Below are 72,089 nucleotides of genomic sequence, written 5' to 3' on the forward strand. Positions count from 1 at the left end.
TTATTAGCTCTCCTTTTTTTTTGGAAAAGAAGATAAACATAACTCATTCAGATCTGCTGCAAAGTATATACTTAATACAATAAAATGTGTGGCTGAGAATTCTTTGACGACAACCTTTCTGTGGTGACAAGGAGAACAGGAGGGAGTAATATTGATTTATGTGGCGACAGGGGGAGGTTTCTCTGTGGCGACAGCACGTTACTAAAACAACAAGTACATGTTTGTACTTAACTTTTATAAACTAAACTACTAACTCCTGTGGCGACCAATGTCACCCAGGTTACTCTTTCTTTTCCTTTTTTTTGATTTTCCTTTTTTCTTTTTATTTTTGTTTCTTTTTCTTTTTGTTTTCTTTTTTTTTTTATTTCTTTTCTTTTTCTCTTTTCTTTTTCTTGTTTCTTTTGTTTTAAGTTTAAATTATAATTAAATTAATTTATAAAATAAACTTAAATATAACTTATATAAATAAACTAATTTAGATTTATAAAATAAACTTATTTAAAGTTTATAAGATAAATCATTTTAAGTTTATTAAATAAATTATATTAAAGTCCATTAAATAATTTATTTAATTTAACAATTAAACTTTGAGCTTCGCCAATCCCCTGAGTTGTTGAGCTGTATACCCCGCGCACCTCTTCTCGTACTTTAACAGATAAACGTTCAATCCAAGTACGTTCCTCAACTTAACAATCCTTCTATAAATAATACCCAGATTTCTTTCACGAGTTGTTGATGCCTAGTGCAACTGGTCTGGTTCACAGATGACTAACCCCGATATAGGTCTTCGTATTATAGCCTTTATTACATTGTTAAGCTTGCCTCAACTTTATCGCTCTAGACACTAACTGTTGATAAACAATTGTACTTTCACTGGAATCCTTTATGGTACTTTAGACAACGTCTTCATTAACCTATGTCTATACCATGTCATCAATTCTCCAGATTCCTATGCTTCGAACATTGTCTATCTTCAATCAATGCCAATACACTAAAATCTTCCGGTAGCACTTGTATACTGAATCTTCAACATTTCTGAAACCCTGAAAGTCTTTAACATTTGTTCTTCACTGAGGCATGATCATATTAATGAAATTCTTTCAGTGACCTATAGACAGACTTCAGGCCTTCTTCTAATCTTCTGATTCTTTGTATTTTCCTTGTCTTCATTCTTCCTGATTTCTTGTGTAGACGTAGTATTATTAACCTGTCATGTTTTAGTGTTGTTATCGTGTTGAGTTATCATGTAACTGTTCATACAACTACGTAGTCTCACCAACAAGTAGCTGATCGGGGTTTATGCTTATTTAATTTATAGATTAAAAGGTGTGTGGGTCCTCATTTCCTAACCCCGAGATTGAGAGCATCACAAAAATGGTACCTTACATCAATATGCTTTGTTCTAGAATATTTAACTGGATTAGCCACAATAGATATAGGACCAGTATTGTCACACATAATTGGAATTTTGTGCAACACTAGGCCATAGTCCATTGGCTGATTTCTAATCCAAAGCACTTGAGCACAGCAACTTCCAACAGCTATATATTCAGCCTCAGCTGTGGAAGTTGTCATATATTGTTGTTTCTTGCTATACCAGGATATAAGTCTTTGTCCAAGAAACTGACAGCTTCCACTAGTGCTCTTTCTGTCAACCTTGCATCCATCAAAATCTGCATATGTGCATCCAACAGCTTCAAAACCAATTCCCTTAGGATACCATATTCCCAAGTTTGGAGTCCCCTTCAAGTATCTGAAAATTCTCTTCACATCCATCAAATGTGATTCCTTTGGATTGGCTTGAAATCTTGCATACAGACATGTAGCAAACATGATATCTGGCCTACTTGCAGTTAAGTACAGTAAGGATCCAATCATTCCTCTATAGCTTGAGATATCTACACTTTTGCCCTTTTTGTCTTCATCCAACTTTGTAATTGTAGACATAGGTGTAGATGCAAGTGAACAATCAACCATGCCAAACTTTTTCAATAGATCTTTGACATACTTAGTTTGGCTGATGAAAATTCCATCACTTCTTTGACTGACTTGAAGTCCAAGAAAGTAACTCAGTTCCCCCATCATACTCATTTCATGCTCACTCTGCATAAGATTAGAGAATTTTTGACAAAACTTTTCATTTGTAGAACCAAAGATAATATCATTTACATAAATCTGAAATAGGATCATATCATCACCATGCTTCTTGTAGAAGAGAGTCTTTTCTATTATTCCTCTAGTGAATACATGCTTAATCAAGAATTCTGATAGTGTGTCATACCAAGCTCTAGGTTCTTGTTTTAGTCCATAGAGAGCCATGAGTAACTTGTATACAAAATTTGGAAATTCTGGATCTTCAAAGCCAGGTGGTTGTTGCACATAAACTTCTTTTTCCAACTCACCTTTAAGGAAAACACTCTTGACATCCATTTAATATACCATAAAATTTGAATGTGCAGCAAATGCAAGAAAAATCCTTATTTCTTTAAGTCTTGCAACTGGAGCAAAGGTTTCATCATAGTCAATTTCTTCCACCTGTGAGTAGAGTCGGCCAAACGAACGGTCCGTGCGGGCCGGGCCGAATTTTTAACGGGCTGATTTACTTACAACAGAACACGTGAACGGCCCGTGTAATTAAACGGTCCGTGTCGTGCCGAGCCGGTTATTGAAAGTACTAACTCGTGTACGGCCCGCGAATCAGGCGAGTAAAACGGTTTTTCTGAACCGCGGTTCAATGGTGAATAAAAGGCGAATAAGCCTTTTGTTTAATTGTTTTGCAGCCAAGTTTGTACTTTGTATTAATATTACTTTTACTTTTACTTTGTAACTTGCAGGTGACAGACAGGTAAGCAGCAGAGCAGGTGGCTGTTACAGCACAGGTGGAGGAAGAGCACGCGCGTGGGGCGCAGACGCGGGCGGTTTGAACCGCGAATAACCGCGAGTTACAGCGGTTAGGCGGGCTTTTCATGTAATTAATTATTAATAAATGGTTGTACCTTGTACGCCCATTTCATGTAATATGCATTTAAAATTTGTACAACATGTTCAACAGTGCTGATTTCTTTTATGTAATCCCTTTGCTTTTGTACTTTTTTTAATATTAAATTAGATTAGTTCCTCCTGAGGTGCTTGATTATATAATATTTATTTTTATTAAAATAAATTTTAAAATTTAATAATATATCTATATAAATTAATGGTGGTACATCTTATATTTTTATAGTACAACTACATAATTATATAGTGAATAATCTCATTTATAATTTCACAAAACTATTTTAAATATCTTATTAGAAGTACTGCATATTTTATTGAAATAGGTTAAGTAAAAATTATAGAATCATATTGAAGAGAAATGGGAGATTGAGAAATCAAACGGAGATGGCTACTAATGGAATATAAAATAGGATGAAAGAGAGAAAGAAAAATTAAAAGAGATGTAATTATTAATTAATGGAATATAAAGTCGAAAGGAGCAGAGAGAATTAGGCGGGCCGAATAACCGCGGTTAGGCGGGCCGATTACTCATTTTATAAATAATTATTCAGATGCGGTTTTGGCGAGCGGTTCCGGGCCGGTTCCGATTTCAGATTTTACAATTCGTGTTCGGCTCGTGTGGATACACGGTTAGTGCCGAATATTGAACCGGCACGTGGCGAGGCGAGTCTAGCAAATTTTTTGTGAGCCAAGTTACGTTCGGGCTGAGCCAAACCGCTCGTTTGGCTGGCTCTACCTGTGAGTAGCCTTTTGCAACCAACCTTGCTTTGTTTCTGGTAATAATTCCATTTTCATCCATTTTGTTCCTGAACACCCACTTTGTTCCAATTATACTCATGTTTTTTGGTGCAGGAACCAATTTATAAACTTTGTTCCTTTCAAACTGATTTAGCTCTTCTTGCATAGCAGATTTCCAATCAGGATCAAGTATAGCTTCTTCAGTTTTCTTTGGCTCAACTTGTGAAAGAAAATATGCATGAAGACATTCATTTGCAGTTGCACTCGTAATCCTCACTCCAGCATTGGGATCACCAATAATTGCATCTGCATTGCGACACCTATCCCATTTCCTTGTGGGAGTTTGTTGACTTGTGTTTTCTGCTTCTTCTTCATCATTGGCATGACTTTCAAAATTTTCTCCTCTTTCCACCCCCTGAGTTTGTGCTATCAAATTCAGGTGTTTGAGATGAGTTTCTATTCTCATGATTCACTTGTTCAGTAGCCTCTTCATCAACTCTATGATTTGTGTTGACTTCGGCTTCATCATCAAAATCACTATCAATGTTGAGATTTTCAAACTTTAGGGCTTCAGCTTTATTTTCATCAAGGCATTCCAAGCCTGGGCACTTGTCATCATCAAAAGTAACATATGTGCTTTCCATAATTTTCTTGTGTTCAATCACACAGACTTTATATGCAGTTCTCTCCAATGAGTATCCCAGAAAAATTGCCTCAAAAACTTTAGAGTAAAATTTTCCCACATATTCAGGGTTGTCCTTCAAAACATAGCACTTGCTTCCAAATACATGAAGATGCTTCACAGTAGACTTTCTTTTAGACAGGATTGAGTATGGTGACTTGTCAAGATTCTTGTTAATGAGATATTTGTTTTGAGTATAGCATGCAGTGTTCACAGCTTCTTCCCAAAATCTTGTTGGCAGTTTTGTATCTTGCAATATTGTTCTAGTAGCCGCTACTAGTGTTATGTTCTTTCTCTCAACTACCCCATTTTGCTGAGGTGTTCTAGCAACTGAGAACTCTTGAACAATGCCCCTGTCTCTGCCGAATTCAGTTAAGGTTGCATTCCTGATTTCTGTTCCATTGTCACTCATTAATCTTTTCACACAATTCTGATCTTCAGCCTGCTTCTCAATCTTCTTGATGTGCTCAATTATGATGTATGGAGTCTCATCTTTGGAGTGCATAAATTATACCCATCTATATCTTGAGTAGTCATCTACCATCACAAGTGCATATCTTTTTCTTAAAATTAACTGGACATTAACTGGTCCAAATAAATCCATGTGAATAAATTACAAAGGTGCACTTATAGAATTCACAGTTTTACTCTTATGACTTGATCTCCTCATTTTTCCTTTTTGACAAGCATCACAGACTTCATCTTGAGCAAACTCCAGATTAGGCATGTCTCTCACCAACTCCTTTTTGACCAAAGTGTTGATTGCCTTGAAATTCAAGTGAAATAGCTTCTTATGCCATAGATTGCTTTGCTCTACAAATGCCTTGGTGTAGAAGCAATAAATTCCATCCTCATTTACTGAGTCCAAGTCTGCAACAAATAAGCTTCATTTCCTTGCTTCTTTCAGAGCAACTTCACCAGTCTTTTTGCTGATAAAAATGCTTTCTCCTTTGTCAAATGAGACCTTGAATCATTTGTCTTCAAATTGACTGACACTAAGGAGATTCACTTCAAGGCCGGCTACTAGTGCTATATCTTTAATGACAATATTTCCAGAAATCAATTTGCCATATCCCATTGTGAAACCTTTGTTGTTGTCTCCAAAAGTTACTAATGGGTCAGCCTTCTCTTCAAACTGACATAGCAGGGTCATATCACCTGTCATATGTCTTGAGCATCCACTATTAATGATCAATATGACTTTCTTTCCTTTGTCCTGCACACAATGAGTTTAGGTATGTTTAGCAACCCAATCAGTGTTTGGTGTTATTCTCTTGTTAACAGATTTGATAGAGGTAGAGTTTGATGATTCGGAAAGAATAGAATTCATTGAATGATGTGTATTATCCTTTTTATCTGAAGACTCAATATTGATTTCCTTAATATCAACTCTCAGCTTGTGGAAACTTGTCATTACTTTCATGTTGCAAGGTATGTAATCAAACTTTTCACAAAATGAGTAGGGATCTTCAGTTTTTGCTTCATTGTACTTGCATGCTCCCTCTCATGGCTTACTAACAACCTTTTTTCAAAGGTGAGTTAGATGATTTATAGAGCCACATTTTTGACATTGTTTTCTTGGAGCATCTACAACATGAGCAAAATTGTTGCTTTTGTTTATCCCAATCTTCCCATTTTTATTCTTCTTCTTCTTTTTTGCATCTTTAGTTTTTAGTACCTTGACATGTGTCTTAAAATCTTGGTTGACCATGGGCTTCTTTTTAGCTTTGAGAGTTGAAGTTGTTTCTGCATTTTCTTCTCATTGTCTTCATCAGCAATTTCTTGCTTTATGATCAACTCTTCTTCACTGAAATCTACTTCACATGCTTTGAACATAGGTGAACCGGCCTTTCTCATCACAGTTGGTACATCTTCATTTTCAGTTATTTTTCCTTTACCACCTATAGCTTTATTATTACTATTCAAAGCATCATAATCAAGATTAATAGCTATGTCAGCACATGGCTCATATGGCTTGTTCTTCTCATGGTACTAACCAACCAACTCAGATGCATTCCTAAATGATTTCAGTTTCACCTCATTCTTTTCAATCTTCTCTCTTAACACAACTTCAATCTCATTGGCACACTTCGTCTTGTTTTTCAAATATTCATTTTCTTGCTTGATTGACTCAAGCTCTACAAGAAGTAGGTTGATCTTTTGCTTCTCACTCTCAAGCTTCTCATTAGCTTTTGTTAGCCTACTAACTTCCTCATAGCTGCTACTAGCTAGTGTGTATATGGAACATCTCCACACTCATCTTTTCCACAGTCTTCTTATATTGACTAGCATTTAAATCAATAGTGGTTAGAGTTGGTACCTTTGATTTTGAAGTGGATGATTCTCCATGCTCAAAAGCCATTAATGCATAGTTTCCAACTTCTTCATCCTCATCATCAACATCAGTATCATCCCAACTCTTTCCTTCTGCAATATAGGCTTTTTCAGACTATTTTTTCAAGAGAGCTTCATACTTTGCTTCCAGTTCCAAGTAAGTTTTATCCTTCTTCACCTTTTTAGGCTTTCTGCATTCAGTAGCAAAGTGACCCAACTCATCACAATTGAAGCACCTTATCTTTGATCTGTCTACAGATCCAGTTTTGTAGCCACCTTTGCTAACTGAATTGTACTGAGCTTTTGGTTTCCAATTGTTGTTGTTGGAAGATTGTCCCTTGCTTTTGAAAATCCTTGGCTTATTGACTCTTATGTTGGAAAATTTCCTAGCCATGGATTGGTCTATTTCATCTATCTCATCCAAGGTGTAATATTCATCTTCCTCCAACTCCAATACAACTTGCTTCTGAGGTCCTTTGTTTTTTTGTTCCATAGCTTGAACAACTGGAACTTGATCATATTGCTCGTCTTCACTTTCTTCTCTATCATTCACAATCAAAGCACTTGAACCATCAACAACATGATCATGGTGTGCTTTGAATGACTTTCTTTGCAGCATTTCAAGTTCATAAGTTTTCAAGATTCCATATAGAACTTTCAAAGTCATTCTGCTTAAATCTCTTCCTTCTCTAATAGCTGATATTTTTTGTTCAAGATGGTCAGGAAGAGCTAGCAGAAACTTTAAGTTAACCTCCTCAGATTCATAATATTTATCATGTAGCTGCAAGTCATTTATCAATTTATTGAACCTTTGAAAAACTTCAGTAATTCCTTGTTTTGATTTAGCCATAAACCCCTCATACTGAGAGACCAGAATCCTCCTTTGGTTTAACCTAACTTCCTCTATTCCTTCACATAGGATCTCTATTTTCTCCCAGATCTGTTTGGCTGTGTCACAGTTGACAATGTTATTGTACATTACATTGTCAAGTGACTATATTAAGATTAGCTGCAAGCCACTATCCAGAGAGACATTTTATTTTTCAGGTTCAGTATATTCTGAAGGATCTTTAGGAACATAATGTGCTGGAATGACCAGGTCTCCATATGTAAATTCCTCAACTCTTACCATGGGAGTGAAAGGACCATTCTTGAGGATCTGAATGTATAATGGATTGGACATCCTGATGAATAACATCATTTTCTTTTTCCATAGTGTGTAGTTAGATCTGTCAAAGGTAGGAATTTTGATAATGCTAAGCTTCTGTGTATTCATTCTTCCAAGATCTTTAATCTGTTTTATTTCAGATTTTGCTCTGATACCATTTGTTAGGTAATGAATACAACACATAGGGTGGGGTGAATGTGCTTTAGATTATTTTATAGCTTTTTGAACTATTGTGTAAGTGGTGAACAAAGCACTGTAACTGTAGAGAGAATGTGTTTTAACAAAAATAACAAAACATGCACATGAACACACTATCTTTCAAAACTCACTTAATTTTATATCAAAATCAAGTATGTCTTGCTACAGATTTCTGGGTTTTTTGTTGATAAAGAACTCAGCTTCCCTCTTAAGAGTTATAAGAATTTATAGATGTATTTTATTACAACTAAAATAAAGCATCCAGCATTTACTTTATAAAACAGTAAACACAGGTTTTACACAGCATGCAATAACATGTATTAAACCCTACTTTAAGTTGACTAAAACTTTCTATTTATGGCTTAGTGTATTTTTGCAAATCGTTCATGTCTATGACTTTACTTTGTCAGTTAATCTTGACCTTTGATCTTGTACTCTTTAATCTGTTTTGTAGACTTTTTCAAATCAGTGATTGTGTTAGATATATTTGATAAAGTCATGTCTAATATGATTTGTGTTTAGTTTTCAGATCTTACTTAAACAGGACAAATCAGTACTTAACTGGAAATCAGCACTTATACTGAAGTCAGAACTTAAGTTGTCAGAACTTAAGTTATCAGGAGATATTTATCAGGAGATAATATCATGACTTAAGGAGACTTTCAGATAAGGAAGGCGGCTGATTGAAAGGAAAGAAGATCAAGACAAATGCAAGAAGAGATATGCATGAAGAATGAATTCTATGAAGAATAGAATACTTGGAAGAAAAGATAACTAGTTGATGTATTTTAGGAAGCAGAATTATATTCCATATCAATTAGCAATTATCATGTAACTGTGTAGTATATAAACACATATATAGGGTTTACACTATATGTGTTATCATTATCAAGAATAATATTCATTGTAACCCTAGCAGCTCTCGTGATAATTTGTTCATCACTGAGAGAGGACAGTTCCATATTGTAAAAGAGTTTATTGTGTTGAATAAAATCTGTTTTCTATTACTTAAGTTTTTATATTCGATTTGATTGTGCTAAACACTGTATTCAACCCCCTTCTACAATGTGTATGACCTAACAAGTGGTATCAGAGCAGATCTGTTAACACACAAACAGTTTAAGATCCAAAATCAATCACGTCTGAAGAAGAACAAACTCCAACTAAGCCCACCAAAACTGAAGAACCTCCAAAGACTCAAATCCATAGTCGATATGAGACTATTAGAGTTCCCATACTGAAACCATCTGAATATTCCATATGGAATGTAAGGATGTCTATGTTTATGGAAGCTACTGATCCAGAATACCTTGACAGAATTAATGAAGGACCACACAAGCCAACCAAACTTTTTGTTGTAGTTGCAGGTCAACCAGCAAAGTTGGTACCAAAGGAGAAGAGTGATTATACTGCTGAAGATATCTCATCAATTGCTAAGGATGCTAAGGTACGACACTTGCTGCATAGTGCTATTGATAATGTAATGTCAAACAGGGTAATCAACTGCAAGACTGTAAAGGAGATATGGGATGCTTTCGAGACAAGATGCCAGGGAACCGAATCAATTAAGAAGAACAGGAAGACTATACTCACTCAAAAGTATGAACACTTTGACTCAAATCCTGATGAGTCATTAACTGGTTTATATGACAGATTTGTCAAACTCTTGAATGATTTGTCACTAGTTGACAAGGAATATGATCTTGAGGATTCAAATCTTAAATTCCTGTTAGCACTTCCTGAAAGTTGGGATTTAAAGGCCACCACTATAAGAGACAACTATAATCTTGAAGAAACAACTCTTGATGAAATTTATGGGATGCTCTAGACTCATAAACTTAAGATTGAACAAAGAAATAAGAGCAAAGGAAGAAAGTCAAGGACAGTTGCTCTTAAGGCTGAGGAGGAATCCCCCAAAGCACCTTCCTCAAGGAAAGGCAAGGGAAAAGCTCTCATCACAAAGTCTGATACTGAATCATCAAGTTCTGATACTGATGATGACTCTGAAACTGAAAGCTTACCTGAGATGGATCATGATGAAGAGATGATGAAGCTGTATGCTCTTATGGTGAAAGAAATCACAAGGATTACATGCAGAAAATTCAGGAAGGGAAAGAAGTTTTCCAAGAAAGGTGCAAGTTCTGATAAGAAGAGTTTCAGAAAATCTGAAGGCAAAGGAGGAAAGTCTGACAAAGGAGATTACTCAAATGTCAAATGCTACAACTGTGGTGAGAAAGGACACATATCTCCTGATTGTAAGAAAGTGAAGAGTGACAAAGGCAAGGCTCTTGTCACGAAGAAGAAAAGCTGGACAGACACTTCAGATTCTGAAAGTGAGGAGAACTATGCCTTGATGGCAAATGCTGATAGCAGTTCTGATGCTGCTGAGTTAAAGGTACCTCAAATTACTTATGCCTTTCATACTGATGATATTAATGAGTTGAGAAGATATCTTAAAACCATGTTCATTAGTTATAGAGATCAAACTTTAACATGTGAAAGATTAACTTCTGAAAATCTTGCTTTTAAAAAGAGCAATAATTATTTAGAAAAGGAGTTAGTCATGTTCCATCAAACTCAGAAAGATAGAGATGATGCTTTCTATGTTAGGGATGAAGTACTTAAAATGAATGAATCTCTAAAAACTGAGTTAAAAAGGAAAAAGAGATCAGGACTTGGACTAACTTTGGCAGAACAACTCAGAATTTGTTAAGTAGTGGAAACTGGAAAGAAGGCTTAGGTTATGGAGATGATAAGAATGATAAGGGAACTGTAGAGATTAAGCCTATAGTTGTTAAACAAAAGCCAAAGGTAAAACCTGTTAAGTTTGTAGCTGTAAAGTCTGATACTGAGAAATCAGAAGTTAAAGAGAAATTAACTTCTGACAAACTAAAACAGGAAAATCCCACTGAAGTTAACATAGGCTTAATGACTAAGAAGCAGCTTAAGCATAAGCTGAAAGATGTTAAGAATGTAAACAGGGTAAAGCCACCTAGGAAAAATAGAAATGGAAAGGAAGGTGTGAATAAAAGCAATGATTATAAGCCTGTTCCTAATGCTCCTAGAAAAACATGTCATAACTGTGGAAATTCTAACCATCTGGCTTCTTTTAGCAGGAAGAATAAAAACATAAACTCCTTACCTTGAAAGTCAGGAGTTAAGAGTTAGTCTGTTAGATATAGGCCATAAAATCCTTGTTTTTATTGTGGTAGTTTATGGCATTCCATTTATACTTGTAAGGAATATCATAGTTTGTACTATGATTATTATCAAATAAAACCTTCTTTAAAGAAAGTTAGCATTGTTCCTTCTAGTGTAAGTTCTGATGCAAAGTCTGATACTGTAAATGCTGATAAAAAATTGTTAACATAAATTTGGATGCTAAATTCGCTGCAAATGTTAACAAACTTAATAAGGCCAAAGGATCCAAGCAAGTCTGGGTCCTTAAAACTAATCATTAATGGTCTTTGTGATTGCAGGGCAACAGGAAAAACATCCTAGTTCTGGACAGTGGATGTTCAGGACATATGACTGGAAATAAAGCCCTGTTATCAGACTTTGTGGAGAAAGCTGGCCCAAGTATTTCTTATGGAGATGGCAACATTGGAAGAACACTGGGATATGGCAATATCAATCTTGGGAATGTCATCATTGAGAAAGTAGCTCTGGTCTCAGAACTTAAACACAATCTGCTCAGTGTTAGTCAAATCTGTGACAGAGGTTATCATGTGGATTTCTTTGAAGAACACTGTGAAGTTGTAAGCAAATCTACAGGCAAAGTTGTTCTGAAAGGATACATGCATGGTAACATTTATGAAGCTAAGCTTTCAACAAGTACTGATGGTTCTGCAATCTGTCCGTTGAGTAGAGCATCAATTGAAGAAAGCTGGAATTGGCACAAGAAACTCTCTCATTTAAATTTCAACAATATAAATGAACTAGTCAAGAAAGATCTTGTGAGAGGATTGTCAAAATCAGTATTTACTCCTGATGGCCTTTGTGATTCATGTCATAAAGCAAAACAAAGAAAATCTTCATTCAAGAGCAAGACTGAATCATCAATTCTTGAGCCTTATCACCTACTACATGTTGATCTATTTGGTCCAGTGAATGTCATGTTTATTGCAAAGAAGAAATATGCTATGGTCATAGTGGATGAGTTCACCAGATACACATGGGTGTGTTTCTTGCACACAAAAAGTGAAACTGCATCTATTTTGATTGATCATGTCAAGTAACTGGATAAATTGGTCAAAGATTATGTGAAGATCATAAAAAGTGATAATGGCACTGAGTTCAAGAATTTGATCATGAAAGAGTTCTGCAAAGACCATAGAATAAAGCAGGAATTTTATGCTCCTGGAACTCCACAACAAAATGGAGTTGTTGAAAGAAAGAATAGAACTCTTATTGAAGCTGCACGAACTATGCTTGATGAAGTAAAGCTACCAACCTATTTTTGGGCTGAAGCTGTGCAGACTGCTTGTTTTACTCAGAATGCAACACTCATTAACAAGCATGGAAAGACACCATATGAGATGGTGAAGAAAAAGAAGCCAAATCTGAAGTATTTTCTTGTATTTGGATGCAAGTGTTTTGTTCTTAAGACTCATCCTGAACAGCTATCCAAATTTGATCTAAAAGTTGATGAAGGAATTTTTGTTGGATATCCACTTTCCACAAAAGCCTTCAGAGTCTACAATCTAAGAACAAAGGTAGTCATGGAATCTATCAATGTCTCTTTTGATGATAAGAAGATTACTGGACTTGAAGATTTCAATGATCATGATCAGCTGAGATTTGAAAATGAAGTTTTAAATTCTGATATTGTAAATCCTGACAGTCTAAATCCTGACAGCCTAAATCCTGACAGTCTAAATTCTGATACTGCAAACTCTAATGGATTAAACTCTGATGTTATTGAAACTGTGGTGACTACGTCAAAGGGAGATGCACCTGTGCAGGGGAGCATACTGAAGATACAACCATATTTCAAGAAGCATCAGAACCTACAACAGGCTCTTCAAGTTATGATTCATCAAGTTCTGATGGGCCAAGTTCTGATAATTCTGGAAACTCAAGTACTGATATTTCTGGAAACTCAAATTCTGAAGGATCCAACTCATAGAGCATAATTTCAGGGGGAGCATCAGAAAATGTTGATGAAGACAGCATGGATCATGGGGGAGCATCCAGTTCTAGAGAAAATCTTCCATCTGTAAGGAAGTGGACTAAAGCACATACACCTGACTTAATTATTGGAAATATTGATGCAGGTGTCAAAACTAGAACAGCTACATCAAATGAATGTCTTTATCACTCTTTTCTCTCTCAGACTGAACCTAAGAAAGAGGAAGAAGCTCTTCAAGATGTTGATTGGGTGCAAGCAATGCAGGAAGAGTTAAATGAATTTGAAAGAAATAAAGTCTGGACCCTAGTGCCAAGACCAAAGAACAGATCTGTTGTTGGTACAAAGTGGGTGTTCAGAAACAAAACTGATAGTGATGGCATAATTACAAGGAATAAAGCAAGGCTGGTTGCCAAAAGATATTCTCAACATGAGGGAATTGATTATGATGAAACATTTGTACCAGTTGCTAGATTGGAAGCCATAAGGATATTTTTGGCTTATGTTGCTCACAAAAAGTTTACAGTCTTTCAAATGGATGTGAAAAGTGCTTTTCTCAATGGAGAATTGGAAGAGGAAGTATATGTTGAACAACCTCCAGGCTTTGTAGATACCAAACTTCCAAATCATGTCTATAGGCTTGATAAAGAACTTTATGGCCTTAAGCAAGCTCCAAGAGCATGGTATGAGACTTTAGCTCAGTTTCTTATGGAAAGTGGATTTAACAGAGGAACTATTGACAAACCATTGTTTTATCTCAACTATGGAAAGGACTTACTTTTGGTGCAGATATATGTTGATGATATCATTTTTGGTTCTACAAATGACAGACTTTGCAAGAAGTTTGCCAAACTTATGTAGTCGAGATATCAAATGAGTATGATGGGGGAAATTAGCTATTTTCTAGGCCTTCAAGTCAAGCAGAAAGAAGAAGGCACTTTTATTTGTCAATCCAAGTACACCGGAAATTTGCTGAAGAAATTTGGAATGCAAGATTGTTCAAGTGCATCCACTCCCATGGCCACTTCAACAAAATTGGATAAGGATACTGGTACATCAGTAGATATTACTGATTACAGAGGTATGATTGGCTCACTACTCTATCTTACAGCAAGTAGACCTGATATCATGTATGCTACCTGTCTTTGTGCAAGATTTCAAGCAGATCCAAGAGAACCTCACTTAACAGCTGTGAAAATAATTTTCAAGTACCTTAAGGGTATAGCTGATCTGGGATTATGGTATCCTAGAGAATCAAACTTTAAGCTAATAGGTTACTCAGATGCAGATTTTGCAGGATGCAAAATTGAAAGGAAAAGCACAAGTGGAAGCTGCCAATTTCTTGGAGGCAGATTGGTTTCTTGGTTTAGCAAGAAACAAAAGTCAATTTCCACATCAACTGCAGAAGCAGAATACATTGTTGCAGGAAGCTGTTGTGCACAGATTCTTTGGATGAAGAATCAGTTACTGGATTATGGGTTAGAATTTTCTAAAATTCCTATTTACTGTGATAATCAAAGTGTTATTGCTGTGACAGGTAATCCAGTTCAACACTCAATGACAAAGCACATTAGCATTAGGTACCACTTCATAAGGGAACATGTGGATGAAGGTACATTGGAATTGCATTTTGTTCCAACAGATCAACAACTAGCAGATATCTTCACAAAACCACTGTGTGAAGCTACTTTTACAAGATTGATAAATGAACTTGGAATGGTTTCAGGTTTCTTCTCTAAATCTGCTTAGTTTATGTTCTGATACATCAGATTTTATGATCAGTATTTACAGATATTACTATATTTGTGTATTTTGTGCTTAAATTGAAATTTGCTTAAGTGCTGATTGTTATCTGATGTGAATTTCTAAACTCTTATAGTGATATGCATGTCTCTGTGACTATTCAATCCAATGAGGATAATTGTGTTAGATGCTGAACTAGTAGTCTTTAATATACTAAAGATCCCATGTTTGAAGTAATTGTTTATGTGGAAATCTTTTAACACAAGCAAATTCTGATTTGAGCTTAGTTAAAGTTTACTTTGTGTATCTTGTTACTAAGTCAAAAACTATAATAGTGTTTCTTATCTGTTAAGCTCTGATGTTAGTAAATCTGGTGAATGTACTAAGTGCTGATAAACCTCACTTGTCAAAAGAAATAGAAAAAGAAAAAGAAATAAAAATCAGGTACTCCTTTAAGATCTAGAGAAAAAAATATGGAAGGGAAGACCCAAGTGCATTGTTGGTATTAAGTTATATGCATTAGAAAATAAAGATAAATACTTTCTTGATGACTTTTCACACTCTATGATTACTGGAGAAATACTCTGATAATAGCATAAATTCTGATAAGCAGTCGTGACTCACTTACACTGAGAAGCCACTGTAAAATGGAATTTTAAAAGATGCATAAAATGAGAACAAAACAGTTGAGGTAGACTCATGCATGAACTCATTCTATAGTAGACTTCAGAATAATGACATATTTTGAGCAAAGTTCTTAGTTATGCCTTATTCCTAAGATGTACTGAAGTGAATCAGACTTTAATCTTTATCTGATATTTAGCTTACTGCACACACATACACTCCATATGAATGATGAAAATTACTGTGGTGATAAATGTTATTTTAGATGAACAGTTTAAGTGTCAGTTGCATATATTCTGAGGATAAGTTATGATGGAAATTCTGATGATTAAGTTCTGAAGAAACGAAATCAGTATTTGTGTGAAGAATTACAGAAATAGGCATTCACTTTTCGAGTTAAGAAGTCATGTTCTGATGATTGTTAAGTTCTGATATAAGTCTAAGTTCTGATATTAAATCATGATTCTTTACTTAACTTATTTGTGGTTCAATCTGAAACAATCATATTTAAAATCAGAATATGTTTGGGTGAGATATAAACAGTCAACATAATTTGGGTTAATGGTACTCGTATATGCACAGTAATTTTTACTTGTTTCGTGTGCTCATTAACTCCTGTTTTAAGCTTCCAATGGCTGTCATTATTACTCATCGATCTAGGGAGACGAGGCTTTACTTCTATTCGTTTCACATTCCCTGCATCCCTTGGTCTTTCCTTGTCTATATAACTGACCAATAATCCTTCAGTAAAAGTTAATTCTTTCTTCTCTCAAAGAATGGCTCAGTTTGGTTGGTTTTACAACTATGGCACCGAAACTGTGCATATTTTTCAAAATGGAATTCCGACTGCATATCCCATCAACAACATTCCGTCTAATCTCTGGATTCAATTTCCAGAGATCATTAAAAATGACTTGTTGACTGTCCAACGAAATCTTCATCTTTGTTCTCTCCGTCAGCAAGAACGGATCATCCGTCTTGCAGTGCTCTTCGTCAGCAGCAGAAGGAGTTAGTCGTTAGTCTTCTTAGACTAGGACTAAAGCCATTGATGTTAGGAATCATAGATTAGGACTATCTTGCAACTTTTACATGTAATTGCTAAATTTCATCGAATGTATTTGTTTGATATTTTAATGAAATTTTACTTTATTGCAAGATTTTGTCTATGAGTCGTTTCATATTCTGATGACCTGTTAAATTCTGATAATAATCAAGTTCTGATGACCTTTTAAATTCTGATAATTAATAAGTTATGATGCTGACGTGGCAATATTTATTTACTTGGTTTATTTTTGGTTATTACCTCAACGGTCATATTTGTTTGAATATTGGTTTATGAGAGATAAAGCAGTAATAATCATTAATTTAATGGGATTACTTGGTTAGTGGGACGGTTTTTCTCCTTGAAAAACTGCATGTGATAAGTAATAATTGCTTATTTATCGTGCCCATTAATTTTTGCCTTAACTGCTGCATGCTTGACAGGTGTAAAGGTCTGTTTCACTACTTTTTAACTGCTGTCATGTGGGGTGTCTAAGTAAAAGAGATAAAAGACTTTTAAATCTTTTATTTTCAGTTTTATTCTACTCTCTCTCTTTTCTTATTCTCTCTCACTTTTTCTGACGGTTTCTTTATAGACATTTTATCAAACACCTTACAGGAAACCTTATTTCTCACTTATTTCTCATGGCACCCAAGGATTTAATTATTGATGGAGCCAAGTTTGTACCAAACAACTATGCTGCAATCTTGAACAAGGCTGAAGCTCCATCAGATTTGCACTTTGTGCAAGATTTCTTAGCAAGTAGTGAGATTGGGTATGCTTTGACCTAACCTTAAACTATTTCAATCCAATAAGTTCTGACGTTCTGGCGGACTGGGCATTTTGATAATGGTTGTGCTACTGGTACTCCAAGCATCGTTTTTGAAGTCAATGATGTTGAGCATGTGGTTACTCTCGGAGCAATTCGCAAAGCTCTCTAATTACCAGAAGGCTGTACTTTTTCAATAGTGGAGGATCCTGTTCTACAGCAGCTCATGGCCAGTTTGGGCTATGAGAAAAGTTTGGGCAAGCTTGGACAGTTGAAAAGGGCACATATCAGGAAGGAATTGAGCTTTTTCTTCGATTGTATCACTAAGGCATTCGCCAATAAGTGCTCCAACTTTGATGTCATTCCAATCATGAGTCAGCAAATCGGGTATGCTCTTATTCATCAAACACACTTTGATTTTGCAAGTGCTGTGCTAGGTTTCATAGGGGATGGGATGACAGAAGATAGAAATATAGTGTACTTTGCTAGATTCTGTCAGCTTATATATAATTTTTGTTGTGCTGCTGAACCCCAACCTACCACTGACTTAATTCCACCCTTTAAGCTTGCAAAAAGGGCTTTTAATGATTTGTTAAATGCTGACATTAAGAAGAAAATGGTTAGACCCTTACAGATACCTCAGTCTGTAAAACAGATTCTTGTAAATGCTGATCCTCAAACCTACACATCTGTTTACCCTGATGTTCAACCCACCAGCACATCTCAGCCACCACAACAACCATCAGAACATACCACATCTACACCTCAAACTTCTCAACCTCAACCTACTCAACCCTCCATCAGGACATATTTCAAACCATCACAGACACCTCAACCTTCACCATCAGCACATCCTGTGAGGCCTTCATCTTCCAAACCTAAGAGGACAAAGACTGTAACTCAGACACAACAGAAGAGAAGGAGGATTGTTCTGAGGGATGAGTCAGACAGTGATGAACAGGTTCCAGTATCAGAACCTGTTATTCTAGAAGCTGAGAAGGTCTCTTCTCAGAAGAATGTTGAAATTGGGAGTTCTAGGCCCCTAAAAAGGCTTAGAAAGCTAAATTCTGATGATGAAGCTCCCAAAGTCTCTAGTTCTGCAAAGAGACATAAAAAGTAAAGAGCCAGGAAGGCTGTCAGTGTATCATCACATTCTGAAGAAACTCTGGAAGAAGTAGCTAAGGAAGGGGATCAGGAATCTCTGATCCCAACAGAACCAATGGTTGATTTACTTCCTTTAGCACAACCAGAAACTACTCAAGATAGACTGCCTACTCCTCATGTGTCTCCTGTAAATGAACCAGTACATACTGAAGACCCAGGCACAAATGCTGAGATTGATATTCACAACCTGATTGTGCCTGAGGTTCTATACTTGGAAGCTCCACCAGCTCAAATCACTCCACCAACAACCCCAATTCTGGATACTGATTTTAATGAAGATATTCCTACTACACCTATTCTGAATCTGGATGATGAAAATCAGGTTTTAGGTGGGCATCAAGATTTGGATGTTGAACAGAACTTAGTTGGAGATCAGCACTTAGAGGATGATGTTGAAGCATCAATAGCCACTCATACTATTCTTTTATCAGAGGAAGGTGATGATGCTGATTCTATAAGTTCTGATGCTGATAATGATGAAGTTACTGGTGAAGCTGCTGCCAATTTAGATGCTGATGCAGCTGGTCCATCAGGACATGCACCTCAACAAACTGTTCATAAAGCTGATTTAGTCAAGAAGTTTGTTACAGGGGAAGCACCAGTACCTTGGAATGAAACTCCTAGAGGAAAGTAGTGGACTAAAGAATGGAACTCAGTTAGTTTTTCTGAAAAGATTCTTGCTGAGCATCTTGCAAAAGCTGATGAAATGCTAATACATGATGATTTCAAGACACAACTGAGAGTTACTGCATTGAGTACAAGACACCTTCAAGGTCAACACTCAATAACTCATGACAAGGTGAATAAAATTCAAGAAAATTTGATCCAGCAAGATATGAATCTGAAACTTGAAAAGAACAGATTTTTCAAGCCTACCTTTGACAGAATTGCCTACATTGAGAAAACCCAAGAGAAGCAACAGTCTCAGATTGATGAAATTTTGAAGAATCAAGCTTCTAATCAAAATCAACTCAATGAGATTCAATCCTCAGTGGAATTGCTTGTCTCTCTTCTTTTACCTGCTGATGCCAAAAAGGGGGAGAAAGTAATTAAGTCCAAATGCAAATCTATCAAGACACTGAAGGGAAAAGATGATGAAAAAGATGACGGGGGAAACTCTGGAATGGGTGGAGGTCATGGTCAAGGTAAAGGTCTTTCATCAAGTAGAACTAGAACTACAAGTCAAAGAACAAGTTCTGATACTGGGAGAAGAATAACTTTTGATACTGGTAAAAGGATAAGTTCTGATGAATATCTGGAACTTGATGAGAAGATTTCAAGACAGTTATTTCTGGAAAAAAATCCAGGAATGGACTTTGAGAGTATAAAGGAAGAAGAAGCTAGACTTAAGTTAGAAAAAGTCAACTCCAAATCTGAAGCTTCTGTTGTTGAAAAGAAACTTCCGAAGGCTAAAGGCATTGTGATAAAAGAAAGGATAAATCCTGAGGCAACTAAGGCCAAATCACAAATGGAGATAGATCCAAGGTCCAAGGGCAAAGAAAAAGTTGGTGAACCTGTAAAGGTTTATGTGTCTGTTATGGATGAAGAAATATCTGATGAAGATGCTAATCTTACTCTGATTGCAAGGAAGATTTCTCAAACAACCTCTGATATGGCTCAAGTTGTTCGGAGTCAAGATATAGTAAGTTCTGATATTACAATAAAGCAAGCAACCTCTGACATAGCTCAAGTTGGCTTGATATCAGAAGATAAGGAAAAGGAAACCTCTGACATTGATCATGTTAAACCTTCAAAGTTACTCCTACCAGGATTTACTAACGCTAAACAGACTCAACCTTTGAAGACTGCAACAAGTGGTTTTGAAGCAAGAGTTGTTACAGGAAAGGAAGCAAGAGATAAATCCGGATTGGGTAGTGCTGATGAAAGAAGAGTACAGATGATCCAACTTCCTTAAGTGAACCAGGTGTTGGAGCAACTCCTGAAAGATTGAATCAGCTTGAATCTGTATAGATGGTTTACCATACATTCTTGAAAGAACACATCTTGTTATATTTCATGACAGATGGAAGGGTATATCACATTAGGCAGAATGCTATACCACTAAAGTATTATGAGGAACTAGAACATGTTCTATTTTTACTTCAAGTGAAGAACATATTAACAGATAGTGCTGTAAATTATTTGAAGACTCAAATTCAGAGACAGAGGAAGCTTTATTCTGTAAAGTCTGACAGCACATACTGTCTCAAGTACAGAGATCACAAAGGTGATATTGTCGAGATGAAGCCTAACTCTGCTAAGATTATAACTACTTTTCTGGGTTATAAAGCTGTGGAATTCAATCTTGAGTCTGACAAGGCATATTTGATCAGACTAGATCAGGACATAAGAAAAGCTAGAATAAATGATCTCAGGGCTTCTATCTTTCAAATTGGTGAAGATACAGTTTAATTGAAGAATGCTAAAAGGAGGATGATTGATGAACTTAAATATGTTGAGAGATGTTTATTAAAGAACTATCTTAGAACAACTCCTGACATCAAAGAGATCAGTAATTGAAGTCAAGTCAAGATCTACAACTGCTCAAATTCTGATGTGTATACAGACTGAAGCTGTTATCAGAAGTTAAAGATGGTAAAGCTACAAGGACTGTAAGTTGTAGTTATCTAGTCAAATTCTCATGTATTTGTACTTAATATTTTTGACATCATCAAATATCAGTTAAACTTGTATATTATGCTAATTTACAAGTTGGGGGAGATTGTTAGATATATTTGATAAAGTCATGTCTAATATGATTTGTGTTTAGTTTTCAGATCTTACTTAAACAGGACAAATCAGTACTTAACTGGAAATCAGCACTTATACTGAAGTCAGAACTTAAGTTGTCAGAACTTAAGTTATCAGGAGATATTTAGCAGGAGATAATATCAGGACTTAAGGAGACTATCAGATAAGGAAGGCGGCTGATTGAAAGGAAAGAAGATCAAGACAAACGCAAGAAGAGATATGCATGAAGAAGGAATTCTATGAAGAATTGAATACTTGGAAGAAAAGATAACTAGTTGATATATTTTAGGAAGCAGAATTATATTCCATATCAATTAGCGATTATCTTGTAACTGTGTAGTATATAAACACAGATATAGGGTTTACACTATATGCGTTATCATTATCAAGAATAATATTCATTGTAACCCTAGCAGCTCTCGTGATAATTTGTTCATCACTGAGAGAGGACAGTTTTATATTGTAACAGAGTTTATTGTGTTGAATAAAATCTGTTTTCTGTTACTTAAGTTCTTATATTCGTTTTGATTGTGCTAAACACTGTATTCAACCCCCTTCTACAGTGTGTGTGACCTAACAGATTCATTTGTTTGTTGATTGATAATCTTGGATCTTTAACTGGTCTGCATTTTGTACTTTGAGTTTTACATCAAGATCTCCAGTTTGAACTATATAGAACAGACATCTCGATAAGTGTAATGACTTATCGAGATCTCTTAGTTCTCTACAAGTGTTTTGACTTATCGAAATATCTGAGTTCTCGAATGTGAAATTGACTTGTCGAGATCTATGAGTTTGAGTATGATCTTGACTTATCGAGATCTCTGAGTTCTCGAATAAACTTGGCTTGTCGAGGTCTCCGAGTCTTTGCATGTAGAATTAACTTGTCGATATCTCTAATCTTCGTATCTTCATTTTGACTTATCGATATCTCTGAGTTCTCTAATGCAGAAATGACTTTTTGATATCTTCAATATTCATATCTTCATTTTGCCTTGTCGATATCTCTGAGAATTCTCAATAAGTTGTTTCTTGACTTCTCGATAAGTCATTCTGGAGTTCTCGAATGACTTCTCTATAAGACTTAATATGTGACTTGTAGATTTCTTGACTTAAAATATTTTCCTCAAAACAGATTTATTCAACTCCAAGCTTCTTCATAATGTCTCTAAGGCATGATCTTCATGATCTTCTTACAAAGTTTATTCTTAGACTTGAGACTGTTTACAGAAAAACACTCTAGTCTAATATATTGACAATTTTACAGATTCAAGTAATATACTACAAAGTACAAACATATATTATCATACAACTTATTTAGTGATCTCAATTTAACTTAATCTTGTTATAGTACAAGCATGTATTGCAAAACAGTTTACTTCTGATTGTTATCAGATATAACTCCATAAGTAACAGATGTGGTTTTGGTGGAAAAGGTCGATATAAAATAAAAGACGTGTGTAGATTATACGAACATGAACGATGTTTATTTGAAAGGCCATCAACCTATTCTGAGCATTGATAAGCTCATTGACACAACGGCAAGATACTGGGTACTGAATTTCCTTGATGATAATTCTGATTACCATCAAATTGTCATGAATGCGGATGATATAACGAAAATTGCATTCATACTATCGAAGGGAAATTATGCATACAAAAAGATGTCATTAGGTTTTAGTCGTAGGGACACGGGGGCAACGTTTTAAAGGATGGTCAACAATTTTTTTAAAGAATACATCGTCGAAAATATGGAATATTACATGGATGATATGATCGTCAGATCCGTGTTCGAAGAACATGTTGAAAACCTCGAAGAATGCTTTGAGACTTTGACAAGAAGTAACATGAAGATCAATTTTGAAGAATGCTTTCAGACCTCAAGAAGAAGTAACATGAAAATCAATGTGAATAAATATACGCTTGTTGTTATAATCGGGAAGTTTATGGGATATAAAATTGGCGCACGAGGCATTGAAGCAAACTTGAAAAAAATTCAGGACATGAAAGCAAAAAAGTGTATAAGGGACCGTCAGAAGCTAATCGGCCGACTGGCAGCCTTCGAAGGTCTGCCTCTAAATCAATCGAGAAGCCATTCTTTACTATATTTAAAAGGTCTAAAAATTTTGAGTGGAAATACGAATAACATAAAATATTTAAAAAAGTCAAGAAGTATTTAATAAAGATTTTACTTCTTATAAGATCAGACCTGAATAAGACCGTACATCTAAATTTAGTTATATTTAGCATTTTTTTCACCAATTTATAATGAGTAAGAATCCAAAACAAAAATATAACCACAAAAAAATTATCACTTAAACTATCTTGTCACGCTTCTTCAACAATTTTAGTTAAAATATATTTTTTTACATTATATATATATATAACAACCTTTAGATGAAGTTATTATAATCCAACAAATTGCATTAATGCAATACTTTATATTCTCTATTCTTTTCAAACAGGTATCAGTTATTTGTAAAAAAATAGAAGTGTTTGTAGCAACGTATCAAATATGTACGTGACATTCGACTACTTACTAAATTCGATTTTATTTAAAGTATCAAGTTCAGATGACTCGTGACATGAGCATGGTGTATTCTAAATACACTTTGCAAATTTAAGATTTGGCTTGGTATCAAACAAACAAATAGAGCTCTTAGCTTTTGAGGAGAAAATAAGGAGCACATTTCACAATCTTTAAAACCAAAATACAACAAGAATCTAATTTTAGCCAACTCTAGATTATGACAGACATATGTTAACTTGTTTTTTCTAGTTTTATGATTGATGCATAACAAAAGTAGTCGATCTGAAATACCTTCACAAAAGTTAGACAACTTGGGATATAAACAAGACAGACACTAGCACCAACATACATGTTACTTATATTTACACACCCACAAGTAATTGTTTCTCAGATTTTGGTGCAGTTTCCTCGACATAATCGCACTTACAGCTTTAGAAGTGAACGAACAGTTTGTATTTTGTCAAGTGTGTTAAGATCAATACAATCTCGATCATAGCAATATGCTCTCAAGTAGTATAAGAACAATAGCTCTGCAAGATGAACTATCTATTTTTATAGCATGGAACCTGTTGGCTTAAAGAAAACTGTTCCTAGAGTTGGGAGTTTTCGACAAGAAGACTATGGAACTCGAAGGACTTTCTTAAGGAGCTATCCACTTCACTGGGGAGGGGAAGATAGTATAAGCAAAGAACTGGAAAAGACTACGCCAAATGTGACCAGAGGATCACACGAAGTAAAGGAACCCCTGAAGAAGATAATTGTATCGATCTTTAACTGGGGAGAAAAGAGGATCGTAATCTTCAGGAGGTACAAGGATAAGTTCACTGTTTGTGTAATATCTTGTCTCCCTGCTGGTTTTAGACCTCCTGCTATGATTTCAGCCAGATAATTTTTCAAGAGGTCTGTGTAATCAGTTCTATTCAAGAGACTGTTTTACTTTCTTTCTTAACTCAGCAAGTCAAGAAAATTTCTGAAATTATTTATCCTGCCATACAAGTCAAAATCAGGAAAGCCAGTCGACAACTTGGTAATATGCTGCGATGTCCCAAGCACAGACTATACACATGAATATAGATTATCACGAACGAATTACTATAAGAAAGTTGCTCCTCTGTTCTACAGAGTTTGCGAAAGCTATAATCTGTTATATTATCTACATGAACTATTTAAGAGTCAAGATCATTTCTGTACAATCACAAGACAGGTTATATAAACTCAAGATGACAATATGCATAAGGTTACACTTCTACTTGCAGAGAAAGTACAGGGTCCTACGGTTTGAATATAAGAACTATTAGTCTATTATTCATACAGATGCAAAATGTTTTCAGGAGTTAAGGAACATTTAGCATGTTACACCTGAATCTTATGCTGCTCTTATCTAGTAAAATTATTAAGTTTTTGTCAAATTTCTGTATTCACTTTGGGTAATGTATAAATGATTGATGTGAAATAAGTTTCTTGTTATTGGTATGTTTCATATGAGGATGAGAGTAATAGTCTAATTGTCTGCAGGCGAGACTTGAGAGTGACAGACATGGATAATTAAATAAGATACCACTAAAATACAGACTCTAACTTAACAAATTGAAGTACTCTGATTACAACCCATACTTCTCTGAGTTTTCAGATTTGTAGCTATATATTTGGCAAAAGTTTCTTATGATAGTAGAAACTGAAATATTACACATAAAAAGCAAAACAACTAAGAAACTGGTATGTGAACATTTTTTTATGAAAGAAGAAAAATATATAAATTACAAATGTAGCCAAGTTGCTAATTACTTCGGCGAAACTAAAGAATGAATTTATGAGCAGATACTTATGATAACTCTTTGTAAACCCTTAAACTGCAGTACCTTTTGGAGAGAACGGCAGATTTTAGATATCTGGAATGTTGAAAAATAACAGGAATGACTGACATGAAACACAAAGTCCTCCATATTCACTGCAGACCAATGGATGGCCTGTCCAAAACCTTAAAAACGCAGAAGCTCCTGAATGATAATGTTCAAAATGAACCAGCTATTTTTATTATCCAATTCTCTCCAGGTTTTCGGAGACTGTCTTCATTCTTGGCCGACTTTCAGGCTCTACATCGGTGCATGCAAGAGCTATATGAAACACTGCCAGCACTTCCTTCTTGGCACGAACTTCCTGAAGCAACAGCGGATCTACCATATCTGACAGTGGGGTTTCTTCTTCAAAACCCTTTCTAACCCATCTCACTAGATCTAGAATCTCAGTTGAAGTTGATGCGGCTGGGGAAATATCTGGAGATTTCCCTGTTAGCAATTCAAGCAAGATTACACCAAACGAGTACACGTCCCATTTTTGCGTAGGTCTGCTACCAGAGATCCGAGCCTCTGGTGCCCGGTAGTTATTGGCTCTCTCTGGTTGGACTGAGTTCAAGTAAGGAAGGGCTCCACCAATAAATCCCCCAGAGGAAGAGGGATTGTTGCCTGTTATATTAATTAGTCGGTTAAGCCCAAAATCGGATATGAATGGTTGCAAATCATGGTCCAGGAGAATATTGGAAGGTTTGATATCTCCATGTACGAATTTTCTTGGACTACATTCATGTAGGTAGGCCAACCCCCTGGCGGTTCCTTTTGCTATTCCTAACCTGATTGACCAAGAGAGGCTTGATGGTTGATGACCTGTACGTCCTGTGGACAGGCATAAACTCTTGTCAGTTTCAAGTTCTGGTAGTTGTGAAAGTAATGACGTAGAGATAAATACAGTATGTCCTTCAGATTTTGCAGTGAGATCATCTCCACTCAGATAACCAGGTCAAACAGTTTATTACAAGTTTGTTTTTAGAAGATCTTCTAATGCATATTAATTAAAATGATCTCTTTTTTAACACGCCTTCCCACCCCCTAAATCTGAAATTAAAAGTTTAGCTTTACTGTGATTACAGTGTAGGATTAGCCTTCAGCAACCATGCTATAAATGGTTAATTATTCATACTAGCGCCCACGTTTGTTAAATTCCTACTTACCTAGCATCGCTTCTTAAACTACATAATAATCTACTGGCAACAATCAGATCAATCTTGTAAACTGTAATGGCTACAGGCAGTAGCTACTAAACATAAAAAATAAGAAAGAAATTGAAATGTGGCTGATTTAAAATGAGAAGTTCTATATTTGAATAAACAGATTGAAGAGCAACTTACCACGAAGAGCAGATATGAGATTGCCGTTGGAAATGAAATCACTAATAAGAAGCTTCTCATCAGGAGCCCAATAGTAAGCTCTCAACTTAACAACATTAGGGTGCTTAACCCTCCCAATAGCCTGAATCTCCGATACAAATTCTTTATACCTCTGTTCACCGCCTTCTCCAAGCCTCCTCACCGCCACAGGCACCCCATTACCAAGCACAACCTTATACACAATTCCCAACCCACTCTTCCCCAACACATAAGCAGATGCCCTCAACAACTCATCCAACTCAAAATTAAAGCCTTTATCAATTGCCACTAGGTCCCCTTCCCCACCACCAACACCACTTCCACTACCTCCCCCACCTTTCTCTGAATTCACCTCGGAATCATTACCCGAAAATCCACCAATACAAGGAAAAACACACAAATGACCTTTCTCATTCGAACCAAACTTCCTTTTCCCAGTGCAGCTACAACTATTAGACTCCTTCTTTTTCCAATACACATAAACAACCACCAATCCAATAAACGCAACTCCAGCAGCATCCGCAACCGAAATCAAAATGATCAAACCAGGCTTAAGTCCTTTCTTGGAATCCTTCTTATCACTCCCCGGAGACAAACTCTGAACCCCGGAAGAAGAATCAGTACTATTACCGCGACAGGACTTCTGTAAAGGGAATCCACACAAAAGCGGATTATTTAAAAAAGCTGTCGGACCCTGATTAGCAAAAGACCCGGTCTGAGGAATCTCGCCACTCAACTGATTATGCCTGAGGTCAAAACTCACAGTCAACGGCAAATCACCCATAGACTTAGGTAACTTACCAGAAAATTCATTAAAAGACATATTTAATGTGCCTGATAACGACTTTAATTCCCCTATATCTTCCGGGATTGATCCATTCAGCGAATTAGACGACAAATCAAGCTGAACTAAATTAGCTAACTCCGGAAACACACCTACAGGGATCTCACCAGAAAATTTATTCTCCGCTAGGATCAACCTCTGTAACTGTCTACAATTCTTAAGATCCTTAGGAATCGAACTCGAAAGCGAATTATTCGAAAGATCAAGGTTTTGTAAGCGCGGTAAATTACACATTGCAGTAGGTAAAGAGCCGGATAAATTATTACTATATAAAAATATGCTATGTAGTGATGAGGCATTGAAGAGCTGAGCTGGAATTGAGCCGTGAAAATTGTTACCGTGAAGATTAAGACGCCGGAGATAAGTGAGAGCTCCGAGCTCTGATGGAATGTAGCCACGGAGATGCTTGCCGGAAATAGCTATGGCGACGACACGTGGACCGGATGTGTTGGTTATGTTTGAGCATGAAATGCCGGACCAGTGACATGGGTCGGCGTCGTTTTGGTTCCAGTCGGAGAAGACGGTGTCGCCGGACTCGACCGCGGATTTTAGAGAGAGGAGAGAGAGACCGTCGGAGGAGAGGGAGTGTGTGGGGAGAAAATGATGGTTAGTGTAGATAATTAAGAGAGATGAAAATATTAGGACAGAGTTGTTAAGGTTGATCATTGTAATAATGTGATGTAATGTAACAAAGTTAATTAAATTTAAGGTTGTTTATGTTTTTGTATTTTGTTGTTGTTAAGTACATACATAGAGATGGAGATGTAGTATATATATCTATGTTGGTGTTTGGGGTGGCGGAGAAACGGTGGAGAAGGTGACGGTGGGGAGGGAGAGAGAGAGAGAGAGAGAGAGAGAGAGAGAGAGAGGTTATAATTTTTAGAATTTATGAGATGAGACAAGGCCCAAGGGTGGGAGAGTGTGAGTTTGTAATTTTCATATATTTGATGAGATGGGGTCCACGTACCTGCATGACAGAGATAATAGAAGTAGAAGGAAAGCAATAGGTGGCTTTTATCATTTTTATTTAATCATCATTTAATAATATTTTTATGAGTTTGGGTGATTAGATTAATGTTGCAACGAATAATTATTGGTGTTTTTTAATTGATTTTCTAATTTTCATAGGTTAACTTTATTAAACGTATAATTTATACTAGTGGATAAAAGTACTTTACTGTTTGGGATATTAACGGTGATGTTAAGTGTGACGCTTTCACGTGTCAGCCCCTTTTTACTTGGGAGTATTGTGTTCAAGTTGGAGGTTTTGTAAGAGAAACATTGGTATTGTATTTGCAAAGTCTTGCGTCTTACATATATCATCAGTGTTCTTCAAAAAAACTATGTGAGACATATTTGGAAAAATTAGAAACGAGGGTGACCGAATTATTATTAAAATTTAAAACTAATCGGATTCGTATACCGGGGTTTAATCTTAATTCAAATTTTCTTACAACATCCGGAGTAAACAAGCAAAAACCCTTGAAAAAGTAGACATCGATTCTTGATACTAAGAACTGGGTATCATTGGCTTGCAAATTTGGATTGTAAGACAAGGCTCCCTGTTTTGTTAGGAAACCGAATAACATAATGTTTTATAAGAAAAAAAATCGATTTGTAGTATTTTTAATAGCATCTCTAATAAATGTACCCTTTAAAGTGTCAAACATGTCCAATTTATCATAAATATTATTTATTTATTTATATCACATTTAGCATTTTTCAAGCCCCATAGTTGACATCCATGTAAGGTGTCTAGATGATCCACGCGAATTTATATATTATAAATTGTTCGATAACCCTTTCCTACGGTTTGGTATCCATATTTTGGCTCGGATATAATTTTTAACTTTAATTTGACTCAGTGGACTATCTATTTTTAGGTTTGGTATCCATATTAGATTTATAAAAGATTCATATATTTATTATGACTCATTTTAATTATAGAAACTTTGTAACATAATTATAAATATGAATTGTGTTACTTATGATAAGTTTTTAATATAAATTTGAAGTAAACTTTAAATTTTGACAGATCTATTTATAGAAATAATCTCATAAAATATATAACATACAAATAACTTATTTAAGGAAAGTAGTTCTTATATAAATTTATCATAATATGTAGATACAATACACTTATTATATAGATAACTTAATCTTTCAGAATTATATTATTCAATTTTAATTATAAATTTATTTATTTAGTTTATTAAATAATTTTTGAAATACCCGTGTGCAAAGCACGGGCTATAATCGAAGGGATTAGTCGGAACAAAAATCGCATATAATTTATAAATAATTTATAAATATTAATGAAATATATAATTTATAAATATTTATTATGAAATACCCGTGTGCAAAGCACGGGCTATAAACTAGTAAATAATATAAAAAGTTATATATAACATAATTGATATGGATAATTGATACTTTCAATACAAACTAGCATGATAACCCGTGCAAAACACGAGTTTCATTTAAATCATATAATTTGACAGTTTTGAAATTGATAACTTGTAATTTTTTCAATATCATATGTTATTATTTTTGAAATATTATACGTTATTAATGTGATATATATGGATAAACATATATTTTTTTAAAAAGTGATACTAAGTTGAGCTTATTATATAAATTTCATATGTAATCATAACAATATAATCTAATTTAAGAATTTTTTAGGAATTTTATATAAAATTAAAAAGGTGTAACATAGAAAGATAAAATAATACAAATTTTCAAAAACATATATTTGAGTAAGTAGACTAACATGTGTGGATGTGTATGTAAGTGCTCAAATTAGAGTTAAGAACTAACCATATATTCTTATTTTTTATAAATATATTTAATCATAATAATAATACATGTAAATTTAATATACACTTCACTTTCATGCTTATGCACCCACCATATTTTACACAATTTTTTGCAACAGTGATGTTATCATTACATATTCTCTGTTTGTACATCATCAACGTCATTATCGTTCTTGATACATATACTAGGTCATTCCTTCGTATCCTTAAATCGACCATCAATCCAGCATTCCAGCAACTACTTACGAACAAATTTATCTCTGAATTTCAGTTTCATTCCCAACCACACCTCTGTAAACTCATTCATTTCATTTTTCATACAGGCACAATAGTTATGAGTTTATAAAACCCAAATAATTGTTATTTTTATATCATTTACCATCGACAACACCATAAACAATACCTCTAAACTCAAAATTTTAGATCTTGAAAATTGTGATAATTTGTATTTTAAATTTTGTTTATTTGGGTTCAGATTTTAGTTATTTTTGCCATTTTGGTAGTGTTGATGTGGTTTTATTAAATATTTTTAGTGATTTCAGTGTGGTTTTTTGATAATTTTTGTATTGCTGCGTGGCAGGCGGTTTTACATTTATAGTGATATTGGGGATATGTCGCTAGAGGTGATGATATTGGTACATTGGTAAAAAAGGATTCAAGAATATATTACTCAACTTATATGTAAATAATATCATATATTATGTATATTATAATGTATATTTTTTTTCCTAAAACTCTATAGTTGATTATATATATATGCATATTTTATAGTCTTACATTAAAAATTTATTTATAGTAACATAAAATTTTAAAAATTAATGCATACAATTAATTAGTTATATTTAGAATCTGGCTTTTTAAGTACATTCTATTAGGTAATGAATAACAAACAGAGGGGGTGAATGTGTTTTTGTGTTATTCTTGATTTATTTTATGGTGTTGAACAAAGTCAATTAAACCTTGTAGTGAAATGTGTTAAAACTGAAATTAAATAGGTAACAGTAAAGAACACAGATCTTTCAAAACTCACTTAATTTTATATTAAAATTAAGAATGTTTTTCTACAAAAATTTTAGGTTCTTTGTTGATAAAGAGCTTAGCTTTTTTCTCGAGATAATACCAGATTTTTCTTATCTAAATTGGTACAGCTGACAAAGCATCCAGTGTTTACTTTATAGATCAGTAAAACTAGTTATTACACAGCATGCAACAACATGTACTAAACCCTATTTTAATATAATCAAATCTTTCTATTTCTGACTTAGTGTATCTTGCTAATCTTACACGACCGTGACTTTACTTTGCCAGTTAATCTTGGCCTTTGATCTTATACTCTTCAAACTGCTTTTTGTAGACTCGTCAATCCAATTGATTGGATTGATTGTTGATTGATAATCTTGGATATTGAACTGGTCTGCATTTTGTACTTTGAGTTTTACCTCGAGATCTCCAGTTTGGTATATAGAGAACTTGACATCTCGATAAGTATATTAGCTTATCGAGATCTCTCATTTCTCTATAGTTGTTTTGACTTGTAGAGGTCTCTGAGTTCTCTATAAGAGAATTTAGCTTGTCGAGATCTCTCATCTTCATGACTTCACTTTGACTTATCAATATCTCTGAGTTCTCCAGTGACCAATTGACTTGTCGATAACTCAAAGTTCTCTAGTGATATTTTGACTTGTCGATATCTCAGAGTTCTCTAGTGAAGAAATGACTTGTCGATATCTCTGAGTTTTCTAGTGATATTTTGACTTGTCGATATCTCAGATTTCTCTAGTGAAGAAATGACTTGTCGATATGTCTGAGTTCTTTAGTAGCTTCCCTGACTTCTCTATAAGTCATTCTGGAGTTTTCGAATGACTTCTTTATAACACTTAATTTGTGATTTGTAGAGATATCGACCTAGAATATTTTTCGTAAAACATATTTATTCAACTCCAAACTTTTTCATAATTCTTTTGAGGCATGATTTTCTTGATCTTCTTCCAGATAGAATTCTTAGGCCTGATACTGTTTATAGAAAAGACTCCAGTATGCTCTATTTACATTTTTACAAACTTTAAATATTACAATACAAAATACAAACTAATATTACAATACAACTTACTTAGGGTTGTCAATTTGACTTAGTATTGTTATTGTACAAGCATGTCTTGCACAACACAATCAGTTTCGTTGTCCATAAATTCCAATATTCGATTATCATTATTTATGTATTGTTTACAATGTAATATCGTTTTATCAGGTTTAAACATGAAAGTTGATATAACATGAAAGTTTTATATGGTTTCACAATTACATTTATATAGGGAGTATATTAATCCTTTTATAATTGGTCGAAAATTAAGTTTTAAATTAGTAGAGTGTATATTCGTATTTTTATAACTGATAAAAAATATACTGACTTATATTAAATACAAGATATTGGATAAATAATTATTATTTTTTTATAATTAGCGGAGAAGAATTTACTGATACTTTTATATTTATTAAATCTTGAAACAATATAAAATTGAATGAAATTAATGAGTTTTTTTGTGGATGTAGTTAATGATTCTTAAATAGAATATCATAAATTTATATCTATCTATAGATCAATAGATAGATAAATAGATATTTATTTATCCGGAGAAAATATAAAATTAAATGAAGGTAGTGAGTTTTTTGTGGATGTAGATAACGAGTTACAAAATATGTATCATTAATATCTTTGGTGTAGTGGTTGGAAATATGAACATAATTATTTTCTAATGCTAAGTTAAGGGTTTAATTCTCAAGAAAAACATATATATAATTGATAGATATTGAGATTTTTTAGAGAAGGTGTCAGGAGTATGTCAAAATTTGACAATTTCTCTTTACAATCTTGTTACTCCAATAAAAAAATACCCAAGAATGTAATACCATAGAAGATGTAATACCATACAGGAATATTGACACCACTCTTAACATACTGTTGGAATTAAAGCCGACAATTCATTCGTGTCGTGTATTTTCGTGTTTCATGTCATGAATGACTAACTCAAACCCGAACCATTAATGATTCATTTCATTTCGTCTCGTGTTCATGTATCTTCATTTAGTGTACGTTTCGTGTTTCGTGTAATTTAAAATTATTAATAAAAATAAAGATAAATAAAATATATATGTTTAAATATCAAGTTTTTATTAGTCAAGTCTTAAGTCAATAAGTCATAAAGACTCAAGTACAGTCAAGTCTTATGAAATTTAAATTTGAATATATTTTGTATCTATTTTCAATAAATATTATATGTAAAATATTATTGTAAAATATATGTATTCATATAATTTTGATAAAATTTATTTAAATATTTATTTATTTCGTGTACTTTCGTTTCGTGTCGTGTACCCAAGTGTAAACCCAAAACCGACACTAAATTCATCCATGTACTTTCGTGTTTGTGTATCAAAAATGTTAGACCAAGCCTGCAAGAGTTGACTCAGTTGATTAAAAAGGGGATAATTATCTTCTTGGTCACGAGTTCGAAAACCACGGGAGGAGAGTTTATGATTATGCCTCCTGAGCCGGAGCGTGTCGTTTAAATGCGGTTTACCTTGGTTCACGTGGTTTGCAGGCTATTGCATGAACCCGTATGGTTTACCCGGTGTACACCTGAAGGGTAGTGGCTGCAGGTTAACTACGATAAAAAAAATGTTAAACCAAACCCGTTATTCACGTATCGTTTTCGTTGCGTGTACTAAATTATCGGGGAATTGCTCCAAAAGGCCCATGTTTTTTGTACATTTGATCTCTCACAAAGTTAGATTATATTTATACTAAATACCAAGTGTTAGAGCGTAGAATTTAGAGATTATTAGTAAACACTTTTCAATGTACTAGTAATAGTACTTGTTTTTGGTGACTCCTGAGTACTGTGATGGTTCAAATAAGTGCTAATTGTGTATTAAATTAATCCAATTTCTTAGGCAGACAAAATGTTCTACACTAGTTGAATCCGCCTATCGAAACAAAACAAATAAATCTAAAATCAGGCTATAAATAACATTTCTAATAAAAAAAATCCACTGATAAAAAAAATCATAATTTTAAGTGTTTTGGTTTATAGTGCGGTGCTAGCATTGACCCCAACATAGGGTCTTGTTAAATCAACAGAAGCAAAACATGATCAATTTTTCTTGGCACTAAAAGGAAGAAGACTCCACATTAACAAGGATATTTTACTCATATTCACCACTAAAGAGTAGAGGCACTAAACACAGACTAGGGCTGTAAACGGCATGGTGGGATGAGAATTGAGAGAGTGATGTAACCCCATTTTCCCACAATAACTAACCTCCTACCCAGCCATAAATCTTCATCACCTACCACCACACGATGCATTTACGATTCATATCTACTTGTGTCGTCTCCTCTCTACTCATACATGTACACTATACCCCGTCCCCGTCCTCTCATCTCGGTTGAATCACCCTTTTTCCTATTTTAAAATGTAAAATGTGTCTGATCCACCGATTGATCGGTTAAAAATATTTAATACACAATTTATTTCTGATCTCGATAAAGCTGGGTAAGAGGTTAACAGTTACTGGATTGCTTAAACAACTGGTTTGATAAATAGTCGATAAATTACTCATATATTATTTCATATTTTAGAAATAGCATGTAAATCAGAAATCAAATTAGTTATAAATTTAGAAATCTGTAATTGGGTGAATTAGTATAGTAACTGTCCAGGACGTAGTAGGGTAGAGTATAGAGACTGTAAATGCATCCAACGGTCACTCATAACAATTATGGGGTTAATAGTATTATACATGACATAATTCTATTGCCTAACATGCAGGTTATTCCAAATAGAGCAGGATACAGTCTACAGATCTACCTTGATTATAGAATTAGGCGACATGCAGGAAGGTGGGGGTAGGGGTAGTACTTAGTAGTAGTACTAGTAAAGAGAGGTGCATTTTATATGTTAATGGTATCATCAGATGTTGTAAATTAAGCTTGCGTGAAGTAGACCTCAAGGGAGGGATAGTAGTTGTGGCTGCTGTTGGTTTTTTCTTTTATTCAGCCCAAACCAAACCCAATTAATTACCCAAACAATCTTCGCTTGGAAGATAGGTTTGCGGCTACTTCAGTTCAGACTCCACTCACAAGTTCCTTTAAATAAACACTCCATATTATTTCCACTACGAATACCGTCCTCCTCCGTGTTATTTAGGCCTGTTTGGCAACTTATTAACTTATAAGCTCGTAAGTACTTATCAAGGAGTGTTTGTCGCCCTAACTTATAAGTCGAATTTTCAACTTATAAGCTGATAAGTTGAATATTAGCAACGATATACTTTTTCTCAACTTATTTTGATTTATTTGCCTTTTCATTAACTTAAGTTTTAAAAAATAAATTTTAAAATGTTAATATAATCTAAAATTCACGAAATAAGATGATTATATTTAAAAATTATTTATTTTGATTTATTTAAATAAAAAAATTTCTGACTTTGTTATGGGTAAAAAGCTAAGGTTATTACTTGCTGTATTTAATACTAAGATTCAGGAGCTCAAGGCCTTTAATGGCTGCTCTCGTGTTTCGTGACTCAATCTGCCTTTACGAGATGCCTACGTATCTCTGTGAATTAGAGAATCAAGCCAAAAAACGTAGTTCTAATTGGTGGGGGTGAGACCCCTTATATAGATGTTGGGGGTCCTTGAATTGGACTTGGTATAGGAGACTTGGTGGGCAAGTCTCATAATTAGAATGGACTTTGGAGTCCTAGATAGTAGGAAACTGATTCCTTATCCTTTTAGGTCCCCTTGAGGCTAATCTCCAAGGATTTATATCCTTATCGGGACTCTTTTCAACATCTGATTTGTCCCTTATAAATTAATTACGAAATTAATTAATAATCAGGGCTTTTGGGCCTTTTTTATTCCATCAGGCCTGATCTGGTCCATCAGGCTTAACCTTTCTGGTCTGAGTATCATATATCTTTTTATTGGGCCTAGCAGCCCACAGCTTGTACAATTAATGCAGTATTTAATTATACAATCATAATTTATTTATCCCTATCATTTGCCCCCCAACTTTTGGGAAACATTGAATAGGTTTCGCAGAAGTTAAGTCTATTTGTTCCCTTACAGGGTTTCGTTTTTCCGTAAAGTGTGGAGCGACCTACACGTTTACAACGAATTTTTCCTTTTATTTAGGAATTATTTTGATTTCCAGGAATTTTTCCCTTATTTCCGGGATTTTTCCCTAATTTCTGGATTTTCCCTAATTTTTCTGGGATTTTTCCTTATTTTTCTGGGATTTATCCTTAATTTCTGGATTTTCCCTTAATTTCTGGATTTTTCCCTTAATTTCTGGGATTTATCCTTAATTTATGGAATTTTCCCTTAATTTCTGGGATTTATCCTTAATTTCTGGATTTTTCCCTTAATTTCTGGATTTTTCCCTTAATTTCTGGGATTTATCCTTAATTTCTGGATTTTTCCCTAATTTCCCGGGACTTATCCTTAATTTTCTGGATTTTTCCCTAATTTCCCGGGACTTATCCTTAATTTTCTGGATTTTTCCCTAATTTCCCGGGACTTATCCTTAATTTTCTGGATTTTTCCCTAATTTCCCGGGACTTATCCTTAATTTTCTGGCTTAAAATCGATCAGAATGCATTCGAAATCGATCAGGATGCAGACAAAATCGATCAGGATGCAGCCAAAATCGATCAGGATGCAGCCAAAATCGATCAGGATCCTGATCGAATTAGCTCAGGATCTTACACTCTGGTCGACAGGATTCCTGATCGATTTCGATCAGGATTCTGACCGAATTGGCCTTCAAAGTGACACCCTAGTCGATTGCTACACGGGCTTAATCGATCAGGATTCCTGATCGATTTCGATCAAGACTCTGAACGAATTAAATAGCTCTCGACCATTCTGATCGAATGGAATATCGATCAGGACTCTGTTCTCCGTCGATCAGGACTCTGGTCGATCTTAGGGGATTTCTTCCCTCCTGTTCGAATAAGATATCGATCAAGACTCTCTTCTGTGTCGATCAGGACTCTGATCGATCTTAGGGGATTTCTTCCCTCCTGTTCGAATAGTATATCGATCAGGACTCTTTTCTCTGTCGATCAGGACTCTGATCGATCTTAGGAGATTTCTTCCCTTCTGTTCGAATAAGATATCGATCAGGACTCTCTTCTCTGTCGATCAGGACTCTGATCGATCTTAGGGGACTTCTTCCCTCCTGTTCGAATAAGATATCGATCAGGACTCTCTTTTGCATCGATCAGGACTCTGATCGAACCATATTAAGGTTCTGGTCGATTTTTGACTTTTTAAATTCCACAGGAGCTTCTAGATTGTTCCTGATACTTCTTGTAGATGGGCCTTTAGGTTGGGCCTGGCTAAATGGGCCTAAAAACGCCTCGTATTCCGAGCTTTTCGCCTATATAAGTGTAGTGTGGAGTGAGAATCCTCACTTCACTTCCCACTTCTCATTTCATCTCACATTTTTCTCTAAAGTTCTCCCTTTTGAAGGCGATTTCCGGCGACCAAAGCCACCGCAGCTCCTCCATTCTCAAGTATTTCTGGGTTTCAAGCCTTCAACCGAAGCATATTAATAGCGGACCGTGACCTAGCTCGTTTGCAGAAGATGAATGTCTCTAAGAGAGGTACAAACATCCAAATTCAATCTCCATATACTTCCCTCATTGATATGATTAACTCGAGAGGTGATGAATATCCTTCTCTGTCTGAGTTAGATTCGTATAATCATGGTAACACTTTTCATGAGTTAGATGGTAGGATAGAGTCTATGAATACCCTGTACAGACTTCCACCCCACCTTAGGATCACTCCAGCCGCCCCTGGGGATAGGACTTGTAATTGGGAGGGGGATACCCTGTTCATTTATCGAGGAGCCCTGACCGCAGGTCTTAGGTTCCCATTTCACGAATTTATTCCTCGTTTACTAGCCGATGTACGAATCAACCCTTGTCAACTCCCTCCTAACGCCTGGAGGAACATTATCTGTTTTATGGTCCTTTGTCTCAGGAATAGCTTTCCTCTTTCCGTAGCAGTCTTTAGGAAAGTTTTCCAATTCTATAATAGTTCCATGAGTCAGCCGGGCTGGGTTTTAATTCGCCAACGGCCCAAAATTCCCCATGTCTTTGATAGTAACTCTATAGTTGAGAACAACCCTAAATGGAGGGATGAGTTTGTTAGGCTGACCTGGGCTGGGGGTGATTGGGCCACACTCTTCCGTAGGCCATTTTGCAAAGTATCAGATGGTAGTCCTGGTAGCATCAGATTAACTGATGAGGAGGAGGTGGCCTACCAAGCCTTAATTTCAGACGATGGGAAAACAGACACCTGGACCCTTTTAGAGGAGTTTTCCTTGAAGAAAGTTGGTCTCTCCCAGGCCAGTGATAAGGGTAAACTTATACCTGCGAAATTATTTTTCCTTCTCTTTAACCGTACTTTTTCTTTTTTCTGGATTTTAATATTCCTTCTGCTTTTCCTTTCAGCTTGTGAGGCTATTAATAACGTCAATAGGCCCAAGGAGGGGGAATCTGGCCGCCAGAAGAGGGCCAAGTTAAACAGGGATCCCAGGAGCAAACCTGACGGTCCTACTTTCCTTAAGCCCCACGTCCCGGTGGTCGAGCTGGGGGACGATGTGGATCCTCCACTTAAGGCACATTCCTTCAGGCCTAACTGGGGCTTCAGGAGGAGCGATACGGTGGTTGGATCCACCAAACATGCCAAGGATTGGTCGTACCACTCCATCACTCCCCATGATTTCACTGACATTGTTACGGGGAGTGATGTCGAGACTATTGAGCTTCTGGGCTCTCAAGCCCAAGCTGCGGTAATTTTCTTTTTTCTTCTCTTCCTTTTGTGAATTTCAACTTTTCTTGTATCCCAATAAATTTGCGCCAACTCATACATATTTCTTTGCAGAGTAATACCTATTTCCAGGCGGCCCTACATCAGGCTAGATCTTGGAAGGGTAACTCTGATGTTTTTGAAAAGGAGATGAAGAAGTGGGAGGAGAGAGCCAAGGTCCTAGAGAAGAAGCTAGACACGAAGAAAGAGGAGCTGGCTAAGGCTCATTCCGAGCTGGTGAAACTTAGGAGCGATAAGGATAAGCTCATTGATGACTACATGGATTCTGACAAGTTTAAGAATCTCATGGAGATTCATGATGAGGGTCTTTACTCCCTACAGTTCACTCAGGGATGGGATGCGGCCGTGAAGGCTGTTTCTGAGAAGTACCCGGGCTTAGTCGACCCTAAGGACTTTATAAGTCCTGAGCAGGCTGAGTCAGAGGACAGCATAGACGCCCTCTTCGACTCTCCTCAGCCAGATGATCGCATCTTGGATCCTAACACTGCTTCTCCTCCCGCTTCTCCTGCGAAGGACGCTGAAGGCGCTGATAAGGAGAAAGAGAATGAAGGCTCCCGCATGGAGGAGTAGTTTTTCTATTTTGTAATTTTATCCTTAATTTATGTCTGGACTTTTGTTTGTATTAAAACTTATTACCCTGCGGGGCTATGCTACTTTCCTTATTTGCATTCTCTCCTTCATTTTTCTGATACTTTAATATTCAAACTTGGCTTAATGGGTCACACAAGTATTATCACAACTCAAACATCCATAGGTTGAAATAATTTCGAACTCTTCAATTTCAAGTCTGGTTTTCCAAAACCTTACATCTATAATAGCTAAAAAAGAAAAATACTATGCAAACAAAGCTTCAAGGTGCTTTTAAACCTACTTGTCATAATGACAAGTGAGAATCGTACTTCGACCATCTTACACGTAGTAAACCTTCAGGTTTTGTGCGTGCCAGGTCCTCGGGACTTCAAAACCTTCCATAGTTTCCAGCTTGTAGGTTCCTCTACCCTGAACGCTCTTGACTCTGTACGGCCCTTCCCAATTTGGGGCAAGCTTTCCTTTCTGTCCAACACCAGAAGCCTCTATTTTTCTCAAGACTAGATCTCCTTGTTTAAAAAATCTCTCTTTAACCCTTAGGTTGTAATAGAATGAAGCCTTTTTCTGATATTCTACTATCTTTGCATGTGCTTTATCTCGCACTTCATCAATTAAATCCAGGGCTAATCTCTGCCCTTCCTCATTTTCTTTCTCATCGAAGGCCTGAATCCTTGGAGAGGAATGTGATATCTCCACGGGAACTACTGCTTCCGCCCCATATGCCAACATGAAAGGAGTTGCATCTGTCGTGACTCTACAAGTAGTCCTGTAGGCCCATAATATTGGAAGTATCTCATCTACCCAATTATTTCTTGACTTCTCGATCCTCTTCTTTAGTCCATCCAGGATTATCCGATTTGCTACCTCCGCTTGCCCATTGGCTTGCGGGTGAGCCACAGAGGTGAACCGTAACTCAATTTCATTTTCTTCGCAATACTTCTTGAATTCCTCGTTGTTGAATTGTGTTCCATTGTCAGTGACGAGGATACGGGGAATTCCATATCGGCACATAATGTTTTCCCACAGGAATTGTGCAACCTGCTTAGTTGTGATTTTGGCCAAAGGTTTGGCTTCGATCCACTTGGTGAAATAATCAATGGCTACAATCAGAAACTTCCTTTGTGCTGTGGCCATAGGAAAAGGCCCTAGAATATCCATCCCCCACATAGCAAAGGGAATAGGTGAGTTGATAGAGGTCAGCATCTCGGGGGGTTGTCTGGCGACTGGTGCATGCTTCTGACAACGATCACACTTCTTTACATATTCTTTGGCATCAGCCATCATTTCTGGCCAATAGAAGCCTAAACGAGTTATCTTATGAGCCAAGGCCCTGCCCCCCAAGTGTTGCCCACAAATACCTCCATGCACTTCCTCAAGAGCTAAGCGTGCCTCATCGGGCCTGAGACACCTCAAGTAAGGAACCACGAAAGATCTTTTATATAGAATCCCATCTATCAAAGAGTACCTTAGTGCTCGAACAGTTAACTTCCGTGCCTCAATTGCATCGCTTGGCAACCAACCGGTCTGAATGTGAGCCTTGATGGGATCAATCCATGACGTCCCCAAGTCTACGGGAGCCACAAGCTTAACATCTATGCTTCGTGTCTTCAAAACACGGAAGTACACACTTCCTGAACTTTCTTCAATCTCAGATGAAGCAAACTTTGATAGCGCATCTACTTTAGCATTTTCTTCCCTTGGAATGTGTTCAACATGGCATTCATTAAATTGGGTCATCACAGCCCTTACTAGGCGAACATACTTAGCCATCGTATCATCCCTTGCTTCAAATTCTCCCTTTACCTGGGATATGATCAACTTTGAGTCTCCACGGACCTTTAAGTTTTTGACTCTAAGTGTCCCAGCTAGACCAAGGCCAGCAATCAGGGCTTCATACTCTGCCTCATTGTTTGTGGTTGGGAAGTCTAGCTTCATGGCATACTCAATTAAGAATCCATCAGGGCTTTGCAAAACCAACCCTGCTCCACTGGAATTTGTTTTTGATGCTCCATCAAAATAGAGAACCCAATATTCTTTCTCCTCGTCCCCATTGTCGACTCCCTTGTCTTGAGGTATGGTATCTTCCTGCCCCCCGACTTCTTGGTTGGGTATGGTACATTCCACCACGAAGTCAGCTAGTGCCTGGGCTTTTATGGCCGTACGTGGCTTATACTTGAGATCGAACTCTCCCAACTCTATTGCCCACTTAATCAGTCTCCCACTTTCCTTGGGACTGTGAATGATATTTCTCAGTGGCTGATTTGTTAGCACTTCAATTTGGTGAGCTTGAAAATAAGGACGCAGCTTTCTTGAAGCCATTACCAAGGCTAAAGCGAATTTCTCAATGGCTGAATAATTCAACTCAGCACCATGCAAAATTTTGCTGACATAGTATACGGGTTTCTGAACTTTCAGTTCCTCCTTAACCAACACCGCGCTCAAGGCGCTTTCTGAAACAGCCAAGTACAAGAATAAAATTTCACTCAGAACTGGCTTGGCCAACAACGGGGCCTGGCCCATATACTTCTTTAACTCTTCAAATGCCTTCTGATTTTCCTCACTCCATACAAAGTCTTTAATGTTCTTTAATGACTTGAAGAATGACAAGCACTTGTCTCCTGACTTGGAGATGAATCGTCCTAGCGCAACAACCCTTCCTGTGAGTTTCTGAACATCCTTGACAGTTTTTGGGGGTTCCATGTCCAGGATTGCCTTTATTTTATCAGGGTTAGCCTCAATTCCCCTCTTTGAGACCATCAATCCCAAGAATTTTCCAGATCCTACTCCGAAAGCACACTTCGTCGGATTCAACATCATCTTGTGGTACCTCAGGACCTCAAAAGCTTCCCTTAAATGGGCTATATGATCAGTCTTTACTAGACTCTTGACTAACATGTCATCAACATAGACTTCCATAGTCTTACCAATAAGATCCTTAAAAATTCTATTCACCAACCTTTGATAGGTGGCTCCTGCATTCTTGAGACCAAACGCCATAACAAGATAAAAATAAACACCAAAGTCAGTGATAAATGATACCTTTGGAATGTCATCCTTATGCATTTTGATCTGGTTGTATCCGCTAAACCCATCCATGAAACTCAGCATCTCATGTCCAGCGGTGGCATCAATCAAAGTATCAATTCTAGGCAGCGGAAAACAGTCTTTGGGGCATGCATCATTCAGATCGGTGAAGTCTATACACATCCTCCACTTTCCATTAGCTTTCTTCACCATTACAGGGTTTGCTAACCACTCCGGAAATTGAATCTCCTCAATGAAACCAGCCTCTAAGAGCTTTTCCACTTCCTGCTTTATAGCCTCTTGTCTTTCCGGGGCAAAATTTCTTTTCTTTTGTTTCACTGTCTTCCGACTTGGATCCACGTTTAGCTTGTGAGTAATTAACTCCGGGTCTATGCCTGGCATATCAGCTGCTGACCATGCAAACACATCACTATTTTCTTGCAAAAATTTCACTAACTTCCCTCTAAGGGGCTCCTCTAATGTGGCTCCAATGAAAGTCATCCTCTCAGGATTCTTGGGATCTAAAGGAACCGAAACCAATTCTTCTGCTGGCCTTCCTCTATTCTCATCATTTTCTCGAACATCCATATCTTCAATAGGAAGAACCTGCCCCCCGACTCCATCTGCCCTCAAAGAGGCCACATAACAGCTTCTAGCCATTTTTTGATCTCCTCTCTCTTCTCCAATCCCGTTTCGGGTGGGAAACTTCATGACTGAATGGTAGGAAGAGGGGACTGCCTTGAAGGCATGTATCCCTGTTCTCCCCATGATAGCATTATAAGTTGAACTAGCCTTTACCACTACGAAATCCAGCATCTGCGTTGCTTGCCTTGGCTCCGTACCTATGGTGGTTGGCAACTTGATTATCCCTTCCACATGACATTCTACTCCAGCAAATCCATATATCGGCATGTCGGTTGGTGTTAACTGGGAGTCGTTATACCCCATCCTTAGAAAGGTGTCGTGGAGCAAGATATCCACAGAAGCACCATTATCCACAAGGACCCTCTTAACCGGGCTATTTCCTATTATTGGTGTTATGACCAGCGGGTCGTCATGGGGAAACTTCACACCCTCTAGGTCGGAATCAAAAGCCAATGTTACTTCTGTCCTGGCCCTCTTCGGGGCTTCTCCAACAATATGCATAACCTCTCTAGTATATGCCTTTCTGGAATTTTTGGACAATCCAGCAGCAGTTGGACCTCCAAAGATCGTGTTTATCACAGGCCCTTGAGGTCTCGGCCCTCCATAAATGGTGTTTATAACTGGTCCTCTAGGTTGGGAATTCCGCCCCTGATCATCTTGGTCCCTCCTACGATCTTCAAAGTTCTTCCTTCCATTATTATTTCTGTCCCCTCCATCTCCAGTATACTTATTCAATCTTCCTTTTCGAATCAAAAAACTCAATTTCATCTTTCAATTGCCTACACTCATCGGTGTCATGGCCAACATCTTTGTGAAACCTGCAATACTTGCCCCTATCTAACTTGGCGGGATCAGCCTTCAAGGGCTTAGGCCAGCGAATATCTCTGTCTTTCTCAATCTCCATCAAAATCTGACTTCTGGGAGCATTCAGCTTAGCGTATTCAGTGAACTTTTGCCCAGGTCCTCCCTTCTTGGGGGTTGAATCAGGGTTTTGTTCGGTTCTAGGATATTTGTCCTTAGCGATATACTCCAAATCAGTTTTTCGTTTCTTGCCTCCAGTGGGCTCATTACTTACTACGGTCTTCCTCATACTTTCTTCAACCTTGATATACTTCCCTGCCCTCTCTTGGAGCTGCAACATGCTCTCAGGGGGTCGTTTGGCCAAAGACATCTTAAAAAACTCATCCCTAGTTCCTTGTTGCAATGCTATCATGGCTACCTTATCATCAAGATCTGGGACTTTTAAAGCCTCCTTTGTAAAACGATTCAGGTAATCTCTTAAGGATTCCTTAGCTCCTTGCACAAGACTCATAAGAGATGCTGAACTTTTCTCATGGACTCTTCCACTGATGAATTGCTTAATAAAAGCCTGACTTAGTTCTCTGAATGATCCAATAGAATTTGGGGGTAGGCGACTGTACCATCTTTGAGCCATACCCGACAGGGTTTGAGGGAAGGCCCGACATTTTATAGCATCATTCACGGGTTGCAGCAGCAGTGCATTAGAGAATGTCCTAACATGATTAGCGGGGTCTCCCGTGCCATCATAGGCTTTGATAGTGGGCATCTTGAATTTCCTTGAGACATGGGCATTCATTATCTCTTCTGTGAAGGGTGGAGTTGGATCATCAGGATCTCCAAGGGGAAGGAGATTGCTCGGATCAGTTCTTGGGACAGCAGCCCTTCTTCTTACCGGACCATCCAGGTCTATGATAGGAGGAGGATTTCTCCCCCTAGGAGGTATGTGGGGTCTGGTGGCTTGGTGAGCCTCCAAATCACGCCTCAGCCTTTGGATTTCAGCCTCATGAGCCCTGATCTTTTCCTGCACTTCTTGGGGATTCGCCCCTGGGGTGCTTTGGGGGCGTTGCCTTCCATCGGCCATTGGCTCTTTTCCAGGACGCCTCCTTCTCGGGGCCACTTCATCATCCGAAGATTCGGAGTCTCTTTCAGTGTATGGACCAGAAAATTCCCGATCCTCAGGGATAGGATCCAAACCTCGTATATAGGGGGGCGACCGCCCTCGTGCTTCGCTTCGCCCAGCATATCCGCTTCCTCCAACCTCAGGGTGAAGGGGCATCCCATAAGGGGGGTTAGTAGTAACAATAGTTGAATATTCATACCCGACGGGTCGAGAATTCACAGGTATATGTATTTGTTGAACTTGAGGATTCGTACCTTGAATAGTCGGGGGAGTTGTCCCTTGTGGCTGAGGATGAGTTGCCCCTGTCTGGGCTTCCCCCTGAGTAGATGCATAAGTTGAATGGGGAGGAACCTCCACGGTTGATGAAATCACCTGGGTTGTCCCTGATGGTGTTCCCTCCTCCAGAGTGCTGGTTGTTCTCCGTGTTCTCGCCATGGTTGTTGTTCCGTTTTTCCCACAGACGGCGCCAAATGTTATGGGTAAAAAGCTAAGGTTATTACTTGCTGTATTTAATACTAAGATTCGGGAGCTCAAGGCCTTTAATGACTGCTCTCGTGTTTCGTGACTCAATCTGCCTTTACGAGATGCCTACGTATCTCTGTGAATTAGAGAATCAAGCCAAAAAACGTAGTTCTAATTGGTGGGGGTGAGACCCCTTATATAGATGTTGGGGGTCCTTGAATTGGACTTGGTATAGGAGACTTGGTGGGCAAGTCTCATAATTAGAATGGACTTTGGAGTCCTAAATAGTAGGAAACTGATTCCTTATCCTTTTAGGTCCCCTTGAGGCTAATCTCCAAGGAATTATATCCTTATCGGGACTCTTTTCAACATCCGATTTGTCCCTTATAAATTAATTACGAAATTAATTAATAATCAGGGGGCTTTTGGACCTTTTTTATTCCATCAGGCCTGATCTGGTCCATCAGGCTTAACCTTTCTGGTCTGAGTATCATATATCTTTTTATTGGGCCTAGCAGCCCACAGCTTGTACAATTAATGCAGTATTTAATTATACAATCATAATTTATTTATCCCTATCAGACTTATAAGTAAAATTATCCAAACACTTATATAACTTATAAATATTTATCCACTTATCACTTATAAGTTACTTATTCATTTTAAGTCATAAGTTACTTATTTTAAGATTTCCCAAACGGACGCTTAGTCAACTAAATCACAAAATTGGAATTTGATTGAGAAAATAACTTCTACTCCTGTGTAAGTCATAAATCGTATTATTTTTTAGTAATATATTTTTATGATTTTAATAACGAGTATTTTTTTGTAATAAATTTTGTTGGTTTTGCTTAAAATTTTCATTGAGTTTAATGAAATACATACAGTATTCACAATATGTAAACAACGTCTAATTAACTTAAATGATAGTAATAAACTTTAATAATTTACAACTTAAATATTTTACTCAAAATACAACAGAGCAAACACATGTGAGTTAAACAAAAAAAAGGTATATAAAGCACAAAAAATAAAATAAATTGTGAATTAAACAAAAAAGTAGATTTTGCTGGCTATGGGGTTCGAACCCATGCGCACTTATGTGCAGAAGATCTTAAGTCTTCCCCCTTAACCTCTCGGGCAAACCAGCTCATATGTTCAAAAATTCTTTTTTGACCTACAAATTGTAAGAATCTAAAATTTTATAAATTTTGCTGACCAAAAAAAAAGATCAGAAATTTGCTTATGACTTTATTTATTCCTCAGACTAAGTTTTGGCAAACCGTTAGTTTAAATTTATTAATTTAAGTGTCACAAATTAGTTAATAATTACCATTCAGAATTTCAGACGCCTCAGCAAAAGGAATGTGGGTCAAGCCTTCACCAAAAGGTCCAAAACTAAATGCAACTAACTATAGCCCAATTCCCAATTCAGAATTAGATTGAAATAGAATAACTAGACCAAGACTGCATAAAGCACAGGCTGGGTGGTAATGGGAGGCCCAATATTTAGGTTATATTTCCGAGATAAGGCCCAGTCCCATATTATCACGGATTCAGGATTCTTCGAAATTAAAAGAAGCGTGAAATGTACAAGTACTACATATACAAGTCACTATGTTGTGAATTTGTCATGGTAGACAAAATCGTAGTTGGTGACTGATAATGAACTGTATTTTCACCAAAATGTTTTTGTTTTTATTTTGAAGAGGCGGATTATGACTATAATCTTTATGCGAACCAGATTTCTTTTTATATGGACCAATTACCAGATTTTACAACGAACAAAATGCAACAAACTATTCCCCAATTCAAGTTGAGAATCAATTAATATGGCCTTAGCAGGTTTTTTGGATACATCCAGTTTGAGACTACACTAATTTAATCATATTACTGTTCAGTGATGCATATATATAATATGAATTATATGATGTTGATAGTTCAGATAACCTAAAATAAAGAGATGTTGTAACATAATTGTACATAGCATAATTGTGCTACTCTCATGGTTATTAAGCTTCTGGTTCCAAGTCCAAATTAATCAAAAGGAAACACTGGATTAAATATATTTTTTATATATACTTAAAGACACATAATATTTTCTTTTCAGGAAGTTAACAAGTTGATAAAATCTGGATTATAGAGCTAATTGAATTCATTAATGGAGTTTAAACTTGTTGATTTCTAAAAAGATAATAGTAATTATACATCTTGAAAAGTCTAACTGTGTCTCATATTGTGTGTTACAGAGAGACAGAGATGAAGAATATTTCTAAGATTATATATCAACACTCTTACTTAGCCACTAAGTATCTAACCGACTTTCTATATACTAATGCTAGATTTAGTAACTAATTCTTGTTGATGTGTTATTTTTAATCGTTATTGATGTGTCAACTCTGACATGACTTTCAAGTTAGGAGGTCCAGGAGGAAGAGCATGCAATCCTATCTTGGACAAAAGATTCTGGAAACGACCAGCATGCAAACTTTTGGTAGATAAATCTGTAAGTTAAGACGAAATGGGAATATAAATAAGTTGAATAAGCCCGTCAAGAACCTTGTCTCAGGTGAAATGACAATCGATTTCAATGTGTTTCGTTCGCTCATGGAATACTGGATTATTAGCTATGTGAATAGACGACTAAAGTACATAACCTGTGATAGATTTGCGAGAGTCAACACAAGCAACCCAATCAGAGTCACTAAAAGTCTGCAACTTGATATGAGTATCTGCTCATAACTAGATACCATGACGTTTAATGTGATTAACACAGTGAATAGTGTTTTGTAAAGCAAGCAAATGAGGCTGTCGAGGTTGTTACATATATTGACTAAGAGGCTAAATAACACAGGCCAAGTCATGCCTCATATTTATTAAAAAAATTGAGCTTGCCAACTAATGAACGATAAAATTCTAGGTTTGAAATTATATCACCATCAAAAGAAGAGAGTTTGATACTTAAAGGTAATGGTGTAGAAGCTTTGGAGGACAGATTAAAAGGGCATTCAGAAAGCAATTTAGTAGTTAATTTCTTCTGGCTCATGAATATACATGTAAAATGATAACTCACCGCAAATACCTAAGAAATAGTTTTAGGCACCAAGATCTTTACTACCAAACTCTAAGTTAAGTTGCGCTTTGAGGTGATTTATCTCATGTAAATCAGTCCCTATGAGTATAACATCGTCGACATAAACGGCTGTTAAACAAACCAAGTTACCGCTTCATTTAATAAACAAACTGTAATCGTTCTTTGACTAAACATAACCTTGATCTTTAAGAGTAAACAATAATTTAGCAAACCATTCACGATGGGGCGTGTTATGTACTCTAGTAGACTGTCTTAACGGGGCAGAAACAACCGTGTCACTAAGATCAATCAATGTGAAGCTAGGAGGGGAATTAGAATCTGTCATGGCCAAAGTGAAAATAGAGTATGAATGTGAAATATAAGTGTTATCAGTAGATTGTGAACTAATACTAGGATGAATAGTATGATTTGAATTTTGATCGATATTAGTATTATCAAAGAAAGTGTCAAAAGTGTCAGTATTAAAAGAAGTAACAGCAGGCAAATAAACGGCAGATGGAAAAGTATCAGCAGCAAAAACTGGTGTAAAATGATATAAGAAATGCTTCTCGTGAAAAATAATATCTCCATAAGTAACAATCAGTTTGGTTGTTAAATCAAGAACCTTGTAACATTTTATATGTACATGATAACCAACGAAAATATCAGGACTGGCTCTGTGATCAAAATTAGTACGATGAACAACATTTGTGGAAGTGTAACACAAACATCCAAATGTTTTAAGATGACAAATATCTGGTTCTGATTATAGGGTTTAAAATAAAAAATATGATTATTAGTGCTTTTAATGACATATGATTCATAAGATGCGTGACACAGATAATGCACTCACCCCAATAAGTCATAGGAAGCTTGAACTAAATTGATAAAACTCGTGCAGTTTCAAGCAAATGATGATGTTTGCATTCTACAATTCCATTTTGTTGAGGAGTGTAGTTGCAAATTCGTTGTTGCATAATACAATTTTGCAAACAGAAACTTTGTAATGCACCTTCACAAAATTCCTTAACATTATCAGAACGAAAAGCTTTAATAGTGGTCTTAAAATGTGGTCACATAAGCAGTAAAATTCTTCAAAATATCACCAATGTCCGATTTATGCTTTATGCTTTAAAAGATGCACCGAGGTAAATCGACTAAAGTCATCAACAATGGTTAAGAACTGATTACAACCAGATGTCATTAAACATTTTGTTGTCAGAATAAAATTCCAGAAAATCAGTTTGAGCACTAAATTGAGCAGTTTTTTGTGCATTTCCTCATGGGCAAACAATCTATAAGCACTGGTAACATTTGGCATGGAATATTGTATCAGAATATTAGGTTTCCCTCAATAGAGTAGTCATCATTTAGCTTCATTATAAATTGGATAATTCTTTGTGTTTTCTGCATATGTTGAACTCTCTGTTCAAGATTACATGTGCACTTTAAGCATGTGCATTGAGATAACAAATTGGCATTACTCATGGCATCCCATAGTGACTTGATCTTTGTAAAAAACTCAGAAATCTTGTCAACTCCTTGATGTAGTTCATTCAACTGTTGTTCAAGAGGGTATACTTGAGTCATTGAGGTGTAACCAAACCTCTCATTTAGATCAATCCAAATCTCATGAGCAGTTTTGAGAAACGGAACGCTTTTCGTTATATTATCATCCAGATTAAAGATAATCCATGAACACGCCGGATCATTACAACGTTCCCGGGCTTTGAAATCAGTTGATGTAATCCCGTGCTTTTCAAGAGAACCATCAACAAACACGAGTTTATTCTTTGCTGGTAATGACAACAACATTGATCGTTTCCAATTGTTAAAGCATGCTCCATTAAACTTTACTATTATAAGTTGAGGAGAATTTGAGCCTGATGGATGTATGAAATACACACTAGATGGATCTTGATTAGGACTCTTTGTTCGATTATGATCAGTCATGAAGAATTCTTGTCAATTTCAATCTCGAAGAAGAAAAACATATTATAACGATAACATACTATATCATAAAATATCGAACAATATACTGATTCAAAAACGTACAGATCTAGGGTTTATAGATCAATTATCAATTCGCAATTGTATATATCAATATAGTATATCATAAAATGAAAAAAAATGTAGTGAACTCATAACGAGAGAGATAACACCAGCTGCAGAAAGATTGAAAAGAGATTTCAGAGAAATAGAGATTTCGACGAAATTGCAGAAGAAGATCACTAGTATACGAACTGAGAATCGTCAATTAACAAATAGTTGATCGAATCCGCTCTGATACCATGATAAAATCTGAACAGTAGAGCTAATTGAATTCTTTAATGAAGTTTAAGCTTATTGATTGAGAAGAAAAAAAATAGTAACCATACATTTTGAAGAGCCTAACTGTTTCTCATATATTGTGTGTTACAGAGAGAGATGAAAAATATTTTTAAGATTATATATCAACGCTCTTACTTATCCATTAATTATCTAATCGACTTGCTATATACTAATGCTAGATTTAGTAGCTAATCATTGATGATGTGTTAATTCTAATTATTACTTAAGTTATGTGTCAACTTTGTCATGGCAGAAGTAGTTGCACCCACACAAATATATTTTAATGAGACATTTTTTTTTATTGGTATGAGACATTCATATATTTTAGTAATTTTTTATATAAAAAAAATGTCAAATTTAACTATGGATAGAAATGCATTACATTCATATATAATGAGAAGTCTTTCCCTGTTTAACCTTATTTTCTGTTCACTTTCCCAAACTAACCTATTTTGTTCAATTCTTCCCAAAATGACCTACTTTTTTCAACTCTTCCCAAACTAACCTACTTTTTATATTTTCTAACTTTTAGTTATAATTATAAATTATACATTATGATTAAATTATATATAGCTGAATTAATTTTTTAATATAACATTTTCAATAAAAAATAAAAAATATTAAAATACAGTAATTTATTAATACTTGGTTAAATATAATGCATATTTTATTTTTTTTTTCTAATTTATTTCACATATTTCTTGTTTCAGCAATTAAAAAAAACTTGTTTGGACAACCACACTACATTATTGATATCATATATGATCAAATATGAAATCTGGACAACCAATAGAAATGAAAATATTGAGATAATGTTTTATCTTTAAAATTTAATAAAATATCTAACAGTTGTGGTTGATATCAATGTAATCTTGACAACCAATCAAAACACAAAATAAAATTACTCTTATCATATCTCTAAAATGCATATATATACAAACCAATCTACAACAAATAAATCATAGAAAAACAAAGCAAATTAATTTGCAGATGGATAATGAGAGTTTTCTAGATATGATGGAAAGTAAATGCAGTATTCAATTTAAGTGAAACTGATCATTTAATCTCTCCACACGAGTCCGAAAGTGATGAAACTGATGGTGAAGATGGAGACAATCTCAATTCAGATTCAGCAAGTTCTGATGGTGAAGAAGGAGACAATCCAAGCGCAGCAGTCGGAACACAGGTACCTACTGCCCCATGGTTTACCAAACTACCTGCTGAGCATACTTGTCTTTTAAGGACAAAGACCTTAGTTCGAGTGCTGAAGAATGGCTACGAGACATTCCACTAGAGATGTGGACTATGTCTCATGATGGAGGATATCGATATGGTCAAGCAACAACAAATATGGTTGAAACATATAATGGTCAATTACGATCCGCTCGTCATCTCCCAGTCACTTCAATGGTTGAGTACATATATTATCGGAGTGTCAAACTTGTTGCTGAAAGACAAACTCAAACATTGAACGATCTTCAAAATGGTCATGTATATTGCAAGAATTCGAGAAAGCTCTTTCAAAAGATTGAAGAAAAGGCATCGGCACACAAGATTATTCCATACAATCAAGAAAGAGGGGTATTTGAGGTGATTACTGCAAGATATAAAACAGATATGGGATTTTGGAAAAGTGACAACAAGCATCATATAGATATCTCTAAAGGATACTATTCTTGTGGAAAATGACACAAGTATCACTCTCCTTGTTCTCATATAGTTGCTGCTTGTATGACATGTAACCTAGATTGGAAGCAATACATTGAACCATATCATACTCTACCAAAATTATATGAGATGTGGCAATATGAATTTTCCCCAATACCGCATCAATCATATTGGACATTTCCAATAGCAAATAATTGGGAGGGATATGGAAAGCTCGTACCTAATGAGGATTAAAGGAAGAAAAAGAAGAAAAAGCACAGCAAAGGTCAAAGTCAAAGAATTCGCACAGAAATGGATAACTCGCAGACTGGTAAAATTTGTGGAAAATGTGGACAACAAGGTCACACGAGACGCAGTGCATGTTGTCCTCAAAAAGAAATTTAATGTAATATTTGTAATTTAATTTTAAGTTGTTAGTTTATTAAGTTGAAATGTTTTCGGTTTAAATAAAAATGTTCTGTCTATGTGTTTTAGTTTATTAAATTGTTTAATTCAGCATATATATAATTTAATAATAATGTATAATTTATAATTATAACTAAAAGTTAGAAAATATAAAAAGTAGGTTAGTTTGGGAAGAGTTGAAAAAAGTAGTTCATTTTGGGAAAAATTGAACAATGTAGATTAGTTTGAGAAAGTGAACAGAAAATAAGGTTTAAGAGGGAAAAGCTTCTATATAATGATGTGCTGGTTTTACTTTTACCTAGCATGCATGTAAACTGCAGGAAGCATTTTTTAACTCCTTGTAATGATTTTTTTAAAGAAAACATAGATGAATAAGTGCATGCTGCAGATGTCGGACATGTGGCTTGCATACCAAGTCCAACCCATTAATATAGGTTCATGCATGTTTAGAGGTAGGACTGGCGTCTTCGTACTTCCTATTTATGTTCAGCGAATCTGTTGCTGCGTACGTAATTCAGTAATTCGTACGCTCTCTGTCTCCGCGCCATAAAAGAATTACGCACCAATTACCGTGAAATTATCAATCTCACATTTCTCAAAAAATACTTTTCGCTCTCTCTCACGAATTGAATAGTTTAAATTTAAAATATGACACAAAAATTAAGAAAAATTATAAATTAGACCAAAAAATAAAAAAATGTGTAAAATATTAGGACCGATCAATTTGTAATGTATATAAAGAGAGTAGTGATATAAAAATAGTGGATGTAGTTAGTTTGTATATTATAAAATTTTATAATTTTTAAAATATAAAGAATTAAACATGACATCTAAAAAGGAAAAAAATTTATATAAAAATGAATAAGATACAAAGAATATAAGTTTAAAAAGGTCATATTTCAAACTTATTTTGTTGAAATAACTGGTTCGGCTTTAATTAAATTAATTTTTTTTGACAAATATGATTTATAACCTTACAAATGAATATTTGTTCTCATAAAATTGAATTAAAAGCTTAATTCCATGAGATCATGAGTTAGTTACATAGTGTAAAATTTTTGAACAGTATTTTCAAGAGATAATCAAATAACTAATTTCAAGTCTAATATTGGATGGCCGTTCTCACGAGCTAAACTTGGGAAATAAGAAGAGAAAAGAAATTTTTAAATTTTCTTTTAAAATTGTGCTCACGAGTTTCTGAGAATAAAAGAAACAAAGTTGATATAGAAAATTTATTTTCAAAGATAAGATGATTGCCATATATTTTAAAAAAAATTCCCATTCAATATTTTCTCATCTTTTAAAAAGACACAAGAGTTAAAGGAAATCTTCCCCATTTCTCCTCTCTCATCCTTTTTAACAAAAAAACTGAAAGCACAGCATAGATAATCAACACACCTCGCCAAAATAAATGTATTTCAAACGAACTCCACCGGCCAAATTCGCCAAAGAAAATAAAATACATACATCATTTGTAAACATTAATCACCTTTACTCCATGTTCACCCTATAAATACTGTGCGGCTCCCACGTACAAACTAAACACATCGAACAGTATTGTACATATATTTAGATATCACGTTACCTTGATATATTAATTTATGTGTGATTGTCGCTCTTCTAAGCAATAGTCGTTCTACTTTATTCTATTTTATAATGTATATTGTTAACAGAAGTATATAGGTATAGTTGGACCTATGAAACTGTATAATATGCTGTCTCTGCGATATCTTACAGATTACTCTTAGCTGTAGAATCCAGATTTAGATCCGTTCTGTTTCGTTTACATTTTTTTATTTTTTGTAATTAATAACAATAATAATAATAATAATCTTTCATTTTGATAAAAGAGTGCATATAGGAGTCTATCAAATACATTTTCGTTTGAAGGACGGGAATCCGAAGAAATACGACCTTGTACGTATGATATGGCATCTGTATATACTCACATCACAACGTCTCTTCAAATTCAGTTCGTGCATCAAAATTTCAACCGAAACTTGGATATTCATATTTTGTATACATTATTTTAATTTGATGGTTCAGGAAAGATGTTGATTTGCTTAATATTTGTTGAGGCCATTTTGGAAAATGAGATCGTTTTAATAGATGTCTGAGTACATTTTTCAATATTCAAAACAGTTATCTTCTTCACCGTTGTAATTATGTCCACGTATTTAAAAAATGTTAAATACATTTGAAATTAGGTAAGTCTATAATAATGCTGGATGCTCAGGTTTGTCTATACTTAATTTTTAAAATTATATCATCAAATTTTATTTTTTAGTTAAAATTTTTAAACTTTTTATATATTGTGTACATACACACAAAAAGGGGGTCTTTCAGTAAACAACATTTTCATTCTTATGAATGAGTTGTCTATATCTTACATTCCCCATACCCTGCGAAAGCATGATATCCTAAGTATGTTTAGTTTGATTTAGTATAGGAAAAAAACAAAAATATGTCACGGTAATATTTATTTGTTAATAATCATGATCAATCATTTACTATTAGATTTGATTGAAAATTTGCTGGAATTACTGTCTATTTGTTTCGACTTTTTTTTTTTGGCTTTCGGTGCTCCCTCACATGGATATATGCATTTTTTATGTGTAATAGAAAATGTTTTGCTCCCTAAGCCGCGACCTGATAATGATCTATTGATAGTCGGCTCCAAATGGATCACCTACGTGCTGCTTCCCTGATGATAATTAACCATCTACAATAAATATAAATTAATAAGTATTGTTTGCATGTATAAATATATTGGGGAATTTAATTTTGGGATATCAGCTATATTTTATAAACTGTTTGCAGGTATTTTTATATATTTACAAAAAAATTAATTTTGAAATAACATAAAATAATTATTATGAGAAATACTTGTGTTCAGTACCCTTTACTAAAGACTCCCCTCGTGTATATATGCAAGGTTAATAGTAGGACTTCAAAAGGAACGGAGTCGTTTATGAATAAAATTTGGGATCGACTCGTATAAGTAAACTAAGTTCAGCTCATTTTCTTAAAAAAGCTCGTCTCGAACATCAAAATGAGTTTGGATGAGTAAATAAGTTTAGCCGAGTTTTTCGTCTGTTTGACTTGGACTGCTTATTTAGCTCGAATTCGGTAACTCGATTCGACTTGGATAAAGTTTTTATATATTACAAATAATAAATATGTACTAATCAATTGTACAATTTTTATTTTATTTATTTATTTAATTATTTATTATTTTTATATTTTATAAATTTAACACTTAATTTTTCGTATGAAAAATATCAAAAAAATTTATTATGATATATCCATCTCCAATTCTTCACATTATAGTAAAACTCAATAAATAAATTGTAATTTATATAAATCAAATATAATTAAAATATTAAAATATAGTAAAATTTTGATGTTGACAATTTAAAAGGTAATGTACGATTTCTAACGTTACGATGTCTCAATAATTTAAAATAAAATTGGATATATTTCTAAAACTCGTCTTAAAAATAAGATGATATAAATTAAGAAATAAATGTAGATTGTGGTAATGTATGTAATTGAAAAATAAGACTAATATTTGATTTCGATACAATTTATAAATTTATTAATTACACTTTAAGATTGTTTTTTTAAGAACAAAGATGTTAATTCACTAATAAAAAGACATATTGTATCACAACAATGATCGAGTCGAACAAACAGTAAATTGTAATCGACTATTTTCGTGAAGCGACAGTTAACCGATATTTTGAAAATGATGTATATAAAAATACATCATATCCCGAAGTAGCTATTATTTGAGCTATCGACCAGAAATGCGATTTTATACAAAATTTCGTCAGTGAATCAAGACTCCGCTTACAATCAAGAAGCGAAAAACAAACATCGCACCGAGAAGAGAAAATAACCTGATAATACGAGCCAAAAATAGAAATAAAAATAAACGGAAATAAATGAAAAATAAAATAAAAAACTTAAATCTGACAATCAGAATCACAAGATCGACCGTAAATTCTCGACTCCAATAAATCCAGTTTGAATCGAAGAAAAAGCCAACTCAAAACTCCAATACTGTAGATCCGGAAAAACACACCAAACCTAATCAAACGGATAGAAATTCTTCACTTAGGGAAGATTAGTGAAAGAAAAAAATAAAAAAAAAAGATTGGGATTTTTTATTTTTTTAACTAATTAATCCTTATTAATCACCTACTTTTAGAAAACTATTCAAAACTAATAATATAAAATTTTAGTATTTTTTAAATCGTTTGTGAGATTTGAAACCTTTTTAATTTATTAATATCAAAATGCTAATGAGATTCGGAACTTTTTTCATTAAGCATCTTTTTCATTTGTTACACGTAATTAAATAAATTATGTTAATTAAGCATCATAATCATAATTAATCGGGGAAAAATATCCAGATATTAACATTTCCCATAAGATTATTACTCAAAAGATCATCAATACCTGTATTATATGAGTTGTTAAAGGACGGCAATTTTGATTGCTCCCAACTACTCCGAATCGAGAACTGCAAATTGGAGAGATTCAGCAACTTTTGTTTGTTAGTATCCTGTCCTGTTGATCTCATTATTTCCACTTTTGTCATGGCCTTGCTATTTAAGGTTGACTAATTATAATTTCAGGCGACTGTTGGACTAAAAAGATGTGGTTAAGTTTAATTTGGAGCCCATGAATTGTACTCCGTGTCCTATTCGCTACCCCCACAAGAAAAAAACTTGATTTGTCCTTGTATAATGGTCAACTTTATACATACAATTGTCCCCTCCTAACTTTTTCAATTCACTAATTATTTTTGAATCTGTTTTGATTTGCAATTGATCCGCTGCCAACATATACGTATGTGTCATTATTTGTTATACTAATTTTTGAAAATTACCTTTAAGCCCATGAGTTCATAATAAGACCATAAAATGGAGATCTGTGTGTGCATAATTGATGGTAAATTTAATTCTTCTCACATTTATTCATCTAAGACGACACATAATAAGTTTTTAACCATTTGAGCTATCCATCCGTCCTCAACTATGTGATTCATGAATTTTGAATTTCATATATTTCATTCACATATATATAATGTAATACCACTACATCACATTGTCATATGTGTTTATTTGAAAAGTTTAATTATTGTGATGTTTACATATAGTTCTATCAACGTCTAATGGGTATATTTAATCATGTAAAGCATTAAAATTTTATTATTGTTTTCAGAAAATTTTAAATATAAGAAATATATGTACAAGTACAAAAAAAACTAACGTAGAATAAATTATGCACGACAGAGTATAAAACTTGAATGAGCATGACAATTTAAAGGGGTGAATAAGTTACTAGTAACCTTATGTGTACTCCAGAGTTTGAAATTGCAAAAAATATTTGCTCACAATATTTATTTAAAATTATCATAATTAATTAATTATATAATACATTTATTTTAACACTCATTATTTTATTTGTAAGATTAATATTAGAGCCGATTTTTAATTTTATCAAATACATGTTAGACAAATCAAGTAAAAAAATGGGACCGAAATTGAAGTATATATTTGAATGGTCAAGATATATGCAGTAGTTTGTGGTGATAAAGATGTAGATGTGGTGATAAAGATGTAGACGTTGATATCAGATCGACAGAAATAGGAAGGCTGCCAAAGTTACAGTTTTCCGTACTGTTCCTGTACATGTAAGTATTTTTTTAGAAACAAAATTGTATACCCTCAGCCCTCGGGCACCATACATGTTTTTGCTATTACTATCGCGTTATTCCCAATCTTCTCATGAAACTTACACATTATTTCCAAATTTTAACAGGGTTTTATATCAAAGTGCTCACCAGTCTCGTTAAAAAATATCAAGTGTCTACTCAATCTCCACGAAAACTCATTTAAAACACTATAATAACAATATATATCATTCTCTTAACTTGTTTTTGAAATCTTAACGGAACCGTTAACTCACGTTTCTTTCTGCTGACTTGACAGACATGTGGATATGACATGGACAAATAAAAAGAAAAATAAAATCATTAATTTAACACGTCAAAAGGATATGAGAAAAAATATCAAAAAGAAATTTTTAACAGGGAAAAGCCAATATACATGCAATACATATAGACACCTGAACCGATAAAATCCCACTTTGTTCTCAATTGGGGTAAAACCAATTATGGTTTAAGGTAGTCTAAGTATGCGATTAAAGCTCGATCACTAATCTTTATTTGGTCCATTACGTCGATTAAGTAAGGTATGTATTATGGTTTATTGGGTTCATTCGTTTATGCACTTTACTATGTTATCGAGAGCTTCGTTTGTCTTGTATTTTCATGGATTGTATGTATTTTTTTTGTATTAAGTTGTTTTGTTGCTATATTATCCGACTGAACGAAGTCTTGTTTGTTAGTTCGTTTTAATTGATTAAGATTTTAACTTTTTGATGGAACAGTATGTCAAGTATGGTGAATTTAGAGGTTAATCATCATGGTGAATTTGCTCCCCAGCCTGAATGTTATTATATCGGTGGAAAGTGTGACATAGTTGAAAATGTGGATACTGATTTGTTATCGTTCCGGAATTTAGAAGATTGGGCTGCTATGTTTAATTATAGTCCCAACTGTTTACTATATTTTAAGAATAATGGCCATGATTTTACAAATGGAGTTAGGATTTTATATGACGATAAGTCTATAAATGATATGGTGGATTTATGTAAGCCATATGGTAAAATTGAAGTATTTGTTGATAGCTCACTAACTGATGAAGTAATTGAGACTTATTTGAATGGAGATAGTAACCTGGGGTGTGTGGATGGTGGGAATGATGGACATCACGGGGATGATGAGCTGGGGTTTAATTTTGAAAGAAGTGATGATAGTGATACCGAGGACCCTGCATACCAGTATGAGCATGACACTGATGAAACTGAGGAATTGGACAGTGGACCTTCAGATGTTGATGATGCAAGTGACGAGGAGTTTGTTCAAAACAAGAAGAATTATAAGGCTGTTAAGGAGGACATGAAAGGCTATGATGAATCAGACTTTGACTCTGATGAATTAAGGTCAATTGGGTCTTCAAGTGAAGATGGAAACAACAAGATAGGGTATGTCGGGCCTCCTGTTATAAACCAAAAAAGGAGAAGACATGTCATTAGACTATCCAACCACAAAAAATTGGGAAAGATAAAGTGGGAGGCAGGAATGGCATTTGCAAATATGGATGAGTTCAGGTCAATGGTGAGGGAGTATGGCATTAAAGAAAGAAGAACATTAAAATTTGGTGCTAATGATCCAAAAAGATGTCAAGTTAAATGTGAAGATGGGTGCCCATTCTACATTTGGGTGAGAAAAAAGATGGATAGTGAAGTAGTGGAGATAAGAACCTTACTCAATGACCATCTCTGTACTAAGCCATACAAGAACAAATTGACATCTGTTAAATATCTTGCTGAGCAGTATGGTGACAGAATTAGAAAGAACCCCACTTGGAAAGTTAAGGAAATGATCGAGACAATAAGAAAAGAAATGGAAATTGAGATTCCTTGGATCAAAGCAATGAGAATAAGAAAAACAACACTGGAAGGAGTGCATGATTCATTGAAGCAGCATTACTCAAGAGTGTGGGACTTTGGACATGAGCTGTTGAAGATAAATTCAAACAATACTGTGAAGATTTGTGGCACCAGATTGAATGAGAACGATGTGAATAGGTTCAAAAGAATGTACATATGTTACTCTGCATTAAAGAAGGGTTGGAAAGCAGGTTGTAGACCGGTTATTGGGTTAGATGGATGCTTTTTAAAGACAGTGTGTGGAGGCCAACTATTAAGTGCAGTAGGCAGAGATGGTAACAACTAGATGTACCCAATATGTAATGCAGTTGTGGAAGTTGAAAGCACTGACTCTTGGAGGTGGTTCACTGATTTGATGAGAGAGGACTTGGACCTTGGAAATGGCAATGGAATCACTATTATAAGTGATCAGCAGAAAGTAAGTCTCATTTGTACCTTTAAGTGCTATATTTCTTCATTTTTCTGTTGGTAAATTCTTAATTTTGATGGTGACTTTTTAGGGACTTGAGAATGCTATTAAAGAACTCCTGCCTAAAGCTGAACATAGGTTTTGCACTAGACATATCTACAGCAATTTAAGAAAAAAGTAAGCTATTTCATTAATTTAATGCAATGTTACTCTTTAACTAATTTTATGTTGTACTTAGCTTTTTATATTTTATCTTGAAGATTTCCATCTACACTGCTTAAGAAACAGTTTTGGATAGCTGCATGTAGCACACACTCGGTTGCTCATACAAATGCAATGAAACAGATCTTAAATATTTGCAAGCCTGCACATGAACATTTGAAAAAAATAAACCCTGCAATCTGGTCAAAAGCTTTTATTTCCACTACTCCCAAGGCTGACAACATAGAAAATAACATGTCAGAATGTTATAACTCATGGATTATTAATGAGAGGTTTGTACTTTAAATTTCAGTACATCACTTTTAACAATATTATATTAACTAACTTATTAAATATTAGGTACTTGCCACTTTTAACAATATTGCAAGAGATGCACTTTAAACTTATGGCAAGGGTCAAGGAAAAAAGAGATGAAACGAAGTCAAGCAATATGGTGCTCTGTCCTAGAATAAAAAAGTTGCTAGATGTGGCTGTAAAAAATTCAAGGGAGTGGAGAGCATCTTGGGATGGGGATAACAAATATTTGGTTAAAAGTGGCACAAAAGATGTAACAGTTGATCTGTCTAGAAGAAGTTGTGATTGTAGAGTGTTTGACATAAAATGTATTCCTTGTCCTCATGTCGTGGACGCTATTCATGATAGTAGGCAACAACCTACATATTTTGTATCAGATTACTATAAAAGAGATATGTATCTAGCATCATATAATTTTAGTATTGAGGCAGTTAAGGGAGAGGAATATTGGAATTACTATTCAGAAGAACCTTTACTACCACCAGAGCTTCCTAAAAAGCTTTGGGGTAGACCTAAAAGGTTAAGAAGAAGAGAGGAGTGGGAGAGTGGTAGTGCTAGGGTAAAAAATAAAAATATTATAAGTGATGTTCCTCAGGTGCAGAGATATAGTAGTGGTAGGATTCAACACTGTAGCATTTGTAGATAGAGGGGTCATAGGAAAAATAAATGTCCAACTATTAGTGCAGGTGCAAATGCTGGAATTGGAGGTGAAAATACTCATGGTCAGAATCATGCAACTCAAGGTCAGATGGATGAAAATGTACAAGGTCAAGCTGCTGGAAATTCAAAAGTTGGGATTACAAGGCCTAAGTTGGTTGTTAGGAGGTCAAAAACTAAAGGGCTGCCTATTGACGAAGGGCCAGTCATCACAACGCAAGTATCTCAGACAAACTCAAGCCTAAATGAAGATATGATGGTAAAGAACAATGAAACACCAGCTTCAAGCAAAAGCAGTCATTTCATGTATCAGGTTCTGGGAAAAGTGGGGTACGAAGCACTTTACAAGCCAATGTAGAAAATCATGTCAACGTAGAAGACTAAATTAAGTTCAGTTCCATTTGGTTGTTTTTGTTAAACTTATTTTTTTTGTGGTCAGTAGCGGACTTAATATTTGCTGAAACCTATGTCTTGGTACAACCTATATTTTGGTGAACCTTATGTCAGAATTCTTAATTTGAGCTCAGTTATACTCAAAATTTTGGTAGCATTCCTTTTGCTCTCTGTCTGTAATAGAGTAGCTCTACAAAGTTTGCTACAGATGAAAAAATAAGAAAAGATTAGTAGTATGAAACCTCTCATTAATTTAGATAATACGAGGGACATGAGCGATAAATTGTAATAGCAACTAGTGTAAAGAAACTCCAGAAGTGGAAATTTTTCAAACGTTCATCGTCTCCAATCCAGCCATCTAACCAATAATTTCAATGTTATTAAGTATTTTTTAACAAGTCCAACTCACAGCAGGAATGTTGCATCAGTACAAACACAGTCACACACATTCAATCATCTTGATATAGGAAATTCTATACCTGATGGTGCACGATTCTAGCAGAACATATGGCAAAATCAGGTTTACAGGTAATGAGGCAGTCGTGGATCACAATTATAATTACATAATAATGATACATGCACTTGTTTTTCTTAAGATGCATGCACTTGTCCATGTCATATCCACATGTCTGTCAAGTCAGCAGAAAGAAACGTGAGTTAACGGTTCCGTTAAGATTTCAAAAACAAGTTAACATAATGATATATATTGTTATTATAGTGTTTTAAATGAGCCGTCGTGGAGATTGGGTAGTCGTTTGATATTTTTTAACGAGACTGGTGGGCATTTTGATATAAAACCCAATTTTAAAATTGGAGTGGAGGAAAACAAATTTACGAGAATGTAAAATAAGTTCATAATTTTGCTTTTCGAGTTGTTAAAAAAGGTGAAAGCAAATAATAATAATTGCAAATTTGATATATATATATATATGTTCAGAAAATTAAATAAAAATATTTTACTTATCACTTTTTTCATTTTTTAAAAAGCGTAAAATACCTAATTCATTCATTTTTGTTGGTGCGGTGATTGAATTCTTATATTTTTTGCGGGATCTCGGGAATTTGACAAATGACATGTACATGTGTTATCGATTAGTAATAAAAACTCAGGAACGGGTCAGAAAACGTAGAAGATAGTTTAAAAATTTGTCAAAAACATTAAGGTGCATTAGGATTAGTTAGTGTTGACGGAGGAATTTGGGAGTAACAAAGTTTGAGGTTTGTAGCCGGAAGCAAGATCTGTGACGGTAGAATTCGTCGGTGCCCGATTTATTCGGGTTTCCACACGAATTCCGCCGATAGTTAATTAGTAACTTTATTAAAATAAAAATCTGAATAATCATAAGGATTCATTTGAACTATTTGCCAAAATAACCCGAGAAAAGAAACTACAGAGTATATGAACTGTGTTCACAATCATCGAACAGACCAACCCAACAATAACAGATGTTTGACTGAGATATATACATGTATATGCGTATATACACAAATCAAACTAGCAGAACAACTACCCGGGCTGAACCAAGGCCACGACGGCCGGAATAGAACAGAGACCACGACGACAAAGTCGCCGGATTCAACCAGAAACAAATAGGCACAAATACACGATTACGCACACACACACGCACTACAAACGCACACACCACATCACTCAGGCCACCTCGCCGGAAAGAAGCCGACGACGGCCTACAACAGAGGTGAAAACAGGCAGCATCGAATACTTACCAAAACCGAATGAGAAAGGGGAAGGAGGGATATGGATTTAAGAGAAAATCAGGGAAAATACAGAATAAATCAAGAGAGGGAGGAGATTACAACGAAGAGGAAGAGATATTGTAAGACTGGAGGAGAAAGAAATTGAGGATTAGATGATAAAGATCGAGATATTTATCCAATTCAATTATTTTGTAAAAATCTAAATCTACACTGGAATATATCGATTTCACGAGTAATTTACGGGTTGGAATAACCCGGAAAATTAACCGAACAACTGAAAAATTCTCGGAACAAATAAAAGTTAATAAAACATTTTCAAAATTTTCAAGTCATTTTTAGAACGCACAACGGACCCGCGTTTATCAATTAAACGAATCAACGCACGGGTGAGATTAATCTCAAAAATTCCCAAAATAATTTTAAAATTCTCGGAATATTCCAAACTTAAAGAAATATGAGTTTAATAATTTTTAAAGAATTTTGGAATTAAATACAGATTTTACAAATAATTACAATCAGAAAATCATATATGGCTAAATAATTGATGAAAGGTTGATTTCTCAATTTTAAAGACTCCTAAAAATAATTAATAAAATTATGAAGTCATAAAAATGATTTTAGTGATAACCCAAGTATTTATGGAAATAAATCCTGAATAAAATCACCTTTAAATACAAAAGTGACACAATACAGCTTCACAACGAATTACATAATTAATACACGAACACCAACAATCACACATAATTAATTAAAATATTAACAAAAATAATATCCAGTTGACAGAACCCACAAACCTATTTTATTTATGCAATTATTTAGTAATTATACATTTAAACAATATCAAAATATACGATTCGTTATATGAGGTGGCAAATATAACCTCTCAGCTTGATATAGCCAACAAGAAAGCTGAATCTCTCCACACAGAGTTGGCTGGGACAAAAGCGAGGGTTGATCACCTTGAAGATTAGGAGAAGAATGGTTGGATGAAGGAGAGGAGAATGATAAAAGATGACGCTTTTTCCAATGGTTTCCACTTCTATAGGATTGGGTTCGTGGCGAATGATCCTAAGTATACCTTCGAGAAATTTGGTGAAGAAACTGTTGTTGAAATGGCATAGTTCAAAAATGAGTTTGCCAAGGAGATTCGAGAGAAGAGGGTTGAGCTAGGCCTGGAAGAGGAAGAAGGCGCGCCCACTGATGAACCCACCAAGGACACGCCTGAAGTTGATCCCTCAATTCCTCTCCAATCGAATCCTCCAACTGATGACTCGCAGGGCGCGCCCTGATTTATTGCTATGTTTAAATTTTCATCTAAACTGAATTTTTTAATACTTTGAGGAGCCAACCCTCTTTTGATGTTGTGCAAAGTTGTAAGACAAAATACTTTGCTACTTCTCATTTTGCATCTGACAATTAACTGGGCTTTATCCAATTTCATTTCTTTTAATAAGCATATGAGGTAAAAGTTTTTCCTTAAGTACCAAATGAATGGTATGCCTTCGTGGTTAGGGCGCGCCTTATAAACTCTAGAACACTTTTTTTCTTAAGGCTCGTACTAACATCATAGATGATAAATACATGGCCAAAAAGTAAGCATTTTTTATCATCTTTACATAGAAATTTTCAAGGATAAAATTTTTCAAGGCGCTCCTACTTTCAGGGCGCGCCCTGTTGTGCACAGATTTTTGTCTTAACTTTTCTTCACAACTTTGACAAGATTTGCAAAGTATATAGAAGTTTGAGGCGCGTCCTAACTATAAAGGCGCGCCTCGATATCTTGTCGTATGATTTTTCAAAGCTAAATTAAAAAACAAGCCCCACCATTATTGTCCATTTTTCTTTTGTAAAACCATATTTTTCCGAGCAAAATTTATCATAGCACGTCCCTTAGTATATATATGGACTTCAACTGTCATATCACATTATGGATATCTTTTGTTTGTGTAGTATAAATAACTTTTCCTTCAGTATTAAGGTGCTCCCATATTAGGGCGTGCCCTAGTTTTTTAAGAGCATAAATTTCAACAAACAAACAACTGATGCAACTTTTTTCTTTTATTGATAATGCGCTTTAGTGTGAAAATTACACAAGTCCCATGGCTACTATGCTCCGTGGGGAAATTATTTGAAAATTTTATCCTTCAACTAGCTCCAAGGTTTGTAGTCATACATACTACCCCTAGGATAAAAGGAATTTATTTGCTACTAGTCTTTTGCATAAAAATCAATCGTAGAAACGAGGGGGCCAAGGCTGCACCCTACTGATAATACTTTCGCAAGTGCTCTGCATTCCATGCTCGAGGGATGAGCTTGTCATCTAAGTCTTCCAAGCGATAAGTTCCCTTCCAAAGTATAACTTTAACCCTGTATGGTCCTTCCCAATAAGCTCCAAGCACCCCGTGCTGAGCTATTTTATTATTTGGCATGACTTTTCGTAACACAAGATCTCCCGCCTTATGGGGCACAGACTTCACTTTTTTTATTGAAATACCTTGCAATTCTCTGTTAATATGCAACAAGTTTCAACTGGGAATTCATTCTAGCTTCGTCCAGCAAATCCAAGTGGAGCCTTTGATTAACCTCTGCATCTTCCTCGACAAATAAATCCCTTCGCAATGATTCAGCTCCCACTTCTACAGGACTCATAGCTTCATACCCATAGGTTAACATAAAAGGGGACTCGCCCGTAGTCGACCTCAGAGTTGTGTTATAAGACCAAAGGACCATTGGCATTTGCTCTGAACAATCTCCCTTATTTTCTTCTAGCTTGGACTTCAGAGTATGTTTAATGATCTTGTTGATGGCCTCTCTTTGGCCATTATTATGCGGGTGATAGACTGCGGAGAAATCCTTCTTGATGTTCAAGTCTTCACATAGATTTCTCAATTATTTGTTGTCAAACTGCTTCCCGTTGTCAGATATGAGCTTGTATGGAATACCAAATCTGCAAACTATAGAATTGAAAACAAAATATTTGATTTTCCTGACTGTGATCGTGGCCAATGGCATAGCTTCTGCCCACTTCGTAAAGTAATCAATAACTATTACATCATATTTCACACCCCCTTGGCCTTGGGAAGTTCTCCGATGAGGTCAATCCCCAACATAGCAAAAGGCTAGGGACTTGTCAACGAAGTTATGGACGTTGCTGGGGCGTTTGAATAGTTAGCAAATCGTTGACAACGACCACATGCCCTAACAAATTTGAAGACATCTTCTTTCGTGGTTGGCCAATAATATCCTTGTATGAGTACTTTCAATGCCAACGAGCCACCCCCGGAGTGATTGCCAAAAATACCTTCGTGTACTTTTTTAAGAATATAATTTCCTTCTTCCAGGTCTACACATCGTAACAACGGTTGATTAAACCCTCTTTTATATAGTACCCCATCATACCTAACGTACTTTGCAGCCTGGTAGTGAAGGTGTCGAGCATGTAGCTTGTCCTCCGGCAAGGTCCCTGCACAGATATATTTATGGATAGGTTTCATCAAAGTAACTGGTGAGAGTTCTTCCATCTAAAACACACTTATTTCGGGGATACTAGGAATTTCCTGAATTACCAAGGGAATTTATCCCAGCAACGCGCTGTCTATCTGTGAGCCCATTTTTGCCAAGGCATTCGCATTGCCATTTTCTTCTCTTGGCATGCCTTCCAGCTTGGCACTTCTAAAACTTTGAAGCAAGCGTTGCACACATCTCATATATAATGCAGTTTGAAGGCCTCGAGCCTGGAATCCTCCATTAACATGATTTACTACCAACTCCGAGTCGCTCCGAGCTATCAAATTCACAACTCCCAATTCCAAAGCTATCTTCAAGCCATTGATTAGTGATTCATACTCAATGTCGTTGTTTGTGAAATAAAACTTGAAGTGAATGACACTCATTAGACGATGTCCTTCCGGGTAATCAAAATAATCATGGCTCCTGCTTCGTTATTATTCATAGCCCCATCGACATGCAAGACCCACCAAGGGTGTGGGTACTCTTCTCTTACTTCGACGGGGGCATTTTCCTGTGACGAAGGTTCTGCCAACACTATGGCTTTAACATCTACCTTGGAATCAAACTCAAGTATGAAATAGGCCAATGCCTGCCCCTTGATTGCTGTGCGAGGGCAATATTCCAGATCAAATTATCCCAATTCTACCGCCCATTTTAGCATTCATCTTGATGACTCTGGCTTATGTAAATGTGCCTGAGAGGATTAGCGGCGCAAACCTCTATTCGATGAGCCTAAAAATACAGCCATAACTTTCGTGCTGCAAGGACAAGGGCGTATACTAACTTTTCCATGTTGGTGTATCTAGTTTTTGCATCTAACAACCTCTTGCTCATATAGTACACCGGCGACTGATGACCTTCCTCCTCTTTTACCAACGTTGCGCTGATGGAGTATTCTGAGACTGGAAAGTAAAGAATCAATGTCTCCCCATCCTCTGGCTTGGCCAACATAAGAGGATTTCCCAACTGTTCTTTGATATTTTGAAAAGCTTCTTCATAGTCCGAGGTCCACACAAAATCTTTTCCCATGCCTTTAATCGCTTTAAAGAATTCCTTGTATTTATCTAAAGACTTTGAAATAAATCGATTCGAAGCTGCAATCCTCTCCGTCAGACTTTGTACCTGCTTAATGTTGGTGGGAGATTTCATATCCAGCAAAACTTTGATTTTCGTTGGGTTTGCCTCAATTCTTCGGTGGTTAACCATGAATCCTAAGAATTTCACCGATTTCACACAAAATACACATTTATGGGGATTCAACTTCATCCTATATTTTCTCAGAATGTGGAACATCTCTGCCAAATCCGCTATATGATCCTCTGCTTGCTTAGATTTCACCAGCATATCATCCATATATACCTCCATTATCTTCCCGATCTGCTTTTTAAACATCTTATTCACCAGCCTTTAGTAAGTTGCTCCGGTATTAATTAGACCCAATGACATCCCGATGTAATAGTAGAGACCTCTGTCAGTAATGAAGGAGGTGTGCTCTTGATCAAGTTCATACATAGGAATTTGATTATAGCCAGAGTACGCGTGCATGAAACTTAGCAAAGCATGTTCGGCGGTTGCATCAGCCAACTGATCAATTCTTGACCAAGGAAAACTATCCTTCGGGCATGGTTTATTCAGATTGGTGAAATCTACGCATGTTCTCCACTTTCCATTAGGTTTTTTCACTAACACCGGATTTTTCAACCATTCCAGGTAAAAAGATTCTCTGATTAGTCTGACATCCAAGAGTTTGTCTACTTCCTCTACCAATGTTATAGCCCTTTCTCCACTTACGTCTTGGCATTTTTTCTGAATTCCTTTATGCTTGGAATCAATATTCAATCGGTGACACGTGACTTCTGGATTAATCCCAACCATATCTGAATGGCTCCATGTAAATACATCAAGATTTGCCAAGAGAAATATGGAAAACCCCTCTTTCAACCTTGGAGCCAACTGAGATCCAATTTTTATAACTTTGCTTGGATCCTTTTTGTCGACAGGGATTTCGATTGTGTCTTCTGTCGGCCCCATTTTCTCTGTTGGAATTGGTATTCGTGGATCCAAGTTGAGCTGATTATGATCCTCATTACTTTGCTGAGAAGGCGCATCCTCTCGGGGAGGAGTTTCAACTCCTTTTCTTGTTGAAGGCGCGTCCTGTGTAACAGGGGCATCAACTTCTTTCAGATTTGGGATGGGAGAAGGCGTGCCCTGAAGTATAGGGGCCTCAACTTCTTCCATAATTCTTGAAGATAAGGGCGCGCCCTCAGGAAGAGGGTCATCTACCTTATATATCTCTTGTCTAAGGCTCTGCAAAACATCAAATCTCCCTTAGAGCCATTCCCCATTGAAATTTGCTTGGATTATGTCGTTTGGGGGCTCTTTTTCTTCCAACATCTCAATCCTAATAGTGTCTTCTAAGAACAATGTTGATGGAGGCAATTCAGAGGATTATTCATTTTCTTGTTCGACATAGTAATGGACCCGAATTTCCTCGATTGGCTGTTTGATACTTCTCTCTCATTCATCATCTGATGCATCTCCTGCTTGGACATCCTTTCTCCTAAAGCCCCCCATATCCTGCCTGTAACATTCTCGAGAGTCATATTGAGAGCCCTTTATGATGCCAACTCCATTCGGGGTTGGAAATTTGATGGTGAGATGGTGAATTGTAGTGATGACCCTCATTTCCCTAACAAATGGTCGTCCTAATAACAAATTATGGGATGAATCCTGATTTAGGACCTTGAACTCGAGCATCTTTGTTACAGAAAACGGACTCTCCCCCAGGGTGCATGGCAATCGAATTGATCACATGACTCTAACTCATTCACCTTAAAAATCGTAGACCCAAGAATCCTCCCTTTACATATCTCGATCAGGCAATCCTATCTTCTTAAAGGTACTGTAGTAAAGGATGTTTGCCAAACTTTCGTTATCTACAAAGGCTCTGTAGACGTTTTTAGTCCCGATTTGGAGAGAAATGACCAAGGCATCGTTGTGGGGGTGGTGTATATCTGCCTCCCTGAAGGAGATATCCATGGATTCTCCCTTGAATACTTTGGGTGGCCGAGTCTCCACCCAATCGATGTTAGTTAGTGGTCTAAACCGAGCTTCCCTGGCATATCTTTCCAAGGTTCTGTTACTGCATTCCATCCCAGGATCTCCTCCATATATTGCTCGGATGCTGCCATCCGTAACAAACTTATTTTCTTCTAAAGTTTCATTGTTAGACCCTCGAGGGGTGCAACCTCCTTCTTCCTTAGCTTTGTCAGTTCCACTTTTATGCCTCCTTACTTCCTTTACTACCCACTCGCCGAGATATCCTTCCTTGATCAGAGCTTCGATTTCATCCTTTAGTTGCCGACACTCATGTGTGTTGTGTCCGGATGATTCGTGGTATTCGCAGTATTTCTTCTTATCTTTTCTCTACCAAGATGAAAGAGTCTCGGGTTTTCTAAAGAGTCCCATGTTCTTGTTCACCTCAAAGATATGCTCAATTGACGCGGCCAAAGGGGTGTATCTGCTCGTTCTGCTATCGTAGCTCGAGGGAGG

At 35.7% G+C, this 72,089-nt stretch overlaps 2 protein-coding genes and 1 non-coding gene across 3 annotated transcripts; 1 reads left to right on the plus strand and 2 right to left on the minus strand.

Moving 5' to 3' along the window:
- Positions 1 to 25,447: 25,447 nt before the first annotated feature.
- On the minus strand, positions 25,448 to 28,810 carry LOC141671694 (receptor protein kinase-like protein ZAR1). Its single transcript, XM_074478012.1, has 2 exons — positions 27,050 to 28,810; positions 25,448 to 26,537 (listed from the first exon to the last, which is right to left on the minus strand). Exons 1-2 carry the CDS (start codon positions 28,575 to 28,577, stop codon positions 25,903 to 25,905), a joined length of 2,163 nt encoding a protein of 720 aa, XP_074334113.1. The 5' UTR covers positions 28,578 to 28,810; the 3' UTR covers positions 25,448 to 25,902.
- Positions 28,811 to 47,339: 18,529 nt separating this feature from the next.
- Positions 47,340 to 47,422, minus strand: TRNAL-UAA (transfer RNA leucine (anticodon UAA)). The gene has a single exon. It is a non-coding gene; the product is annotated as a tRNA-Leu (tRNA).
- Positions 47,423 to 61,622: 14,200 nt separating this feature from the next.
- LOC141711742 (uncharacterized) lies at positions 61,623 to 63,276 on the plus strand. Its single transcript, XM_074514412.1, has 5 exons — positions 61,623 to 61,754; positions 61,837 to 61,922; positions 62,006 to 62,239; positions 62,307 to 62,820; positions 62,908 to 63,276. The coding sequence occupies exons 1-5, from the start codon at positions 61,623 to 61,625 to the stop codon at positions 63,274 to 63,276; spliced, it is 1,335 nt and encodes a 444-aa protein (XP_074370513.1).
- Positions 63,277 to 72,089: the final 8,813 nt, after the last annotated feature.

The sequence above is a fragment of the Apium graveolens genome, chromosome 1 (assembly GCF_009905375.1).
Source record: "Apium graveolens cultivar Ventura chromosome 1, ASM990537v1, whole genome shotgun sequence".
Classification (NCBI taxonomy): Eukaryota; Viridiplantae; Streptophyta; class Magnoliopsida; order Apiales; family Apiaceae; genus Apium; species Apium graveolens.

Bases quoted from the DNA above. Each gene is read 5' to 3' on its own strand.
- LOC141711742 (XM_074514412.1), top strand. From the start codon at position 61,623: ATGTACCCAATATGTAATGCAGTTGTGGAAGTTGAAAGCACTGACTCT. The intron at 62,240-62,306 runs GTTTGTACTTTA...ATTAAATATTAG, and splicing joins TCATGGATTATTAATGAGAG to GTACTTGCCACTTTTAACAA. The intron at 62,821-62,907 runs GTAAAAAATAAA...ATTTGTAGATAG, and splicing joins GGGAGAGTGGTAGTGCTAGG to AGGGGTCATAGGAAAAATAA.
- LOC141671694 (XM_074478012.1), bottom strand. From the start codon at position 28,577: ATGATCAACCTTAACAACTCTGTCCTAATATTTTCATCTCTCTTAATT. The intron at 26,538-27,049 runs GTAAGTTGCTCT...GCCTGTCCACAG, and splicing joins TCTCATATCTGCTCTTCGTG to GACGTACAGGTCATCAACCA.